At 55.1% G+C, this 70,513-nt stretch overlaps 1 protein-coding gene across 2 annotated transcripts; it reads right to left on the minus strand.

Moving 5' to 3' along the window:
- Nucleotides 1-25,512: 25,512 nt before the first annotated feature.
- On the minus strand, nucleotides 25,513-46,861 carry WDR5 (WD repeat domain 5). Of its 2 annotated transcripts, none has more exons than XM_012664723.1 (14): nucleotides 46,766-46,861; nucleotides 43,679-43,843; nucleotides 42,538-42,646; nucleotides 42,084-42,157; nucleotides 41,439-41,528; nucleotides 41,149-41,238; nucleotides 40,847-40,930; nucleotides 36,537-36,592; nucleotides 32,542-32,588; nucleotides 29,871-29,946; nucleotides 28,416-28,449; nucleotides 28,007-28,081; nucleotides 27,198-27,285; nucleotides 25,513-25,947 (listed from the first exon to the last, which is right to left on the minus strand). In XM_012664723.1, exons 2-14 carry the CDS (start codon nucleotides 43,757-43,759, stop codon nucleotides 25,847-25,849), a joined length of 1,005 nt encoding a protein of 334 aa, XP_012520177.1. In that variant the 5' UTR covers nucleotides 43,760-43,843; nucleotides 46,766-46,861; the 3' UTR covers nucleotides 25,513-25,846. The 2 variants fall into 2 exon arrangements, with proteins under 2 accessions (XP_012520177.1, XP_012520178.1); XM_012664724.1 differs by lacking the exon at nucleotides 46,766-46,861 and adding an exon at nucleotides 44,042-44,088.
- Nucleotides 46,862-70,513: the final 23,652 nt, after the last annotated feature.

Raw genomic sequence — 70,513 nt, forward strand, 5'->3', positions numbered from 1 at the left:
ATATTAATAGAAGCACTTCCATTGCTCCCCAAATTCCCCAGGCCCCTTCGTGGTAAATTCATTCTTCCCAGCCCGGCACCTGGCAACCACTGATCTATTGCTTTTCACTATTGCTCTGTCTCTTCTAGAATGTAATTTAAATGGAATCGTATAGTGTGCAGACTTTTGAGTCTGGTTTCTTTTATTTAGCATAATTCATTTGAAATTCACCTGTGTTCTTGTTTTATCAAAACGTCATTCATTCATTCATATTTATTGCTGAATAGTATTTTGTTATATGGATGTACCATAGTGTAAAGAATATTTGAGTTGTTTCTGGTTTAGGATAATTATAAGTCAAGCTGCTGTAAACACTCACACACAATTTCATAGGATTTATCTTGAGTAAACACTAGGAGTGGGACTGCTGGGTCATTGTCGTAACTGTTTGTTTAACTTTATGAGAAACCGTCAAACCTTTCCAGGGTGGCTGAGCCACTCCGTGTTCCCATCTGTAGGATCTGTAGTGATGTCCCCTCTCTCCTTCCCAGTATTGGTAGTTTGTGTCTTTATTCTTGCTCGGTCTGATCAGAGATTTGTCAATTATATTAATCTTTTCATAGAAGCAACTTTGGTTTCCTTGATTAATTTTTGCTATTGCTTTTCTGTTTTCTATTTCATGGATTTCTGCCATTATCTTTAATGCTTCCTTCCATCTGTGTGCTTTGAATTCACTTTGCTTTTTTTTTTTAAGTTCCTTAAGATAGAGGCATAGATCACTGATTTCCTTTTTTAATATAAGCAGTTAATGCTATAAATATTCCCTTCAACGTTGTTTTAGTTGTATCACACAACGTCCATATGTTGTGTTTTAATTTTCATTCAACTCAACATATTTTATAATCTCTCTTGCTCTTAGCCGTTCCCCTAGAGTAGCTCTGTGACCCTGGGCAAATGCGATCAGCACGGATTGGGGGAGCACATCGGAGGGGAACACACCTGGGCCTCGGGATTCCCCATCAGCACTCTGGCTAAGACGCCGCACAGCCCCAAGCCAATCCCGAAAGAGCAGTTCAAAGGGGAGAAGATGAGTCAGAGTTCTTCAGCCCACCCTGAATCTCCCTGTCCAGTCCAGCCCTTCTTGGAGCACCCTGCCTGGTGTGGCATTAGGGGCCCAGATCTCCTGATGCTGGCACACCTCTTGGCACCCAAGGCCCCCTTACCCCGTGCTCCAGGGGGAAGGACTTCTCTGTGGCTCTGTGTCCACGGGCCCAAGCAAGTGATAACGAAGCCCTTGGTGTTCTCCAGGGACAGTGGGCCGGCACTTCCTAACCATCATCTCGCCCGAGCGCACGCAGTCCCTTCGAAGTGGAGAGCGTCAGGATCCCTCACCCAGTCCCATTTTTTTTTTCCGAGTTTATAAAAAAATTTATTTGTTTACGAGAGCCATGATTTAGAAGATTAAAAAGTTCTCCTGGGAATATAAATTGGGGAAACGCGGCGCGAGGGCGAGACTCGGCAATCCACGGCATGTTAAAAGATGCCCAAACTCTCTGGGGTTACCTCTGACTTGAGGCCAAAGGCGCCTGCCGGCAGCGCCCCAACAGCGGATGGTCGGAGACCCTGGCTGGAGACAGCTCATTTGGAACCTTTCTTCTTTCTCTTCTTCTTCTTCTTCACTGGTGTTTCAGCTGGCACAACATCCACCGTCACCTCTGCTGGCTTTTGCAGCTTTTTCTTTTCTCTCCTTTTTCTGGGCGTTGGGATCGCATCCTGGTCACCAGGTGGCTGCACGTGATCCTCGGCAGCCTCGGCGGAAGTGTCAGAACTCTCATCCCGCCGAGGGCGTCGGGGCTGCGGCTCCGCGCGGCTCTCCTCTTCTTGGCCGGGTGCTCGCGGCTTCCTTGTTCCTCGCCCTTCTCCTCTTCGGGCAGCTTGGCCTTGGGTTGGGGGTAACTCTCTACATTTTCACCTGTTTTCTCTTTGTTTCTTTTCTTTCTCCTTTCCTTTCACCTAGCCAGGAAGCTCCATGTCGGAGCAGAGGTGCAGGGCAGGCGTCTTCCGGGTTCGGTGTGCAGAGGTGTCTCCAGAGCTCAGGGCGTACTTGCTGCAGGAGGGGATGAGTCAGGGAGCTGGGGCCTCACTTCCTCCTCCACGAGACTGGATTTGGGGTGACCCAGACCTCTCTGCCCCCACCGAGGCTCCTGCCAGGACACGCCCCCACAGCGGAGAGCCCCCTGCCAGACCGAGCCGTGGCTCCTTCTCCAGGCACTCTGCTGAGACCGGTACTATGGCCACCCCAGAGAGCGCCCGGCATCACGGATGGACAGGCAGAGGGCCTGCTGACTAGGGCCGAGCCGATGAGGGGCGGAAGTATAAGAAGGCAGGTTGGAAAGGCTTTGGGATGAGATCTGCTCGAGTTCAGGTCCCCGCCCCACCACTCTCTGGCTGTGTGACCTCAGGCAAATCTCTGACCCTCTCTGAGCCTTGGTTTTCTCATCCATAACATGGGGATAAACACCGCTACATCACGAGGTGTTAAAAGAGATGCGAAGGACGCGGCACTGTGCTTGCAAATCACGCAGTCTGCGGGCACTCGTGAAGCACTGAACAAAAGAATGCGTGAGTGAGTGAATGAGTGGATGCCAGCTGACAGCACGGTCCAAGCTCCGTGCAATGGGCTGATGGCCTGGGCTTCTCAGGAAGCTCCTTGGGGATGGGACCCCAGACAGAGTGGGCGGCTGTACAGAGAGCACCGGATTGAGAGTCCAGAGACCCAGACTCCTCCACCTGCGACGGCTGCCTCTGTCAGCCTCAGTTTCCTCACCTGCTGGCCCCAGACAGCTGGCCAGGCGACAAAAAGCCAGGTTCTCTGACAAGGGGGCCCAGTCTGTGGCATTATGTCCTCTCTACCTACCACAGCAATGATGATTCGTATGAACCTTCAAAATCTGTGTTTTGTTAAATTTGAAAGTTATTCATAAAAATTATGTAAAATCTCCCATAGCTGTGTACTTAGGATTCGCACACTCTGCCCTGTGTGAGCTAAACTCAATTTAAAAATTCCAGGAAGCCCCCAGAAGCCCCCAGCGGAGAGCAGATCTGCGTCGGCCACCAGTCCTGGGCTGTCCCTCCAGAACCGCGACAGACACGAGAACAGGACCGCAGGAGTCGGGGTCCTCGGGAAGGGGTTAGGCGAGCAGACCCCTCTTGAGCACCCGCCCCCTCTTCCACCACGAGCAGGGTGGGGGCCTCTGGGAGGAGCTTTCCTGGCAGGGCAGCCTCTGCCAAGGCACAGGTGAGGCCGGGCAGGCACCTCCCTTGGGCTCTGGAGGGTGGGGAGGAGGGGCTTCAGCTTGACTCTGGGGGCCATGGAGGGCTTGAGGCAGGGGAGGCCACCGTCGGAACAGACGGCTTCTGCAACCCAGCTCCACCCCACCCCCGCCCCCGGCACAGAGGGTAGGTGGGAGGCTCCTGTCCTTCAGACAGCCGGCCACGTCCAGTTGGACGGACAGGTGGCACCGGGGCCAGCAGCGGCCCTGGCTCCAACCACTCTAGGGACTGGCAAGACCAGGCCACGTTCACAACCCGCCTGTTTTCCCCACACTTAGGCCGCCCCCCGTGAGCCGGGCAAGGGACTTCAGCTTCGGCCGGAGAGCTGAGCCACCACCAATGGACAAAATAACCCAAACGCCTGCCTGGCCACCCGGGCCCTGCTGCCCCTTCCTCAGAGGCTCGGGGCCTCCGCCGCTGGGGAGCGGGGACAAAGGGGACCGCAGGCGAAATTCTGGCCTTGAACATATGGTTCCTTCTCTCCCGTGCTGGGCGCTGTGCTGGCCCCTCCTCCGTGCAGAGGGCACCCCGCAGCCGCCAAGAGGTTAGTGGCCAGGAGCAAACAGGGCGTCCACACGTGGAGGCCTCGGCATTTACCGCAGGGACAGAACTGCTGGAAACGGGGCCCAGAGCCACGCCACCCACGATAGGGCCGCCGGCCACTGCGCACGAGCAAGGCGGGGCCGGCCCCTGCGGAGGAGCCGCGAGTGAGACGCGCAGCCCGGTCCCAAAGACTTAGCATAAAAACAGACTTGCCGGAATCACCGCTCTGTACCGGTTCCTGGGGAGATGGTTGTATCTGGGGTGTGCTGAGTTGCATTAAGTCTGTTACTGAAACTCGTTCCACCTGTTTCTTTTTAGTCTTGCGTGGCTGTTAGAAAACCGGAACTTTCCTTCGTAGCTCACGCACATCCCGGCGGCCGCAGACCCGCTGGCCTGAGCCCCGCGCTCCCAGGTGCAGGGGCAGCGCGGCCAGAGGGAGAGGAGCAGGCTGGGGGCTCCCGGAGGACCCCACCAGGGTGGGGATGTCGGTGGGGAGGGGTGCGGCTGTGCGGGGGCCCCAGCCCTACCCTGCTCCGGGGCCCCGCCTTGACCTGGGCTTCCTGTCTCCCGCGCCGGGCTTGGCACTCGGGCCTCCTGGCAAGGCCTTTGGGCCCCGCACCCACCAGGCGCCCATGCGAGCTGGCTGCATCCCCACTTTGCACCGGACGGAAGGAAGGAGGGAGCCGGGGGGCCCGTCCCTCCCTGGCAGGGCCACCTTGGCCACCCTGCTGCTCCCCATGACCAGCAGAGCGCAGCCCTGCCGCCACCCTCTCCAGACAGCCGGAGAGCATGAGTGACCGATGGGCGCCCCCTCCCAGCCATCCTGCCACCCGCCACCCTTCTCACATGCCCACGCCCCTCTGTGGTTTCCCGCTCCCCGGGCTCCTGCCGTGTGTGTGTGTGTGTGTGTGTGTGTGTGTCTGTGTGTGTGTCTGTGTGTGTGTCTGTGTGTGTGTCTGTGTGTGTCTGTGTGTGTCTCTCCGCTACCCCCAGCCCCCTTCTGCTCCCCGCCCTCCCGCTAATAGAGCTGGCGGGGAGGGAAGCCGAGTGCCCTGTTCGCAGTAACAAATCTTCCGTATTATTCCCTCTCCTTTATTTACACCGGGCACACAGTGGCAATTCAATCTGGAAAAGGGCCGTGTTTTCGGAGGCGCACAGCCCGAGAAATTGATGTTTGTGTTAATCAATCTTGTAGGAGCCTGCGGGGCTCGCAGAGCCGTGACGCGAGAGATTTCTTCTATTGATTGATTGAGTTCCGCGGGGGAGGGATAGGGAGACATCACACCCCGCCAGCGCCTAGAAGCTCTGCAGATGGGTCGGGTCCCCCGGTGACCCTGCCCAGCCCGAGGTGCACGCGGGGACCCCGGGCCCTCACAGCTTCCTCCACACCCAGCGTCAAGCCTGCCGGGGGTCAGGCTCCTGGTTCCATGTCCCGGTCACCCCTCCGCTGTCTGGGAAGTCTGGGGACTGCCCTCCCGATGCCCACCCAGGGGGGTCTGAGGCCTCCTGTCCTGAGAGGACCCTGTGCAGCCCCGCGGCGGCGTGTCCAAGGCTGGGTCCTGGACGTGAGCAGCAGCGCGTAGCCGCTGCCCAGCGCGTCTGCTGTGGAGAGCGCCCGGTGCTGGCCCAGAGCTGCCTGTGCGCTGGCCGGGCTGGGGGCATCGAGGCAGGCACGGGGGCGTGGGGCCAGCCTCACCACCCCAGCCGCCACAGTGGGCCCCGAGGGCTCTCGCCTGGCATCAGTAATCCAAGGCCCAGACCCCACCGATGGGTCAGGACCTGGGAGGGCCGGAGGGCAGACCCACAGGAGGGACGGAATAGCACTTGGTGTCAAGACGCTCTGCATTCGTAGGACGCTTGAAGGGTCACCACAGAAACTGACACCGCCCAGTGGTTCAGGGCAGACAGTGTCCCTCAGACCCATTTCGCAGAGGAGAACACTGAGGCTCTGCCAGTAATCACCCCACTGGTGAAAGAGCCAGGACTCGAAGCCGGGCCTCAGGACCCTCGTGCCAGGCCTCTGTGCCAAAGGCCTGGTGCCTGGACACAATCCTTGTCGCCAGAGAGGTTGCTGGGGACATGCAAGGTGGGTGATTCAGGCATCCCAGGACACCAGAGAGCTGAGCACCAGGCGCCCAGGCCGGAGCACTTGAAAGGACGCGGATCTTCAGGAGAGTCAAAGGCTTTTTCCAAAGCGCTCGCTGGGCGGCTCTTGCCCCATTTCCTCACTCGCTCACACGGACTCACACACACGCTCACACAGACTCACAGTCACACACGCTCGCACACACACACACACACACGCTCACACAGACGCACACAGTCACACACGCACTCACACACACACACACGCTCGCGCACACACACACACACACACGCTCACGCAGACGCACACAGTCACACACGCACTCACACACACACACGCTCGCGCACACACACACATGCGCACTCACAAACCTTGTTGATTTTCCAACAAACAGAACATAATCTCTGTTACTGCAACAGAATGTCCTGTTTAGGTTGACACAAGCCGGCAGGGATGACCCTGAACCGTCGCACCACGAGACGCACTTCCAGGAAGAGTTCATCGGGCCGCGGCGCAACCCCAGCCAGGAAGCCCCGATAACAAGGACAAAACCCACCCGCCCAGCCACGCAGCCACCCACCCCCGTCGGGGCAAGAGCCTCTTCACTGTGTATGTTAAAAATGAATGTTTAAATGCAAAAGAAATTACAGACAAAGACAAATTAAAGGACAAAAGACAAACTGGGAAAAACATGCACCATATGGGGTTGAAAAAGATTTTGTGTTATTAATATAGAAAGAGCCCCTACAAATGAGTAACAGCCGGCACCGTCCCGGTAGAGGGAAACCGGGCACCGGGCGTGGACGCCACCTCCCACGTGAGTGAGCAAGCGTGTCGAAACTCCAAACTTGAACCTAAAAAGCCGAAGACGTCTCTTTACCCCTGCCAAACTGGCAGTGATGTTTACGTTAATCCCTGAAACTAACGGCAAGCAGGGAGAAGGCACTCGGTTCCCCCAACCGTTGTTCTAGAAGGAAACGTGGCGATTTCTACCCACACACGAGGTCTGATGCGTGGGCGGCCCCTTCGACCGGCCATTCCCTTCTCGCGTGCTGGATCAGAGGGCGAGATGAGCACAGAAGCGAGGTGCAAGCCCTCGCGGCCGAAATAGGCACGCACCCGCCAAAGACACGCACGCACGCACCACGCACGCGCCACACACGTGCACACACCACACACTCCACACGCCACACATATACACACACCACACACATGCACACGCCACACACATGCCACACACGTACACAAACCACACACTCCACACGCCACACACATGCCACACACATACACACAACACACATGCACACGCCACACACCACACACATGCCACACACACCACACGCATGCACATGCCACACACATGCCACACATACACACCACACACGCCACACACATACACCACACATATGCACATGTGCCACACATGTGCCACACATAGATACACCGCACACACATACACACGCCACACACCACACACATGCCACACATACACATCACACACATGCACACGCCATACACGTGCCACACGTACACGCACCACACACATACACATACCACACACATGCACATGCCACCTGCCACATACATGCCACACACACACACACACACACACACAGACGCCCCGCACAGGGAGAGGCAGCGGCAACAGCGAACACCGGTGGGGACGTGGTGGGCTGCGGCTGGTAGAACGGACCCCTTCCTACGTCCCTGTCCCGTGTTTCGAATGACGAATCCGTTTCACCGCCTTCACGACGGTAGCAAGTAGAACGCCTGCTTCTCCGCGCCTCCTCGCAGAGCCCAGGGGAGCGCTGAGCCCTGCAGCCCTGGGCCTCGCTCTCACCTGGACAGGGTGACACCTGGCCCCCGCCGCCTCCCAGGTGAAACTGGAGCCAGGCCGTGACCTGGCCCAAGGGCCGGCGCCCCGTCACCGTCCCCGGCTCAGTTACGGGCAGCGGTCGTCGAGGTCACCAGGAGACCCGGTCTCACCCTGTGAACTACGCAACCTCCACGGCCTGGCGCGGGAATCACGCAGCCGCTGCCGTAGGAGCAGGCCCAGCAGCAGGCCCGGCACCTCTGGAGACCCCAAGAGCGCCCCCGGTGCCCAGCGACCCCCAAAGACACCTCCTGGAGTCTGGAGACAGGCGGCCGTCCCAGCTGAGCCCTCCTTCTGCAGGGGACGCTGCCTCCCGAGGCCCAGGCGGAGACAGAGCCAGGCTGGCTGGTCGGGGGGTCTTCCCGCCTCTCTTCCTCCCGCCCACTTCCGTTCCCCCCACGCCCTGTGTGGGCCCAGGACACGCAGTGGACAGACAGGCCCCTGAGGGGCGGCCACAGCGAGGAGCAGGGCCGTGGGTCAATGTGGGGAGGACAGCCCAGGAAGGGCCTCAGGGTGGGGAGCTGGGTGGGCGGCGATTCCTGGGGGGGTGGTCTGTGGTCCAGGCTGAGGAGTGGCAGCTGCCGGGTGCCCAGGGGAGCCAGCTCGGCCATCGGGGAGGAGGCCTGGGGACAGCGGACGCCGCCCTGCAGGGCCTCGGAGGCCGGGCGGGAACGGGTTTGCTGAGCGATTGGAGGGGCTGCCGGCAAGTTGGGCAGAGACGCGACACACTCTGGCCCGGCTGCCAGGCAGACAGCAGACCGGGAAGACGTGCTGGGGCTTGGGCGTAGGGGAAGGACCGGGGTGCCGGCCCTGGAAGGAGGAGCTGGTGGGGTTTCCTCGCGGACGGGGCAGGCGCGAGCCCAAGGACGACCCAGCAGGGTCCGGGAGGCTGAGGGACCTCAGAGAGCGGCGGGCGAGCGGGCAGCTCGGGCAGAGGGCAAGGGGGCCGAGGGACACGCTAAGGCGCAGGCGCCCCGCAGAGAGGGGGCTGCCACGGGGAGAGACGGGCCATCGCGCAGTGCCCCTAAGGAGTGGGGACAGCTGGGAAGGGCCTGCGGCCATCAGGGCCAAGGAAGGAGTGGGCAGCCACAGGGGACAAGAAGGAGCCTGGGGCCGAGAGGGGCCGGAAGGGTTGGGCGGAGGCGGAGGGCAGGCCAGATGCGGGCAGGCAGCGTGGCCACGCCGAGGCCACAGGCCCCGTGGGGGAGGGGAGCGGAGCTGGCGCGGAGAGGACCCGTGGGCGGACTCGCAGCCGGGTGCGGGGCGGGGGCAGGATCGAGGGGACAGCACCTCTCAAGAGGTTTCTCTGTAGAGGGCGGGGCAACGGCGTGAGGGCCGGAGAGCAGGGCCCGGGCTTCTGGGTCTGGGCGGGAGCCGGGCTCCACAAGGACGTGCGAGAGGGATGCACTCGGACGGGGGACCCTCAGACACCGCAGGCCGATCTCACCCAGCATGGGACCTACAGTGGGCGGGCTCCCGGCGGGAGGCTGTGGAGAAGATGGGAGTTGGGGGTGGAGGGACTTGGGGCCGTGGTGGCTGGAGACGCCAGGCCCTGGCATGTGTGGCCTGAACGCTGGGTGGCTTGTCGGTGTTGGGAGGAGCGAGGGCCACGGGCAGCAGTGGAAGGGCCAGGTCCACGTGGGGTCAGTGGCTGAGACGGGCAGAAGACGAGGTCAGGGGTACAGGCCACCAGGGAGGGAAGGACCACTCTTGAGGATATCAGGATCACCAAGGCCGATGGGAGTGACGGGGCCACCTCCTCAAGCCCGGGGCAGGGGGAGCTGTCTACCCAAGGAGGCGCCGCTGGGCTCCCCACACCCCTCCAGCCTCTCCCTGTTCCTGGACTTATCCACCGGCTCATTCCCGCCCCAGGGCCTTTGCACGAGCTGGCCCCAGGGTCTGGAACGTCCTTTCTCCAGATCTCTGGGTGGCCAGCTCCTACTGGTCCTTCAGATCAAAGCCACACCATCACCTCTTTAGAGAAGCTGGCCCAGAACTCCCAACCGAAACCGGCCCCCAGCTGCTTCCCATCCTCTGTGTTTTCCTAATCTGCTCCCGGGCTCAGCATCAGACTCCCCTGTGCCACCGATGCCAGGCGTCCACTCACCTCCTCCACCATGAGACCGTCCTGGTGGCCCCGCCCAGGGCTTGCACACTTCCCTGGAACCCCAAAACGCGCCCTCTGCTCAGACAAGCCTGCAGCACTCATCACCCCACCCAGAGCCCGCACCGCAAGCCCCTCCTCCCATCTTCTCTCTCAGCTACCGTGTGTGCTGTGTCGCCCGGGCTGCGCACACGCGGCCTTGCCCACTCCTGGCCTGGCGATCGAGATAGGAGGGGTCGCCCCGTTTTACAGAGGAGGAGACCTGAGGCGGGAGAGACCTGGGCCGGACTCGGCAGCGCCAGGCCAGCGTGTTCAGTCCACGCTTACAGCCCGCACGAGTCGGCCGCAGGGCTGGGTGGACGGGTCCCTCGGGCCCACCCTGGCCACCGGCCTGGAAAGAAAGAAGAACACAGAAACCAGAATCCCAAGGTCGCAGGGCCAAGCACCGAGGACATTGACTCCCAGCTGAGCAAAGGCAGCAGCAGGGGTTACACCAGGCTAAATAAATAAGAGAATTGGGCAGGAAGAACCCAGCACATGCCGCGTTATCAGTCAGCCCGTGCCCTGCAGGGGGCCTGGGGCAGCGCCACCGGCCTGCTTGCTGAAGAGGGGCCCACGGCAGCCTCTCACGGCCGAGGCACCAGGGAGGGCTGTGACCGGGTGCAGCCCCCACCTCCCCGTCCTCCCTCAGCCCCACGCGGGCAGGGGGGGCCTGGTCCACACCCAGCACGACCCCCTGCGGGGAGTTGTGCTTTTCTGAGGGACGCTGCCTCAGTGTAAAACGAGGCCAGTGGGGTGGGACTGGGAGGGTGCTGGGGGTTCGTGCCTGGGCGGCTTTACCCCCTCGAGGCAGCCCTCAGCCTCCCGGAGGCCTGGTGTGCAGACGGCTGCAGAAGCAGCTGGTGTGGAGGATGCCGTGTTCCCACTGCCCGTGCACCCGAGGGGGCCCCCTCACCTCTGCTCCCGCCACCCCTGCCTGCAGTCTCTCCTCCCCCTGCAGGACCTGCTCATCCCTCAGCTGGGAACTGGAAGCCCTCGGGTTCCACTTTGGTCCTCCGAACGTCACGGTGGCCTGCCAGGGCAGGAGCGGGGCCACGCAGTAAGTGCGGTCTGCGGGCAGCGCAGCAGTGGGAGACACCACACAGGCTTGGCCCGGGAGGGACAGCGAGGCCAGCGCAGAGGGCGCCCTGGGAGGACAGCGAGCACGTGGCAGAGTCCTCGCGGCAGGACGGGTTGGGGGTGTTTGCGGCGGCCGTGTCAGCAAGGGCTGGGGTTCGGGTGTGGTCAGCAGGGCTGGCTGCCCACAGAGCCCCGCCGCCTCCGCAGGACATCCGGGCTGCCAGAAGGGTCGATGGTGCATTTTTGAAGTACGAAACGAAACCAGATTCTTGGGTCCTTGAGCCCCTGGAATCGTGTGTGTGCACGGTGGCTTTTTCCGGAAAGGTCACAGACTTCCATCGGAGTCCAAAGGGCCCCGGCCACACCTCAGCAAGAATCTGGCCGTGCCGTTACCGGGCGCGCGCTCTGCCAGCCCATCCGGTCCTCACCGCTCCCCATTTTACAGATGTGGACACTGAGGCTTGGAGGGTGTCGTGGGCCGACGGTGGCCCCAGGAAAGATTTGTCCCCCGGAGCCTGTGAATGGGGCCTCGTTTAGAAAAGGGGTCTTAGCAAATGTGGTTAGGGATCTGAGATAAGATTGTCCTGAGTTACCCAGGTGGCCCTAAATCCAAGGACAAGCGTCCTTACAAGAGGGACGTGCAGAGGAGGCCGGGTGAAGTCGGAGGCAGAGGTTGAGGTGACGCCACCACAAGCCGAGGGGCATCAGGGGCCGCCAGGTGTGGGAAGAGGTAGGAGGACCCTGCCCTGAGCCTCCGAGGGGTGTGGCCCTGCGACACCTGGTTTCTTCCGGCCTCCAGAACGGGGAGAGAAGAAACGTCCGCTGTTTCCAGCCTCCTGGTTCCTGGTCACATGTCGCAGCAGCCCCAGGACACCCCCAGGGACAAAGCGGGGACTGAGCCCCAGGGGGTGGGACCCCCCCACCTCTGAGCTACAGATGTGGGGCTGCGGCCGCCCTGGACGGAGAGCTCCACGCACGCAGGGCCGGCCCATCGGCCTGGACTCGGGGTTCCTGCTGCACCCCTGCGTCTGGCCCGAGGCCCGGCTGGCGGGAGGTGCTCAGTGAGCCCTCACCACTGGGGCGTGTGCCGGGCCCCAGTGTCGTGTCTTCCCCCTCTGTGGCCAGTGGCCAAGCCAGCGAGGCCCTGCAGGGAGCTGCGGACGTGAGCAGGCCCCGGCGCAGCAGGGCGGGAAACAGCAAAGGCTGCGGGGCCGCGGCAAGGCCGGGGTTGGTAGGTCAGGTCAGGACGCCCTGAGCAGTGTCCTCACTGTCCACAGAAGGCCCAGGTCAGGCCCAGGTGCATGACCTGAAAGAGGACACCCACCCCCTCGGCCAGGTCTCGAGCACGGTGCGTGCCACCTGCGCCTGCCTCCTCGTCCCTGAGTGGAGAACCCTGTGTGCCGGCACAGAGCCGGCCCCCCACCGGGCCCTCCCTGACCCTCACCTAGAAGGCCCTGGAGAGGCACCACCTGCTCTGTCACCATGGAGGGTCCTTCTGCCCACTCCCCCCAGGCCTCCGCCATCCCCTCAGAGCCTGGCAGTGACAGTCCCCATGTGGTTACAGGCATCCAGCAAGCGCCCCCAAATTTCCAACATCCCCACACTTCTCGTCCCCCAAAGCAGCATCTCCCACTTCAGGGGACCAGTGGGGTCCCGCAGGGCAGGGGCTCAGCTATGGGGAGAGCCAGCCGCCTCCCCAGGCAAGGCCCAGACAGACCCCCAGCCTCCCCACCCCTGCAGAGTGGGCACGTTTCTATCCCCACCTTACAGCTGAGAAAAGAGGGACAGAGAGGGGAAGGGGCTCACCCAGGAGCAGAGGCTCCTTCAGCGGGAAGACAGGCAGCCGGGCCACCACCCGGCCTCATAACCGCCAGCGCAACGCCCATCCCCCGAGGCTGCCCCCTCCCTGCCCAGGATGGACCACGTGGCAGGGAAGGGACGTGAGTGCACCTCACACTCCCAGGACCCACATCCTGCCTACTCCTCCTCCAAAGAGCAGCACTTTTCAAAGTGCGCGTGCGCAGAGCCTTAGGGCCCCGGGGGGCTGTCGGCACAGCCCCAGGATGGTGGAAGTCCAGAAGCACTGGGTGAGCAAGGGGAGCAGGAGCTTCTTCCATGCAGGACTTCTCAGAGCCTTTAGCCACTCTGCACATTTGCCCTGGGGTAGAACTGTGAGCTGAATTTCCCAAACATCTGTGGCCACAGGGAGCACGAGGGGCACAGGACCCCTGCGTAGGAGAGGAGCTGTGGCTCCCAGCAGACATCGGTCCCCAACCTCAGTCCTCTGGTAGAGAGCACGGGCTGGCCTGGGCTTTGCGGCTCCCCTGAGCTGCCTTCACAGTCCTTCTCTCTTCCCTGCTCACTGGGGGTCCTCTCCGAACTTGGGCCTCCTCAGTCACGAGGAGAGAGCAGGGCCCAGCTCCCAGGGCACACACACCGTGCGTGAGCAGCGGGTCCCAGCCTGCGCGCAGCGGGCACCAGGCAGGGGCGACCACGCCCGCAGGCCAGAGAGGGGCAGAGGCCCTGACCACCCACTGCCTCCTGGGCAGTCCCCGCTCCGTCTGGCAGCGTTGTTTTTTTTTTGGAGACAGAGTCTCGCTCTGTTGCCCAGGCTAGAGTGCTGTGGCGTCAGCCTAGCTCACAGCAACCTCAAACTCCTGGGCTCAAGCGATCCTCCTGCCTCAGCCTCCCGAGTAGCTGGGACTATAGGTATGCACCACCATGCCCAGCTAATTTTTTCTATATATTTTTAGTTGTCCGATTAATTTCTTTCTATTTTTAGTAGAGACGGGGTCTCGCTCTTGCTCAGGCTGGTTTCGAACTCCTGAGCTCAAACAATCCGCCCGCCTCGGCCTCCCAGAGAGCTAGGATTACAGGCGTGAGCCACTGCGCCCGGCCTGGCAGCGTTTTTTAAACAACTAACTCCTCTCCGCCTCGTCTCTGAGGATGAGCTTTGGCACCTCACGGGAAGGACCGGTACCTGCCTCGGCCTTTTGCCGCTGCCCGCGGCCCAGCGAGCGGCTGGCTGGACCTGCACGTGCAGGCTGCGGGGAGGCAGCAGGAGAATGACGGTGATGACTGGCGCGACAGTTATTCACACCAGGCCTTTGGTCCTTTCGATGGTTCTTCCTCTGGCAGGAGGGGCCCCGGGGCTCCGGCTGGAGGGAGCAGAGCCTGCCCCGGGTGAAATCCCGCAGCCAGGGGAGCAGCGTGGGGTGGGGGGGACACGACACCCAAACACCAGACCGCGGCCCAGGCTCTGCTGGGTGTTCTACCCCGGGACAGCCACGGCCCCTCCACACCCGCACGCTCCAGGGCCCTGCTGAGCCGCCGCAGGCTCCACTCTGAGCAACGCGATGTCACCAGGAGGGACACACAAAGTTGGCGACACTTCAACGCTGCATCAGGTCTTTGGGGCCAGTCCCGGGAAGGTCCCACTTCTCCAGTCCCAGCCTCTAGAGCCCCCGTCCCCTGCCAGGCCTCACCTGGGCTTGGGCTGTGTCCCTCCCCGTGCGGCCCGTCTGGGCAGGCGCTGGCCTTCGTCCCTCAGGAGGCCGCTCCCCAAGGCCCTGCCCCGCTCTCTGACCAGGGAAGCCCTTCCTGGTGGGGCCACCCAGCCCTGAAGCCTGGGCCTCCGTTTCTGCCCAAAACCCTGCACTGGAGGTTACGGCAACGTGCTCAAAGGCAGGGGCCCTGCTCCGGCCGCGTGGTCCGGCCCGTGCCTCCGCACTCTCGCGTGGCTCAGGCCGTCTGCCCTCGGGCTCCTGCCTGTCAGTCGTGGGCAGCAGCAGTGCCCACCTCTTGGCAGCCCCTCGCCCTCACGGCGGCGTGTTCAGTCGCCTGTCTCCCCCTCCTGGAGCCCGCGGACCTCGGCCCAAGAGCACCGCACGTGGACAGACGCACAGCCTGGGCGCGCCGCCCTGGGTCACTCCCTCCTGCCTCTGCAGCCACAGGCTGGGCTTCTGGGCGGTCAGAGAAGTTGTCTGTCCCTTGTCTGTCCCCAGCCCAATCCACAAACACCCGCGGAAATGACCGAATGAGCGAGAGCTACAGCAAGACCCCTCTTCTGGCTGCCGCTGGGGGCTACAAACACAGCCAGACAGTAGGGCAGCCTGAGAAGGTTCCGGAACAGCTGCGAACCAGCTCCTGGAGGGCGGATGACCTGTGTCTCAGTCCCACCTCATCCCACAGGCCCGAGGCGCTGTCCGTCCCTCCCTGGGGCCCTCAGACTCTCGCAGGGAGCTGGTCCTGGGATATTTATATCCCGAGGAAGGGCAGCCCCAGCGCTCGGCCCGCACAGGCCTTCCGGGCACGGGGCCCGGGCAGCGCCACAGCGCTCTGGCGGCCGGCCAGGCCAGGCAAGCAAGGTCTCCGGCCAAACGCCGGCCCTGGGAATGCCGCGGCCCTGCTCCCTCCCGCACGTCCGCGGTCAGTGGTCACGTTATTAATAGAGGCCCCTGAGCCCTGAGAAGAGGCCGCGCAGCCCGGATGGCCGTCGCCTCCCCGCAGAAGCGGAGAAAGGCAGCTCCTTGCGCGAGCTCAGCCAAGAGGCTCTGGGCACCCCTCGGAGGGATCCACGGAGCCCTGGGGTGCCGGGTCCCCACTCTGCCGGCTCTGCGGAGCAGGAACAAGGCGGGTCCCAAGGACCCCATGTTCTCCTTCCTAAGACACCTTCGACCTCCAGACAGCGTCAGTTTCAGAGCAGTGCTTGGGGGCCCGAGGAACTGCGCCAAGTGTCCACGTCGGGCACGGCACCCGTCCTCGGAACGCTGGGACGTGGGAGGGAAGGTGTCTGCACACAAGGAAATGTCCTGTTTTAAACCACCCGGGCCCTTCAGTACACAGAAAAGTCTGGAAAGTTATTCGCCACCGGGGCTCCCCTCCCTCCTTCCTCCTTCCCTGCGCTTCACACCGCGGGACAGAGGCGCCCGCTGCCGGGAGGAATGGTGGAAACCTTGGCGCCTTCCTCTGGCCCCCCAGGACCGCCCGCCCCGGGGACAGAAGGCCCGCAGGCCGGGCCGTACCTTCAGGGACCGGTTCTGTAGTTCCTACCAGAAACCCACAGGAACGCAGGGGTGCTGGGCAAATGCACCCGGCCCGTCCACGTGGTGGGGTAAGGTTGGGGCTCTGTTTCGTTTCTGTTTTCATCTTTCTCTGGTGCGATTTCGAATGCTCCGGAAAGCCGGCATCGTGTATAAAGACGCGAACTTCTGAAAACACTGACGCCGGCCGTGTCTGGGCTGCACCTGGAGCTTTCGCATTCGGGCACCCCCCAGGGACCCCGCAAGTCTGACGCCGCGCAAGGACCCCCTGCCCGAGGCACTGCCAGCGTCCCCAGGGGCTCTGGCACTGCCCGCCACACCTGGGGTGTCCCCTCCGGGCAGCCTGTAGACACATCGCGCCCCGGTTTCTCCCTCTGGAAAATAGGACGGTAAGGGTGACCTCGGCAGAGCCTTCCCCAGCCCGAGGCGTGCACTTTGCGGCTCAGCTGCCAGTCCCTTCAGGGGGAAGAAACTGAGGCACAGAACCTTTTGGCAGCTTGCCAGGCCCAAGGAGAAGCCAGACTGTGCGCTTCGGTGGCCCGCCCTGCCCCGCGGCCTGGCGCCCCTGCCTGACTCCCGCGACCCTGAGCGGTGCCACCCCGCCCCCTGGTGGAGGCCGGTGGCATCGCCAGCAAGGCGCCCAAGAGAGGGTCCCGTGTCCCCTGCCTATTGGATGTGTGGGGACACCCAAGCCTTGGGGCCCAGCAGCCTGGCACTGGAACCCCAGGCCCCCAACCCCGCCTCTTCCCAAAGAGATCAAAACAGGGAACCCACCGCCTGGGGTCAGCCCACCGCCCACTCCAAGGCCGCCAGGACAGGGACTGGCAAGCAGGGGCACCCACAGGCCGCGGCCACCAGTTCCAAAGGCTGCTGGTCAGTGTGGCGGCCGTTAGCAGTGGCCTTGAAGCTGACCCTCTGGGCCCCAGTGCTCACTCTAGAAGACTCGTGACAGCCCAGGAGGGTCCTGGGTCACCAAGGCTTTCCCGTCCAGGAGGGAGTGAGTCCTCAGGGCCCTTTGCCGTTTCTGGGAATTCACCTCACTCTGCTACTTTTCTCAGCTCCCAGCTGAGAGCCTCCCAGGAACCTCCCAGGAACCAGGCAGGTGGATGTCTGGGGGCGAGAGGTGGGCAGGGCGGGGCGGGTCCCCCACTCCTCCCCCCCCCACCCAGGCAGCCCACAGACGCCGTCGGTAAGCTGCGACTCCAGGAGAAATTCCCCTATAAAGACTGAGCTCTAATCCCACCACCAAGCCCCTAATTCTGCAGGATTATGCTGCTGTTTGGGAGAGAGCGTGTTCCCTGTGCTCCCACCCTGGATTTGTGGGCGCCAAGAGCTTTGGGTTGCAAGACAGCAGGCCCCCCTGGGCCGTCCGCATGTTCTGGTTTCTAGGGCAGGGGGATGACCATCTTCAGGGGCCCAAACTGGCCTGAGACCTTCCAGCCGAGCACAGATTCCCCGGCAGTTCCCCGGGCGTAGAACAGTAGCTTCTTCAGAGATCTGGAAAACCCAGGCTCCCCAAAGCCACGTGAGCCCGGAAATGGGAGCACAGCGGCCCTTATCCGAGGCTCTGCTCTCCTGCGTCAGTCACCTGCGGTGAATGTCACCTGCGGTGAACAGCGGCCTGCAAACAGGTGCAGCACGACAAGGCGCTTGAGAGAACCACATTCTCAGAACTTCCATTGCAGTGTGTTGTTATAATGGTTCTATTTTATTGCTATTGTTAATCTCGTACTGTGCCTAATTTATGAATGAAACTTTATCATATGTATGTGTGTGTCGGTAAAAACACCGTACTGGGTATATAGGGTTTGGTACCAGCCCTGGTTTCAGGCATCCACTGGGTGTCTTGGAACGTGCCCTCCAGGGTAAGGCAGGCTGCTGTGTTGTGATCGGGGTGAAGCTGCTTTCTGCTGTGAATAATCTGTTGCTGCCTGAAGTCATCCACTCCGAGCACGTTTGTTGAGCGCTCTCTGGGGGCCTTCCAGATGTGGACAGGGATAGGGCTGGGTGTGCAGAGGCAGTGGCTGCCCCCAGGGGTGCCTGGCATGATGAACACAGGTCTGGGTTGGGCCAAGGGAGAGCCAACCCCACCCAGCCTCCCTCCGCCCTGCCTTTCCCCTGCAGCCGAGAGATCCCATCCACCAAGACAGGTGGCCACAGGACACTCGCCCCCCCACCGACCTCCTTTCCACAGCCCCACAGCTGCCAACGGGCTTTTCTTTAAAAATAAAAAGGAATTCTGCAATTTCGTTTAACTCAGAATTTCCTAGTTTTCTTCCCTTCTCCCCGGGGGCATTTCAAAGGACACCTGTCACTGGAGCACACTCCCGCAGGTCTGCTTCGCGGCAATTGATGGAAGCCCCCCCTTACGAGGGTGGCTGAGTTTAGTAAATGAAAATGGGGGACACTGGGTTAAATTTGAATCTCAGATAAGCAATAAATAAGTTTTAGTGTAAGTGGGTCCTGCGAAATATTTGGGATGTACTTACACCAAGAAATTACTCGTTACTTGCCCGGGATTCCAATTTAGCAGGTGTCCCATATTTTGTCTAGCGACCCTCCTGTGACACTTGGGGGTAAGGGCGCACACGGGCCGGCGCTTTGCTGGGAATGACAGGGAGCCCGCGCCAACCCTCCCCGTTGCCACCAACTGGGAGTGGGGGGCCAGGGTCCCAAACCTGCCGGGTGCCCTTGGGCTCAGTTTCTGTGTGCTCAAAACCGGCAGGTCGGTGAGGCGATTGCGCCTTTTCTTACTTTCGGAGCTTTCTCTGGGTGTGAGCCCCGATTTCATGCAGGAGCCTCAAGGACGGCCTTGAGGAAAGAGACCCCCCGTCCAGTGAGTTACACTCCTGGTGACCCGGGGGAGGGCCGGTGAATTCCCCCAATGGCGACCACCCTGATGCCCGTCCACCTCCCGGCACTCGAACCAGGCCGACTCTTCCTCCGGCCCAGAGCAACCTGCTGGCCCACGGAGGTGCGGATGTGCCGGAATTGGGGCCGAAGGCACGAGTCTCAGGGCAACGATGCCAATACCGACCACGCATTCATTCAGCAGCCACTTTGGGAGGCCCTGTGCGCAGCCAGGCTTGGCCCCAGGGTGCAGGGGTCAGCAGGACAGGAGGCGCTTGTTGGGGCTTCACCCTGAAGGCAGCTGCGGACGCTGGGAAAAGCAGCCTCAGTACGCAGCTCACGCTGCTGCCCACCAGCTCTGCGCACACGCTGGGGAGGGAGCTGTGGCCTCCAGGTCCTTCCAGCTGGGTCCTCCCCACAGTGTGAAGACCTCTGGCCTTCTTCCCTCACCTTGTATCACTATCCCTAAGTCCCCCGGATGACCTCCAACCTCCACCCAAAGCAACGAATACAGATTCCTGGGCCTGACTGCAGACCCTAGATTGCGACGGGGCGGGGGGCAGGAATCTGCATTTTCACAAACCCAGGTAGCTCTGATTCACCTTAAAGCCAGAGAGGCCTGGCCTGGATTCCTGAGGAGCCAGCAATTTCTTTAGTCCAAGCCCATGAACTTGCAGATCCAAGGGAAGGGCAAGGCCCCACGTGGCCTGGCCTGGCCCTGGGCAGAACGACCCGAGGCAGGACCCCGGGATGCCTCTGACTGAGCCTCCCGTGCACCCAGACCTGGGCCCGGGAGACCCGAGGGCGGGGGCTCTTGTGCAGAAGCCACCGGCTGTGGAGCACCCAGACTGGAGAAGGGCAGACTCCCAGCCCCACCGGCTGCTTCCAACCCAGTTTTTGCCCCAGAGCGGTGTGATCTTGTGCACAGTCCCCTTGGCCTCTGTATCTTCAGACATAAAATGGGGTGCTCCACAGCCTCTCCCCTGCCTCCAGCACATCCCGAGCCACATGCGGCCAAGCAGGCACGAAGCGATTTCTCTTAACCTCCGGAGGCCACTGTGATCCCAAAAATGAGGTCAAGTTTTGGTATTTTGCAGAGTTCTGGGCCTGGAACAGAAAACGCTAAGGCCAGGGGAGTTTGACCAGAACTGACAGGCCCCATTCCAGGGTGATGTAGGCTGGTGGACGGCGCAGGCAACGCCAGGAGGGCAGATGCTCAGGGCGCCAGTCCTTCCTGACCAGCCACCTGCTGCCCAAGGACCGGAGAACACCACTCTCCGCCCTTGGGTCCTCGCTGACTCCCCAGGGTCCTGGCTCCCCCAGGTGCTCCGACCCTTTGCAGGCTGGGGGTGGGGCATTCTTCCCTCCACTGAGCTTAGTTTTCTGTGACTACCTGAAACTGCCCACAGACGACTTGGCTCAGGGTGGAGCTGGCCGTGCTGGGACGTGGCCACCCCAGCTTGCTCTGACTGCACCCAGCAGGACCCACCGGCCTCGGCTTCCTCCACTCCCCTCAGGGCCACAACACCTCCAGGGGTAGAAACTGCCCTACCCAACAAATTAAGTTTTGCTTTTTGTAATTAATAGACACACTTGGGAACACACACATCCAAAGTAGCTCAGAGAAATAAACACGCTCATTCAGTCCTTACTGCTTGGCCACCCAGAGCGGCCACTGTGCATCCTAGTGCACCCTTGTGTCTGTCTGTACACGCACCGTGTGTACTGACATGCGTGCACGTGCATACATACGTGTGCACACGTGTTTATGCACACACGCGCACGTGTGCACCTACCTGTGCGAGCGGGTGTATGGACATGTGCATGTTTGCACACATGCACACACTAGTGCGTGTGCAAACCTGCATGTACGCATGCTTGCGTGGGCATGCATCAGTACATGTAAAAACGGGCGTGCATGTGAGGACACGTGCATGACTGTGCGTGCACGCACACGTGCGTATATGCATACAAGTCCAAGTGCGTTTGTGTAGACGCGCATGTGCACATACGTGTGCGGACATGTGCGGGCGCGTGCCCGGGCGTGCATGGAGAGACGCGCGCGCATGCGCAAACACCCGCCGACGCCGCGGGCTGCCGCTTACAGGCCTCCGTGGGTCCAGCACCGCGAGCTGAGGGAGCCGGCCCGCCGTCCCCCAACGCGCGGCGGCCCAGGCGCCAGCAGGGGCGCTGTAACCTGGAGCCCGAGGAGCGCGGCAGGGGCGCGGCCACGCCGGGCTCGAACCGGGGCTCCAGGCGGCATGGAGCATGCGCAGGCGGTGCCTGCGCGCCCCGGCACCCACAGTTCCAAGCGCAGGGCCGCGTCCGGAAGTCCGTGGAGCGGATCTTCCGATCTCCGCCCTCTGATTCGTTACTAGCCACTTCCGCTCCCGCAGGCAGTCCTGCGCCTCTTCCCGCCATCCGCAAGACGTGTCGCCACGGGAAGTGCGAGCCCGCCCTGTTTTGTTTCCGGAGGAATCTGCCTCCCCAGGGAAGCTCGGGATGTCTGGTTGTTCCCCTCAGTCTCTGATTGGCTGGTTTTATGAATACATTATAGATAAAAAGGTTTGTTTTTTTTTTTTCTTATACTTTCAAATTAACAAAGATGATCCAATGCGAACAGCTGTGGTATCCTAGGGGACGCAGGCGCTTCCACGAGTGTGCCTCTGGATGGCCGGCGGCAAGTCACCATCACCGTAAGGCGAGCCGAATGTTGGCTCATAAAAGACTCGCGGTCGCAGAGCACACTGTGTTGTATGAAAGGAGAGAAGGTTAGCACTCCCCTTGACAAGGATGGAAGAGGCTCTCGGGCCTGTACAACACGCATACGGTTAAGGCATTGCCACCTACTTCGTGGCATCTAACCATCGTTTTTCTTTTTTTTTTCCCGTTGCGAGTCTCCGTCCATGTACACTGTGCGGGCACAGATGCACGTGTGCGGGTGCATCGTGTGCACAGGTGCGCCAGCTCGTGGTGGCGAGGGATTCTTCACGAAGACTAGCCTCGCCAAGTCCCCTTCTTGGCACTGCACCCTGCAATTGCACCCCAGCACCTGGGCAGGTGGAGCCCCGCCAGGAGTGATCTCCACCTCCCATCGGCCACAGCAGGGAACCTGGCAACGGCCCCCGCCCTTCACACGCGGGGCAAGCACACACAGGCCCCTTCTCGCGGGGTCATCCCATGTTCTGGTATCTCCACCCCAAAAGGCCTTATTTGAACCCTCCCTTCTTCTGCACTCCAACCTTTTGACAGAAGAGCCCATCAGGAAAAATCCAGAGACCTTGAAATATGAAAAAAAAAAAAAAAAAATCCCTGGTTGTCAGTCTAAGGCACCCCTCTAGCTCCTCTCCACCCTGGCTTGTTTGCTATTTTACGTCTAAATTGTATGAAACCGATCGTGCCTGATGTATTTTGACCATTTTTGCCAGTTGAGGATCTATTTGCAATTTGTATAGTGTGGTACTTGGAACCGGCGGTAACATCCTACAGGTTCCCTCGCTGAGTTTATACATGAAGTCTTTGCTGAGCGTTCATATTCGTGTGAGTCAAAACCTCACCTCTGCAATACAGTCCATCGGGCTAGGCAGTGAGGACTCAGGGCCACCCCCGGGGCACCGAGTGGTCTTCCCCAGCCCTCAGACCCACCGTTCAGGGGTGAGTGTAGCTCTGTTCCAGCTTCAGCATCCACTGTCCCTTCCTCTGGGTGGCAGTGCCTGACTCTCATCCTCCCTGAATCTCTGTTCTCCTTGGCAGCTCAGCAGAGAGCCCTTCCTGTTTACTGGGACCTGTCCTTGACCCTAAGGTCCTCCTGTCAGGACGGTGAGTGCTGCCGTACTTCCCGCACAGGCTGAAGAGCGGGACATGACCGGCTGGAGCACACAAGCCTGCTTCCCAAATTACATACACGGACCCTGGCCTGGGCACGTTTCCTGTACACGTAGGGCTCATCCAAGGACCTCGAAAGATGTTATCAAATTAAATAAAACCAATCTGGCCACCCGCTCCACCGTTTGCACACGCACGCACACACACACGACCACCTGCTTAGTGTTCTGAGTAAAACACGGAGCCTCAATCTGGTGCCACCAGCCCTCACTGCCCGGTTCCAGGGGACACAGGAGACAGCCCCCCAGAGACTCGCTCAGCAAAATCCAGACCAGGGAGTCTGCAGGATCAATGACTGTTTCAACAGATAAATGGCAGGAAAAAAACAGAGAAATAAGACTTTTTAAAAAGGCTGGAGATAAACCAACCAGATGCGGGTGAAGACCTTGTCTGGATCCTAACTCAAACCAACCACATGTGTACATAGGCACACACGCATGTACATGCAAGCACACATGTTCACACGTGTGTACATACCTTGCATGAGTGTGGTGTATGTTGCACATAGGTATGCGTGTATTCATGCACTTATGTACATACATGTGCAAACATGCCTGTGACATGTGCATGCATATATGCATTTCATACATGTGTATCCTGTATGTGCACACACACATTTTTAAAAGATACTAAGACAGCTGGGAACATCAGGTATTTAAAGAACTCGGGTATGAAACAGTATTGTGGCCATCAAGGTTTTGGAGAATTTCCCTCGGAGATACCATGAATCTGCTGCATACACGACAAAATGGGAATTTGCACTAAAATCATGGCAGAGCACTGGAAACAGTATGTCACGGTCCCTGCAGTGGGGACAGGGACCCGAGGGTGGTCACATTCTTCTCACGTTCGTGTGTTGGAAAGCTTGCGTCAGTTTGTCTCTAACGAGCACAGTAGAAGACGTTCCCAACACGCCGGTGGTGGTAGGAATTCGGGCAAGTGTTTTCGCCACCCTGCTTCGTAGACAGTGCTTAGCCAGAATGCAGAACTTTCACAAAAAGGTTACTGTAAATAAATTCAGGACTTTCTCTCAAAGCACCATGGCACTGGTGACAGTGCCCACCCCGCCCCAGGATAAAGCCCCATGCAACCACCCTCCTTCCCCAAACTGACAGGTGCATTTTGGGAATGTTAAGCAATTCTTAGGAGACAAAATTAGAAGACGTGAAAATCTTTATTTTCAAAAAGAGAATGTACTTTTACATACAACAGAGAATTCGTATGTAGAAAAAATAAACTCTATTCAGGGACACAGTGCTCCCACAGCACGCCCCTTCCCCTCCCGGGAGTGAGCTGACGCGAGAGCAAGCCAAGCTGGAAGAACCTCAAGGTCCCCTCGGAAGTCCCAGAGCTGGGTGACGGGGGCTGATGCGTGGACCTCCACGTGTCTGTTGGGACAGGCTGCAAACGCAAGGGCCCAGACCCTGAGTGCGAAGGACAAGAACCAACCCATTCTGCTGTGGCAATTCACCTCTCAGACACATAACTCATTTACACGCCTACTTCCAACAGGCGGGGCTGGGGAACTGCCAGCAGCTTACTTCCAGAGGACTTTGATCGGTTTCCTCGCCCTGTGCCACCAGAGGATCCCCAGGAGGCCTGGCCCGGGCCCCACTCGCTCCATCCCACTGAAGGCTGACGGGTTTGCCTAGAACCCGACCGTGGACTCCAGGCCCTGACGAGGAGGAGCTGCTGGGCTGAGGCCGGTGCCATCTGCAGACCCGGGACTGACTGCCTTCCAGGTGCCAGTGGCCCGCCCAGCAGTGCCGGCGGGACAGAGCCACCCTCCTGCAGCCCTGGCTGCGCACAGCAGGCCTCCACCTCAAAGGCCTCTGTGAGCGGAGTTGGGCTTGAGCTGCACCCCCGCAGGCGGCAGCTCTAACCCCGCTCTGCAGCGAGCACCGCCACCGCCTCTCCCCAGACCTGAGCACCAAGAAGCCACGACGCAGAGGAGGCCCCAGCGGGAGCAGAGGCGTCGGCGAGGGCAGGCAGGGCAAGGGTGAAGAATACCCAACCCCCACAGGGGCCGCCCAGAGACAGCACTGGCACCCGGGCCGGCAGAAGTCGGACCTGGACGTAGGGACCCGGGAGCCTCGTGCACTGTGGCTGCCTCCAAGGCTCTGGATGGAGACCCAAGCAGCCTGTCTCCCTGGGAACACACCCTGCCCGTCCCACCCCACTGCCTAACCACCGTGACCCTGCAGGGAAGGGCCTCCTTAGAGTGAGGGGGGTACACCAGCCAGGGCACCGCCTTTCCAGAGACATCCTTCCAGCCTCCTGCCCACTGTGAGACGTTCTCTACAAAGGCGAGTGCAGACAAGCTTCACATGAGGACGCAGTTGCCACACCGTTCACAAAATCCCTCCTTTTATTGCAATTTGTGGTGCTGCCTGTGGTATGAACATCAGTGACACAAACAGGGGACACCGCAACCTCCACGCTGTCAGCGCATGAACTATGCACTCCCAGGACACAAAAGGCTCTTTACACGAAATAACCTTACAACGCTGTTTCCAGAATGACGTGAAAATACGCCGGGAACCCGCGCACAGGCGGAGCCGCGTCTCCGAGCACCTACCGGACAGACGGGGCCAGACCCACGAGCACGCAGGGGCCGGGCCGCCAGGCCAGCGCCGCGGTGGTGGAGCTGGGTCGCAGCGTTCCCGCTGGGGCAGAGAATATCAAAAGATACAGAACATTTACTGGAAAAAACACAACTCATCATAAATTGAACTTCACTCTCTTGTAATAAAAAATTAAAAATTCTTCTTGACTGTGTTTGAGCACAATACAGACCAGGAACAACTCCCTAGACAGTGTTAGCGAATTGGCAAGAAACGTCACCAGCAACTTTTAGAACTTTCTGGTCGTCCACACTTTCCCCGTGGCCAAATCATCTTCGAGGAGGAGGCGGCGGCTCACGTCAGGCCCCACCCAGATCCCGGGGCCAGACCCGGGGGGCCTCCTCGACACCCACTTTTCTTGCCAATCTACGTCAACTTCCGACAGTCTCTCGTGTGGCGCCAAAGGACTTAGCAGTCGCTCTTCCACAGCTTAATCGTCTTGTCGTTTTCTAGTGCGGCCGAGGCGATGATGTTCTCTGTCGGGTGACAAGCTGTGGAGATGACAACATCTGAAAAGAAGGAGACCGTCATGAGCGCTCCCCTCGACTTGGGTCCGGGGCGCCACCCTACTGCCCCCGAGGAGGAAGAGGCCTCACACAGCCCTGACCACCCCTCACCCCGAGGCGGTTTCAGGGCAGCAACAAGCACCGCCGCCTACCACCTGTTCGGCTCAGGCAGCCTGGAGGGCGGGGCAGGAACCAGACAGGGTGTGGGACAGCTGCGCGGGAAGGCCGCATGGCAGCACCAGCCATGGGGACAGGACTCCGCGTGGCACACTGGGAGGCGCCCACGGGAGGCACACTGCAGCACCATGGGCTCAGAAGCCCGCACCCACGGGGACAACAGACCCCCTACGGTCCTCAGTTCTCTGTGGACAATGCCCCTATCTTAGCCGGACCCAGGGCCACCCACTCCTACCGCCTCCCACCACTCCTGGCCCCCATAGCATCATGCAGGGCTGCCTCTGTCCCTCAAAGGCATGTCCACCCTCAGCAGGGACATCCGAACGGGCTGGCACGTGTGGTCAGCCACGTCAGCACGTTCACAGCTTTTCCGTAAACTGAAGTGCCGTCTCCTCCAAGGGTGAAGGAGGCAGGAGCAGCCCAGGCCCAACACGGAGGGCACACAGCGGCCCCAGGACATCAGTCCCTTCCCAGCCTGGGTGGAGCTGCTCATCTCAGGCAAGAGAGGGCAACGCTGTCCTGGAATTCCACAGGGCTGCAGCACCCCTGCCCTCACCAACCCCAGAGAAGTGCCCATTCAGGGACAGTGAGGCAGCAGCGGCCTTCGAGGGCAGCCAGGACCCGGGACCAGCAGGAGCCTGCCCGGCCTCGTGAAGCCAAGGCCTGCCTGGGGATGGGAACCAGCGGCTCTGGTTCCCAGGACAGGACAGAGCCTCCAGGACAGGGTGCGGCGGCCTCCCCATCCCTGGCAGAGGAAACAGCTTGCCACCAAGTGGGACGGAGGCACGACCTCGCCCACCTGAGCAGGGCGAGAGCAACACGCACTTTCCGGACCAGGACACCCGGCAGGACCGGAAGAAGAGGGTGAAGCCAAGAGCCAGGCTGAGTCAGGACCAGCCCCGACCTGCCCCGTGACCCTGGGCAAGGGCACTTGGCAGCAGGCTCCAGAGTGGACAGTGCCCCTCCAGGGCCACCCAGAGGGCCGAGGAGAAAGAGGGAGCAGGCGGCACACCACACAGCTTTCTTCCTGAGCCACCACAGAATCAGTGAGTGGCACGCACGATGCAGGTGCTCACCTGTGTGGCCTTGTAGTTTCTGTACAATCTCTTTTGTCTGCAGGTTCCAGATGTAAACGAGGTTATCCTCCGAGCCAGACACGATCCACTGGGTAACGGCAGGGAGGATGGGGCGAGAAAAGCCAGGTCAGAGTTCACGCGTGTGGAAGGGCCAGAGCCCCAAGACGGCCCTCACCCCGCTCCCGCCCACCCTGCTGCTGCTGGGAGCCCAAACAAAAGCCCTGCTCGGCTCCAGCCCGGCCAGAAGCACCCTTCCCCCCACGCCTGGCCACACTCGGATGGCCAAGACCCACCCGCCACCAGAAAAGCAGCGAGGCCGGAGGATGTTTTCCCAAATTACCATTTTCTGACTTTGTCACTCACATCTCAGCCAAGTGTCACCCCTACTCTTAGTCAATCCCCACCTCAAACGAGGATAAAAGAAAGAGGTGAGCACTGAGACCAGGTGGTGGGCAGGAAAATGCGCTCCACCCGCCCCGGGGCAGGAGGGTCTGGGAGGGGCGGTGGGCAGCAGCCTCAGAGCCAGTGCGTCCACTCCCGACTCGCAAGGAAGCGGCCAGCCACCCATTCTAGCACAGCCTGATGACAGATCTGTCTCCATTAAAGAGAGTGAGGTGGATCGAGGAGAAGGTGTTCCTGACACATGCAGCCAGTACTTGGCAGTGTGACTTCGCTTTGGTTAAAACAGAAAACTACTATCTGTTGTGGGCACAAAAAGGCATCTCTGCAAGTATAAAGCAACCCCTAGCGGGTGTGACCTCTCTCGAGTTGGGAAGGTGTGAGAAGCTTCTCAGATGGGGGAAACTCACCTTCCCGCCAGTGACGGAGAAATTGGCAAATATGCAATACTTTTCATTCTTGTGGCCAGTGTACGTCTTCAGGCACTGCAACGGCAGGGGACAGGCGAGTCACAGGTCACTACTGCCCTGCGTGCTGGACAATTCTAAGTTCTAAGCGCAGGCACTTTACCACTAGCTGGTTCTGAAAATTACTCTAAACATATACAGGTACAAAGCCCACACAGTCAACGCTTTGACTTGCAGACTGGCAATCTGCAAAAGGCCAGGTCTCTCAGAAATCCGCACCAAACCAACTGAGTGGGCGGCTTTCCGAGCTCCCTCCTGCCGGCCTGCCGGGGGTCAGCTCTGCTACCGCCAGGGGCCACGGCGTGACACAGGCGCAGGCCTTCAGGACGAGCGCGCCTTCGTGGGAGCTCACCTTCCCCTTGCTGTAGTCCCAGAGCTTCAGGGTGCTGGAAGACAGAGAGAGGGGGTGAGGAGTCGCTTCTGGGGGCACCCCTCACCACTGCACCCGACTCTGCTGCCGCCACGTCGCAGCGACCACCAGCGTCAGGTGCAAAACCAGCGGGGCTGGAACCTCCTCCCCCATCAAAGTGAGGGTCCCCAGCACAGCGGGTGGGGCCCCCAGGTCCACAAAGTCCAGTGACTTGATAACATCCAAGAGCACGATGTATGAACCCCAAGTATTTGTAGATCAACGACGGACTTTTTTTTTAGTAAGAGAAAAATTATGAAATTTATTTTAACCTCCATACACAGGAGCCCCCAGAAAATGAAGATGCAACTCCCCAACAGCGTTCAGAAGCTTACACAACTTCTGGATGAAATGAGTCATGGGAGGGAAAGAGGAATTCTGTTGAGGGGCAGTAAAAGATTACTAGGGAGGCGAATGGTGGGGAGCAAAGGTTAACTGGTAAATGGTTCCCTTTGGAATTTAAATGCGTCTGAGAGATGGGACATTGTCTTCCTGAAGAGTCTGCTCAGGTGTGGCCACATTTCAGGTGTCACAGGGAGGGGAAGAAAAGAACAACTTTTGTCCAGGTGGGTCTGGATCTGAGGCAGAAAAGAGAGCAGCCACGTGGGGACAGGTGATGGTGTGGGGAGGAGATCGGGGACCTTGCGGTTGCCTTAATCAGTCCAGCATGTCAAAATGCCATATTCTGGGGTAAAATATTTTTAATTTCTTTCAGTCTACACTTTGAAACCAAAAGTTTCACATATTAAAAGCCAAGCAAAGACAGACTTTTAAAAAGGAAGCAGCTGGGTGTTGTGGTTCTAAATCAGTCCATGGTCAACCTCACAAGGACACGGAAGTCGTCTTGGTTCCAGAAACATCCAGAATAGACGTCTCGAACACTCTACTCATCCTAGGGGCAGGATCTTGCCCCAAGCACCAGGGGCTGACCAAGGCCAAGGCCGACCATGCGGCCCTCCGAGGAGGAGCAACAGCACGGTGGCCCCACAGGGCCCCCACGGGGAGAGGCCAGGGCTTAAATGGCCACCCGGGAGGGTGACAGTTTACAGGACCAAAACTCTGTCCCATAGTTTTGTCACAGGTAGAACTGAGGTGCTCAGAGGTCAGAACCAGAAAGGACCTCTGGGACACCCCTCCCACCCAGTCCTCCACGCAGGAAGGCTTTGCCCACCCCTGGTCACATAAGTCACTCAACGTCAAAACTGTGTCTCTTCAGACCAGAAATTCGGCCTCTTGCGGACGGGCAGGGGCCTTCCTTCCAGCCTAACAGCCCACATCCCTGAAGCCTGGGCTCCAGCACGAGTCTGCATCTGGTACCAAGAGCAACACCCGCTCCAAAGTCTCCTGCTGGGAAGGGACAGGTGTCCTTGGCAGGGAGGCCACCTTACTTGCACTTACTTGTCCAGCGTGGCAGCCAGGATGTATTTGCCGTTCGGAGAGAACTTCACGAAAGACACTGGGGGGTTATCGTCATCTGCATCGAAAACAGACAGACTGACACTGGGTGGGTGCTGGTGGCTCTGCTGGGAGGAGGGACAAGGCCCGCTCCCCATCACCCGTGTGGGCGTCTGAGTGAGGTCAGTGCCACCAGTGCCAACACCACCATGGAGCCGCCCGCACCTTCACCCGCCACTTGCACCGGAGGTGAGCGGGTTCTCGATGCCTCAAGCCCATGGCCCCGAGGGCACCTCTGACAAGGGACTTCAGGAACACAGCCTAAGGCAAGCCACACGCAGGTCACCGGGCCTCCTCGGCACCGGACGTGAGAGGACGAGGGACACTGACTACCTGACGCAAGGCGGTGTGCAAATACCCAGCTCGACTGAGGACCCCTCCACCCCCCGCCCCCGCTAGGAGCAAAGTCACCTGGGTAGTCATCCCCAGTCGCCTTCCTGGTGCTCAGTTACAGCAGCAGGAGACTCTCACATCCCTGCATCCAACCTTTGTGACACTGCACCCACATCTTTGCCTCTAACACTCTGGGTAAAAAGCTTAACCCCGGGGGCCCTGGGGATGCAGGGACAGCTGTCCTTCCTCACACGGTTGAGGAGTCAACACGCCCAGAAAGGCGTGCCAACAAAGGCCAGAGTTTCCAGGACGTGATAATCCTATTCAATCCTCAGGATGGGAGGAAGGTGTTCTCCCCTCGCCTGGGTGCAGAGGATGGAGTTCAAGGAGGTACACCCTGAGTGGGTCTGTCTAGCCAACCGGGGTCCCCTGAGCGTGCACATGCGCTGGTGTGTCCCAAGCACCAGAGAGGACGCAGCACACGGCATTACCACCAAGGGCACGCTGGGTCCCACAAGGCACCCGGGGCCTCCGCTCCCACGGGCTGGTCAAACACACTGAAAAGGCACAGGAGTTGGTGTGAAGCCCTTGGGCTCTTGCCCGGGGTCACACTGTGTCATGCAGTCTGGCCGCGGTCACAAGGGCCGGGCCCACTTAATTGAGTAACCCACTACGTCTAACCAAGCTACTGTGGCAAAGCGTGACTGGGAACTTATCAGCTGACCTGTCTTAGTGAAGCCCGAAGGAGAAATCAGATGGGAAAATTACCCTTGACCCCTCCTCCCCTTCCTCCCCTACCCTGTGCCCTGCGCTCAGCGCGCATGCAAACCACCCAGCGCCTGCGCTGGCCCCGGCCATAGCTCGCACTTGCCGTGTAGCTCTGGGCTGGGCAATCGGCCTCTCTGTAGGGTGGGGACACACCTCCACCTGCAGGAGTTACCATGACAGCAAGCAGCAATACTAGGCACACCAGGCAGCAGCTTGAGGGGGCCACCATCCTACTGGGCAGGGTCACCCACACCAGGCTTCTGTGCAAGACACTGACTGACACAGTGTGACTTCACCGTCAGAACGAGGACATACAGCAGAGGAGGGCCTCAGAGAGCAAGAAAACCTCAAAAGCCCCTGGTGGTAGTGACCCATGCCCCCCAAACTCATGTTCAAGCCCTAAGCCCCAGAACCTCAGAAGGTATTTGGAGACTCAACCTTCAAAGACATGTTTACGTGAAAATGAGGCCCTTAGGGTGGGCCCCTGTCCAATCTTTCTGGTGTCCTTCTAAGAGGAGGGAATTTGGACACGTGGAGACATCCGGGCACAGCCTACGTGGGGAGGAGTCAGTCGGCTGTCTACAAGCCAAGGAGAGAGGTCTCAGGAAAAACCAACCCCAAAGACACCTTGGTCTTTGACTTCCAGCCTCCACGACCATGAGAAAATAAATTCCTGCTGTTTGAGCTGCCTACTCTGCGGTAGTTTATCACAGCAGGCCTAGCAGACTAAGGTGGACGTTTGTTCTGTGACAGCCTAGGGAGGGACGAGGAGCTTAGGAGGCTGCACCTCCCCAGGTGGGCCCATCTCCCTCCCCCACCACCCAGCTTCCTCCTCAAGGTACGGAACTGGCAGATGCCCCAGGAGGCCACAGCCCATCCTACTCTAGATAGCAGGCCCACCCCATCCTACGCTTCTAACCTGGAACTCTGACCTCCAGGCCGGCCCAAGCTCATCAGCCTTCACACACGGGAACACCGCCCTCATGAGAACCCTTCCCGTCACCTGGCCTGCAGCCACACGCCCCCACATCGGGCAGCTCAGGCCATGTGGGTCTCTCCTTCCCCTCCTTGTCCCCAGGGGCAGACCTCAGGCCCATCCCTCCTCCCAGGGCACCTCCACCCACCTGGGCAGCAGCCCCCACAGAAAGGGATGCTCCAGGGCAGGGGCTCAGCTGCGCCTCTCAAGGAACCACCCTCGAGGCAAACACAGCGGGAGGAGCTCCGGAGCTGCCAGCACAGAGGGTCCGAGGAGGTCACTGCCGCCGTCCCCAGCAAGGCTGGACAGTACAGGCCTGTGTGGGCGCTAACACGCGGCCTCAGACTTAGCGGTCAGGAGGGAACTGGTGGGAGCGGTCAGAAGAGGAGGAAGATTCCTCCCAAAGGGAGCAGACCCAGGACAGAGGAGAAACGACTAACTCATGGAAAAGGGCAGGAGAGACCGCAGAAGTCCTCCCTGGCAGGTCCATAGACACAGCGTAAACACCCGGCCTGGAAGCGAGAGCCCAGCACTCACCGATGAGCGTCTTCAGGCACTGGCCAGAGGCGGTGTCCCAAATGCGACTTCAAAGCAAAAAGAACAAAATAGTTTGAGGAAGCGAGTTACCACAAGGAGCCTTGTGAGTGCCATTCTTAACCAGATACAAGTTTTAGGACTGAGACGCTCTTCCCCACTTCATTTAACAATTATTCCCTCATCTTCCAAGCACTGGATTGTATACAGTCCACACACGCTCCGTGCACCCAGACCACGGACGTCTCTCCCACGAGCACCGCCCACCTGCCCGCCCTTCCCGGCCAACGAGGGCGCCCACGGCCTTCCTCGCAGGCCTCTCCACGCACACACTCCAGCACGCAGTCACGAGGGAGAGGGCTCTTCAAATATAAAAATGGGAGTACTATGTGCAATTCTCCAGACGCCCCTTTAGTTAAGTAGCAAGAGAACATATTCAAAGACCACTATTCCCTGAATGGAGGGGCCAGGCACTTCCATCGTTCCAGTTTCAGGGTTTCTGTGATTTTTGCCAAAACAGTCGCATTTTAGAAGCAGAGCCCGCTTGTGTGAGCACCTACACTTCTAGAGCCCCCAGCAGTGGCGCTGGCTCAGAACAGACGGACGACTTTCCAAGCATCACATCCCCATCCTGCTGTCTGTCAGTGTCCTTGCGCCCTCCCCTGGGCACTGACTCTGCCCCAGGGCGATGACCCCCTCCCCCTCACTCCCGGAATGCTGGCAGGGGCCCCAGGGCACTCTCACCTCGAGCCTCCTTCAGTCCCACCCGCAGTGCAGAGGTTCCAGGGACAAGACCACACTGTGCTGCAGCCACTGCACCTCAGGTTTTAAAACCTGTGAGTGGCAGCTCACGCCCTCACTCCCACTTTCTCATTCTGTCAGCAAACAGCTCCATTATGCTTCTCTATGGGTCTTAAATTCACTTTATCTAGTTCCACAAACACCCTGGAGGGATGCTAAATGGAGCTGCATTACAGCAGATGCGCTTAGGACAACAGATGCTCAGCCACCACCGAGGATGTGGCCGTATGATTTGTCTCCAAGCCTTAAATTCTTCGGCGTGTGCCCTTTTGGTTAGACTTTCTCATTTCCTGTATGGGTCCGTCTTGCTTTCTTATTAGACACGTTCCTAAAACTCTCAGCATTTCCGTCCTTGTTATGCTAGCTGAACGTTTTCCCCAACTGTACAGGGAAAAATGGTCACTTTTCAAGCATGGACCTTGCCAGACACATGATCACATTCTGTAGCCAGCAGAGCCTGGTGCTTCTAAGCCCAGAGTTTAGAGCTACCACATGGTGTGTCACCAGCTGAGGGACAACTGGCCAGTGCTGTCACTGCTGAAAAGTAGGGATGGCCACAGCCAAGTACCCATGTCATAAGTTAAATGAGTGAATATTTGAAAAGCACAATGTTGTTGGCTTTTGAATTTTTTAAAATACACAAACATACCATCTACAAAGAGATAAATCTCTATTCAGTTTTCATACAATTTTCATTTTCTTATCACATTAACTAGAAACTCCCAATGCTCAGTAACGGAAACAGGCAGGCCTGTTTTGCCCCTGACTTCAGCAGAAATAGTCTTAGCATGTCACCGTCTATTAGGAAAAGTTACTAGTTCCCAGTAAGCAGCAAACATTGGTTTATCTTGCTAAAAGGTTATCAGGAGTGGCTGCTGGGTACTATCAGGTGCCTTTCCAGCCTTTCCAACCTCTCCCGATAAATTATATGGATATTTGTCTTTAATTCATTGATATAATTAGATTGTAGGTTTCTTGATGTTCCTGTTACGATAATTATTTCATTAGTCGATACACTTGCTCACTCATTGAATATTACTTTCTGATACACTGCTGGATTCAGTTTGCTAGTAATTTCTTTGGAATCTGGCACAATATTCCCGAGTGAGGTCCCCTCTTTTGGGAAGCAGGGTCATGCCAGACCCCTAAAATGAATTAGGGAGCCTCAGTTTTCCTATCGTCTGGAATAGTTTACATGACCTTACAAGTTTCTGTTATTTAACTGGATTCAGGTATAAATCCCAAGGACTGATATTTTCAGGACTCCAATGCCATTTCCAGTCTCTTCAATGGTGACTGGTCCCTCAAGGTCCCACCTCAGGGACAGAGGCACTTCCTCTTCCTGACTTCTCCCTGACCTGCAGTTTTCCCGCCCACTTCCTATTTCCAATCTTACTTATTTTTGTTTTTTCCATAATTGGGCTTATGATAGTTTTAACTATTGGCCTTATCAAAAAATAGACCTTATTTTAATTTTATAAATTCCCTCTCAGTTTCTTTGGTACATTTTTTCTCATTTCTTTACAAAGTTTTGAGAGCCAAGTCCATGAGTGATTCTGAGACTGCTCCGTGCTCTTAAGAAAACATCCAGAGCTTCCGGGTCGGGGAACGCACAGGTGCCAGGAAGACTGTGCCCGGAGAGTCCCGGCAGCTCGTACCTTGCACGCCGTGGCCTGCCTGTGCACCTCTTCCATCTGGCTGTGTCTGAGTTGCATCCGTTATACCAAACTGGTAAGTGGTCAAGTGTGGATTATGGCTTTAATCGCAGCCAGCGCAGGGCCCCAGATGACCTCGTTTGTGCCGCAGCACATCCTGGTGACCTTGGCCCCAAACACCGTCACAGTGCTGGACCCAGAGCTCAAACGCTGGGGAGGGCCTGGACCTGTGCGCCGCGGAGCCTGTGGACAGGCTGGTGACCGGGTGCCCCAGGCACAACTCTGTCCTGCAGTCACCTCCCTCCAGACCCATCTAGCCAAGACGCATGATGGGACCTGTGTGCCGACCACAGACTGTGACCCTCTGGGGCTCGTCGCGCCAACACTCCTCGGAGAGCCAGACCGGAAACTGAGTGAGAGGTGCAAGTCCAGCTGAGGCTCCTTCAGGCCCCCAGCGCACACCCTCACCTGCACAGTTGGAAAAGAAGCTTTAAAGGCACTTCTGATTTTTATTTTGGAGGAATGATGTTACCTAATATTGTCAAATAAAATTCTTACTAAAAAAAAAAGCCTACTTTGTGCTTGTAGTATACACTGTACTCTACATGTAGTAAAGAAATAGCTAATGGTGTCGCCCAGATCGCCCATCTTCGGTCGGAGTCTAAAAGAAATATGTTAACAACACTCAAACAATTGTATGTCAAGTTCTCCTTATATTTCTAGTTTTGATCCTGTATCTTCTGGCTACTATGCTACCTGGTGTACAGGTCTCTAATTCTTTTCCCTAAATTCCACCTGCTTTATCACACGTCCCTCTGCCCTGGCCAGCGCACGTTTTCCCCTGAGGGTTCCCAGTGGCCCGACAGGAAGTCCTACTAAGGTCTTCAACTCGGCCAGTACCTGCCACAGTTCCGTCCTCCCTAGAGACACCTGAACATGCTAGGACCGCTTCTCCCTCCACACCCGAAGTACAACCCAAATGTTCTCACTCCCCACACCTGCCCCCATCATGAATGCAGCTGAGCTAAGTTTAAACATTTTCTTCCTCGTTCTCCCTTGTGTCTCCTGCAGACCCTGGACACACATGAGAGACGCCCAGTTCCACAAGCATCATCCACTCGGCCCTAACTGGGGATTCCACGGGAAACCACGTCCCTCTGCCTCCCGCCCTTCCCTGTGCCGGGACCTGTTCCCATTCACCTGTTCAGGACGTTTCCTCAATGGGGCAAGACGATACACTCTCAAAATCCTCCCGTACCTGCACATCTTCCACCTCCAGGGGTCCAACCGCCCCTTTTCCAGCAGCTCGTGAAGAGCTCGTGTGCACGCCTACCTGCAGCGGGAGGCTCCCAGCCACACCGACCCCAGTGCCCCCGGAATCCTATCTGCACACGTCTGTAGCCCCGCTAGAGTGTAAGCTTCTGGACGTTAACGACTTGCGTCTCTTTTTTTCACTGCTGTACCCCCAGAGGCTGGAAAAGTGCAAGAGTAGGCTGTTAGTAAGTATTTGATGATTAAATGCAGTAAAGGTTTTCTACTTACCAAAGACCATCGTAGCTACTTGAAACTATCAAGGATCCATCACGATTAAAGTGGACCTGAGAATTAACAAGAGGGAGGGAAAAAAGAAACTTACTTTCCAGTCATCAACAGACTGCCGCTCGCCTGAGTGGGCCTGCTCTTCACGATCACATAGGACAGCAGGAAACGCACGTCCTAGTGCACACTGAGCAGGCCACAGACCCGGCTCCGGCCTACGCGCCACAGGTATCCTGAACACGCTCAGACATGGTGCGAACGCACACAACGACCATTGTCACCTGGCGTCTAAAGCAGTTTGGTTTATGACGGACACCATAAAAAGAAAAATCAACCTCAAAATATGTCTTGAGTATTTAAATCACTTAAAAGCTACGAATGTACTGCTGAAGAGAAACTAGGACCACCAACCAAGTCCCACTTGGCTCTATGAAAAGAGGGGCAGCTTCCAAGTCTGTTGGTCTGTGCTGCTGCGAGGACAGCCTGACAAGGTCGATGTGGCTCAGAATAACTTTCCCTGAGCCAACAGTAAAAAAGAAATGATAAAAACCAGGAGGGAAACACCCCCTTTATCAGTCACCATCATAAGAAGGGAACTCCAGAGCCTTCTTGCTCTTCCCCCTAGTGCATCAACCGCCCACTGATAGCTACCAGGAAACCCGAGTCCCAGACACTCTGAGGCCAGGGACACTGACTGGTGGAGGCCCAGCTCCACCTTTTCAGATGAGATGGAAATGAGATCCAGGCCGCTGCAAACCTGCCATCTCAGAATAGGTGAGGCTCCGACTGCTGTGGGTCCCTGCACGCTGACCTATGGTATTTCCAAATCACTGCTTTTATCTGCATGCCTAATGCACAAAGAAATTGCAACCTGACGATGGTCCCTTTCTTACAACTGATTTATTTCATTTTTCTTATGATTTTTTCCAGTTGAATCTTACTGGGAATAAATGTAATCACGACATCAGGACCTAAGGTTCATCACCAATTCCTACCATGTTTATTTGGGTCCTAGGCAGACGGGACCCGGAATAGGCCTTCTTACAAACAAGTCACACCTTTTGGAAACTGTCTGGTTTCATGCTGTGAGTGAAATATTTCCTATGTGAAATTAAGCTGCACAAGGAAGCCCTGGTTTAGCTATGCAGGGATGGGGCTGAGGCCGTCTGTTCGCGTCTACTGTCCAGACCAGAGTTTCCGGCTCTCAGTACCATCACGTTTTAGGCCGGACTCTTCTGTGCCACTGGGAGCTGTCCTGGGTAACAGCAATCTTGTCCTTTCCTCATCAGATGCCAGGAGCATCTAGTTGTGACAACCCAAACCGTCTCCAGACATTGCCATGTGTCCCCGGATGCCAACCTGCATGCACCAGAAGCATCTGCAAGCTGTGAAAGCGCGGACTCCTGGGCCCCACCCCAGAGCTTCTAATTGGGCTGGGGTCCAGGATGTGCATTCCACGCTCGTTCCCAGGGGATGCTGCCGTTGCCGGTCTGGGAAACACACCTGGAAAAGCCCTAGGCTGGACTGTACAAGAGCATTGCCCGCCGTGGGTATAATTTTAAGCTTTCTAGTAGATGCATTAGAAAAGTAAAAAATCCAGGTGAAATTAGTTTAATAGAATTTAACGCAGTGTATCTAAAATATTATTAATATTTCAACACGTAATATTACAAATTAAGACAAGATACCTTACATTCCACTTTGCTGCCCTAGGCCTCTGAAGCCTGAAGGCGCACAGCAGCTCACATTCGTGGTGCTGGGTTGCCGGGTGCAGCTGGTGGCTGCCATGCTGGACAGCTTGGCTCTCAAAGACGCTCTCCAGGAGACACTTGAGAGCTTAGTAACTGTTTGCACCCTATTTCTACCAGCTCTACTGACAGGCTGCTCTGGCAGCAACAGCTACTTAACTGTGACCATCTGGTCATTACCCTCTCAAACGTACCCTCCTAACTCACAGCGATCATCTAACCACATTCACCCCCAAACAGGCTCTTAGCAAGGCCACTGTGCTAGATGGCAATGAGTCGACACGAGGCCCCAAAACTCACGCCACCAATCCCATGCTGTGCTTGGCTCCAGCTTCCTAACCACATCCAAATACCACCCACTGGCAAACGTGGCCTGGCTTTTCCATTCAACCAAAGTTCAGGTGCGAGAAGCCATACAGTCTATACCGTATATTCTAGAAGACAAGCAAAAAGTAAGTGCTGCAAAGAAATAAACAAAGCCACAGAAAAGAACCCAACAGGGGACGGCAAGTCCCCTCAGATAGACAGTCCAAAGGGCGCTCTGGGCACCCTGGAGCAGATAAGCAGTGCAGAGGCTCTGGAGAAGGGGACGGCCCACTGCTTAGTGTGGGGTGAGGCTGCAGATGCATGGTCAGAGGGGCCTTCAGCTGAGAAGCAAAAGAGGACAGGGCCTGGACCAAAGCAGAGGACAGCGACAGGAGGCAGACAGCAGAGTGCTCACTTGCCTTGAAGTCGCTAAAGCTCCAAAACACACCTGTTGAAAAACTAAATGTACATAACGACACAGAATTTCCCCTTCCAAAAGTCATCCTACAGAAACCACCACACGAGCATGCAAGGCCGTGCAAACAGGATCTCAATGCGCTTTTTGTAAAAGTGAAAATTACACGCAAGCACTCAAAGGGTGATTGGCAAATATTAACTCCTCACACAGCAGCCCACACCAGCAGCCCACAGGCAGGGACACGTACTGCCATCAGAGACACCCCAGACGGCCCTTGGCAGTGGAGCCGGCTGCGAAACAGCGGCTGTGCTGCAGCATCACTGTTATTACAGAGCGAACGGAATGAGCCAGACTGGAAAATACATCTTCAAAAACACAAAGCAGAGGACCCAGAGGGACAGACCAATCGCTCGGCAGCTGACACGGGGTAGGAGCTGGGGAGATTCTGAGTTTCTACTTTCCATGTTTGCTCGCCTTTTTTTGGATACAGGGTCTTGCTCTGTCGCCTGAGCTAGAGTGCAGGGGTGTCATCGTAGCTCACTGCAACACTAAACTCCTGGGCTCAAGTGATCCTCCTGCTTCAGCCGCCCAGGTAGCTGGGACTATGGGCGTACACCACGACATCTGGCTGATTCCTTTGTATTTTGTAGAGGTGGGGTTTCGCTCTTGCTCAGGGTGGTCTCGAACTCCTGGGCTCAAGCGATCCTCTTGCCTCAGCCTCCCAAAGTGCTGGGATTACAGGCGTGAGCCACCATGCCCGGCCTGGATTTTTTTTTTTAAATGAGCAAATGTCACTTTTGTAGGAAACCAAGACATTTAGGATCCTACCTATTATCTGGGAGTCCCACCTGCAGCCACCCCGGACCACTAGGATGCTCACAGAACTCTTTCTTTCAACTCGGGGGCCATCAATCAAACCGATTTTTCTGGTGTCTTCATGGGCATTTGTTTGCCACCCCCAGTCTGAAAGTCAGTTCTGCTCTGTGACTCCACGTGCCCTGGAGGGCAGGGGACTGGTAGCAAGGGCCAGGCCTGCATGGCATCACCTCCACAGCAAACAGACTTTTGCAACGGCGGTGACTCTGGGCCCACAGGGGCCGTGTGCAGGTCCCAGACTCCACAGCCCCACCTCAGCCCAGACGCACTGTGTGTCCTGTACACACCAGGGCTTTGCCTGGTGTCTCAGCTCGGCAGACGCATTCCAAGGGTAAAGTGCTTAAAATCACACACCACCAGGATGTTAGAACATGAAAAGCACATGTGCTGGGCAATAGTGAACAAACCATATGCATGATTCCTTCTACTTCTTGAAAAAGGCAAGTTTGGCTAAGAAACCACCTCAGTCTCTTTGTTAACAAAGGAAACTTTTGACCGTTTTTTGAAAAGGAGCAATTTGTGATATTGCATGTAGTTTAACTCTCGTCCATTTGTTTTGCACACTGGGATGGCATCTGCAAAACGGCAGGACATGTCCATGCACAGAGCTTATTCTCCAGAGGGCTCTGACAGCTCCCACCCATGACTGGGTCAGCCCCACCACCCCGTCCACCAACACCAACTTTCTCACACATCCCAATGCACAGCTCCCTCTGCCCCAAACACCCTTCCAGGTTGCCTGTCCTGTTAGTGTCAGTTCCCGAACACCTGTGGCCACCTGCCTCCCGGCCCACACAAAGGGCCTCACCACAGGGCACCCTGCTGGCATCTAACCTGTCTCCCCACTGCACATAGGGCCAAGAGATCTCTCGGGTCCCCAGCCCCAACCTCTGATCCCCACTCCAGACTGCTGTGCAACAGGAGTCAGCTGGACATGGGCCATGTCCGCTGTCAGAGGGACTTACAGCTGAGACCGGATCTGAGTGAGCTGGCAAAGTCTTGAGGCACTTCCCTGTTTTCACGTCCCATATCCTCACGCTTTCGTCAAACTGAAGATGAAAGAAGAGATTAAAGTGACTCTACAGTAAGGAGGAGAGAAGACGAGATTCCCCAGAACTAAGACCTGCCACCGCCTCATCCTCGCCACGAACGGCACAGAAAGGACTCGAAGCCCACCCACCCTGCCCACGGTGCTGTGCAGTCAGACACAACAACATCGCACACCCAACATCACCTCCCATGGAGAAGACACAACAGCCGCACTTACTGAGCCTGAGACAATGAGGTTGGACTGGGGGTTGAAGTTACAGCAAAATACATAATTACTGTGCCCCTTCAGGGTTTTCAGACACTTTCCCTAAAACAGAGTATTATTTGATTAAGTTATTCCCAGCGGTTATTTTCCCAAATATCAGCATCCGGCCACACTCATCAATAGCTTCAAGGCACACCTGACACCCTGCTGGTGACTGGCTGTTCCCCAGATGGAACTCAGCCCCAGCCCTTTGCCCCCCGCAGCCAGTCTTCCCTGGGAGAAGAGCGCCAAGTGCTGCTCACCGAGCTGACGTCCCATATCTTCAAGGTTTTATCATCTGAAGCGGAAACAAGGAGGTTGGAATCAGACGACCAGGCTACGTCGGATATTCCCTTGGGAGAAAAAAATGTGGTCACCATCTTGGCAGGATAAGACACGCCCAGCCAGCAAAGGTCAAAATCCCAAACTCCCATTCCCCCCTCAGAAGTTCCCCGGCTAGTGTGAACACACGGAGGACACACGGCACAGCCCCAGAGGAACAAGCAGGGTCTGTGGTTCTGCCTGGTCTCACGGACAGCAGAAACTCATCTGTGGACGTCGAAAGCATTTGCATTAAAAACACAAGGGGGCTGGACACAGTGGCTCACGCCTGTAGTCCCAGCTCTTTGGGAGGCTGAGGCAAGAGGATCGCTTGAGCCCAGGAGTTCGAGGCTGCAGTGAGCCATGATGACACCACTGCACTCGAGCCTGGGTGACAGAACGAGACCCCGTCTCAAAAAAAAAAAAAAAAAAAAAAAAAAAACAGCCCACAAGAGGCAAGTAAGTACAACAAAGCACAAGGGAAAACTTACATCTGAACACCTGGCCCTGGACACGGGCCTGACCCTACTAGACGACAGGGGCTCCCCTGTTAACAGTCCACTTCACCTCACACGGTTGCGACCTACCAGCTTGTGACCAGATATGGTTTTCTCAAATTTTCCATCATATGCTCCCCAAATTTTAATGAGTTTGTCAGCAGCTGAAAGAAATAAAAAGAAGCTGAGGCTCAGAGTGGGACATGGGTGTCCAGCCATCCAGAGCCAAGCCTGGGCTTTCCCCACGTGAGCCCCTGGTAACCAGCATGAGCTGAACCGCACTGGAACCCATGCAGCATGGCCACGTGCAGGAGAGGGCCACTCCCCTCCCCGCTCCCCAAGGCCCCCCTTCACTTCAGAGGGGCAATGGGCACAATGCCAACAGGCACCGACTTCTCCGCAGCTCCTGGAAGGGGACACGCTGCTTGCTACGACGACTCAGTGGTAGTGTCTGAAAGCAAGCCACCCCCCAGCCCCACTTCCTGGCTTCCTGACTGCAGGTCAGACCAACTGCCCCCGGCAGCTGAAGCGCCCTGCTACGTACATGAACTTGCCAGCCACTCTCCATTCGGGCTGAATTTCACGGAGGACACTGCTTTGGTGTGGCCAGCAAGGGTGAACTTTAGAGCATAGTTTGGTTTAACAGGCGTCGGCTGTTGGAGAGACAGCATAACTTAAATTAGCAAAAAGTAACCACCACTATGCAGTTCAACAGGTTATCCCTTTGGATTTGACTCCTAAAGTTTAATTTTAAACTCAGATATTTTGCGCTGCAAATCCACATGCCAAGTGCCTAATAGAAGTCTCTATCTGGATGTAACTTTTTAATACATTGACTGCTGTGTGAGTTGTATTTAACTCAGGCTAGTTTTGAGCCCAGGGCCGCATGAGGCAAAACCCTGCAGTTGGCTGCTGAAAATCTCACTTGTTGACGTTCTTATTACTACATTATCTACAATTCTAAAAACATGGATTGCATCGCATATAACTCACACACAGAAAATAATAAAAAATAACAAATTAGAAAGGATCATTTGTTTTAATAAAACACCACGGCCCCAGGGAAAAAAGATTTTTTTCTAGTGTAGCACACACGTTCAATGTGTCAAACTGAACATGAGTAAATCTGAGCCCATTATTTCCCCCTCAAAAACCCCAGCTTCTCCTGTAGTTCCCACCTCAGTTTCCACCAGCGAGCTAGAAATGTTCAAGGCCCTCGAGGCACCATCCCACCCGAACCCCTCCTGTGACCCTGCCACATTACAGGGGTCCCTACCAGCTCCAGGCTAGCCCTCCTCCCACTCAAACTGTGGCCTCCCCAAAGCACCCCTGAAAGCACCGCTCCCCTTGTCAGAGCTCCACAGGAGGGGCCTGCAGGCCTGCCTGTGTCAGCGTCGTGGGACAGGGTGGAGGTGCTTATGAAGAGATGGTTTCTGGGTGCCACACAGACTCTTACAATCAGGACCAAGAATCTGTATCTGATAAAGCCTCCTCCAAACTGGGTGACAGGTTTGGGTATCCCTGACACGGCATGGAATAAGCATTCATTAGGTATGTGACCAATGAATAAAAATTGGCAGAGATGTTTAACTTAGTAGGGGAGACCACTTATGGGCTTAACGTTTCCAAGAATCCCTTAGCATATTTGTCCCTGGGAGGCGCCCCAGGAGCCCCTGGGCAGGCACCTTGCTCTGAGTGGCAGAGGAAGAAGGGGTCGGCTGTGCTCTGGCAGCCTCCGTCTCAGGCTTCTTCTCCTCTGTCGCCATGGCTCTGAAGCCTGCCGCACGGGGGATGTGGCTGGAGTCACAGTGGAAAGAGGCACTCTGCTAACCGAGACCTAGAGTGGAGACCTAGGCCAATAAACATATCGTGCTTTTAAAAATTGATTTCCAGTACAAACAAGAAGACATGTGATCACCATATTGAGCCCTGTAGCAAATCAACTGTTCCAAATTGGGGAATCTATCACCCTAACTCCATGCTAATACTTTTCAGCTGCTCCGCTAAGACACCCCTGCTCTCCCCCTTTCCTGATCATAATGAAAGACCTCAAGAGTGCTTCCTATTTTGTCATCCAGATGTTTGTAGGGATGCGGCACAGTTTGTGTAAACAAAATGCAATTTTCATCAAAGAGCCCTTGACATATTAAAAAACTGAAAGGTTTCTTGACAGAAAACTAATATGCCAAATGACAAGACTAAGCTTCAGGGTGTAGAAGTTTGGGAACACGTCCAAATCCTAACAGGCACCCCAAGTGAGGCAATCATGTTAATGGCCATGTTTGAAAACATTAGCTGGTGCATCCAGGGGGGCTCCGCTGTCACTATGCACAGGCTGCAGATGCGAGGCGCCTTCCAGAACGGTAACAGTTCACAGGGCTCTCATCCCTGGTCAGGTACCGCAGGACAGCAACAAGAGCAAACCAGAGCCAGCTCTGCCAGCTGGAGTTTCCACATCCTGCCTTCTGGAAACAGCCTGGAGTCCAGCACTGCCACTGCACGCAAGACCCATGCTGCAGAGGAGGGAAAAGAGACCGCAGCTCGGTTTCAGCTTAACGACAGGGAACCATCCAAACCGTGCAGTGACTAGTTTCCTCTACCACAGGAACACATCCTGTTACCTGAATACATCTCATAAAGATTATTCCGAAACGAGGGGCAACACTGCCAAAAAGGAGAGCCAGTGAGACATGCTTGCAAATATCAGTGGCTATACAAACCCCAGAAGCTGGCACCGCCATTAATCTAACGACTTTACACACCGTCAATTCTGGCTTGGAGCTGAAAACTGAAGTCTTGCACAGGCTCCTTATACGGCGAAATGGAAGCCACCAAAAAAGAGCATGTCTCAAAGTCTTCATCCCAGAGGAAGGAAGACAAATTACAACACCCAGGGGACAGAGAACAGGTGTGGCCACAGCTCCATTTCACCTGCAGCAAAGATTACCAGCCCAAGGATGGATCACGCTGCATCGAGAGGCCAAATACCATGGGGGGTGGGGGAAGGAGGCCCTGTAGAGCTGCCCAGGGGACAAGGTGCTGGTACGAAGCTGGCGCTTATCTTAGTGCAACCTGGCCATGCCAATTTAACTCGACTGCTGTCTACTCCTCTGCAGCATGTACAAGCAGAGGGAAGAGAGGAGCTAAGGAAACCCAAGCAAAGCAAGGAGCTGGCAAGTCTGTTTCAAAGGCCCTACTGTGAGGAAGCCAGACCAGGGCAAGAGCTGAGCGAAGTGTGGTGGCGCCCTACCCATGTGAAACACCAGAGGAAACAGGAGAGGCTGCGGTGGCTGGTCTCTACACTCACAGGGGTGCAAGAGGCAGCTCAGGAGACCTAAACTAGCATAAGGTGAGGCTCACCTGGAGGTGAGTGGTGACTACTGCAAACACCTGGGTGCCCTGAGGTGAGGAACAGATAGGTGGTCTTACAGAAAAGGTGCCCAACCAGCCCAACCCTTTGGGGGGTTTAAAAAAACGTTTAAAAAAAAGTCAGCCTGACTTTTAAGAATATGATTTCTTGATCCAACAGACCAAGTCTCTTGGGTGGAGCCCAAGGCTTGGCACTTTCCACAAACATTCAGGCCTTTCTGTGGAACAGTTGTTTGAGGCAAAAGGGAAGCAGGTTAGGGACTTGATCTCACGCAGGAGGGGCACGAGATGAGATGGTCGCAGGCAAGGCAGCTGGCCTCCCCAGCAGGTGCTGCCCCCTCTTAGCAGCCACAGCTTTTCATCCAGGTGAGCCTGTGTCCAGGTAAGCCTGCCTACCTGAGGCCAACCAACCGAACCGAACGTCAGCATGCTCTCCTGGCCTGTGTGTCAAATGCAGATCCCTGGGCTCCAGCCCAGATACTTCAGTGCACAGGTGTGCAAAAACAGGAAGTGATCTACATTTTAAACAGGCACCCAGGTGACTCGCGGGTGGCCAGCAACAGAGTTGGGGACCATCACTCTCCCCACCTTGGTTCTTGGACGCACCCCCGTCCTATGTTTACCTTGCCACAGCTGGCTGTCTGCTCACCTACCTGCCTTCCCTATGAGGCTGGGACAGCACCCGCCAGACTCGAAGCTTACAAAAGCCTTTCAGAAGAGGCGTAAAGGGGCCGGGGGCAGAAAGTTGCACGAGGAGGCTAGTAAGGAGTGTCTGCTAACAGCACGCAAAATGGCTTTGCAGACGCGACCGGGAGTGGCCTGAGACCTGCATGAGGAGGGGCTCTCCCTGGTGACAGAGGACCCCCACCCCAGACTCTCTGCGGCGAGGGACGGCGCCTGGCGGCCGCGAGGCTGCCAGGACGAGCAGCGGGGTCGGCCTGGGGGCACTGCCGCAGGCGGGGAAGCGCGCCCCGTGCAGGGACTGCGTGCGCTCGGGGGTCCGGGGTTTCCGTGGGGTGGGCGGAAAGGGAACATGTGAGGGAGGACACGTCGGCCACGGGAAAAGGAAGTCCCGACACCCCAAACCCGGACTCAGGTCCTGTCAGCGGGCCGGCGGGGCAGAGGCGACGAACGCGAGCGGGGCGCACCCGCGGGCGGGGCGCAGGGGAGGGGCCGGAGCGGGAGCCGACGGGGGCCCGGCGAGGGGCGTCTCCAAGGAGGGCCCGCCCCGCGCAGGAGGCAGTCCGGGCGCCCCGGGGACCGCCGCGGCGGGGCAGCGCCCGGGCTGGGCCCGGCCCGAGGCCCGGGGGGAACACGTGCGGCGGCCGGGGGCGGTGTGGAGGGCCCCGGCGTCGCCCCGCCGCCCGTCTCGTGCCTGCCGGGCCGGGTGGCCGCCCGCTTACCTGCCGGGCCGCGGCGGCGGGGCCGGGCGCTTGGGGCGTCGCGTCAGCCCCCGCCTGAGCGGGAGCGCGGACCGAGCTCGACGAGGCGGCGCTCGAGCGGGCGCCAGGCGGCGTGGGGAGCGGCAGTGCGCGTGCGCGAGGGGAGGGGCGGCGTCCGTGGGCGGGGCGAGCGCACAAAGCCGGCCTTTCGGAGGGGCGCTACGGGCAGCGGCAAGGGCCGGAATTCCTCGGGCACCTCAACGCCTTAAAGAGGCAGCACGCGGCGCGCACTTCTGCTTCAAAGCATTGAACCCAAAATTGGGCTGGTGCAGACCCTTCCTCTCCTGCACTCTCTAAGGATGGAAAGCATGCTAACGCCCACAGGAAAGTGCCAGCGTGCCCCTCGCACTTGCAGGAAGGGAGCACGCCCACACACCGTGCGTGCGGGCCGGCGCGCACCTGGACGGCACCTGCTGGGCAGGGTGTCCTCGAGTAGGTCCCAGGCGACTCTCCCACGCTCGGGAGAGGCACCGACGCTGCCCACCCTTTAGACCGGGAACCCGGCTCTCAAAGGCCCGGACTCGCCGAGGGTCCCTCCCGCGGGCCTCCTGGCGCGAAAGGCCCACGGCGGCCACACCTGCTTCCGCCTGGTCCCGGGGATGAGGGCGCTGCACCGACAGCCGGTCGCGGGCACCGGCGGACGGCGCCATCTCCCTCTGCAGGGCAGCGGGCTGCCTCCCCCAACTCCCGCGCGTCCCCCTTCGCCGCCCGCGGGGCTCTGGGTCCCAGGGCCCGACCCGGCGTGGCGCAGGCCCGTGGGCGGAATAACGGGACGCGTCCCGGTCCCCACTAAAAATGAGAAAGCGGAATGCGGCACGGAACCTGTGCGAACAAAGGGGCAGAGCATTTGAAATGGAAACGCCCGGGGAACTGAGGTGTGCGGTTGTCATGGATACAGGAACCAGCCGGAAGGGGCCGTTGGCCCGGAGTCCCCCAGCAGGAAGGGCGCAGTGAGGGTCCCTGTCTGGTGTGGTGCCTCTACGTGCCCACGAGGCCTAGGGGCCGGGCGCCTGCAGCCTGAGGCGGTGACAATCGCAGGTCTACACAGCCAGCCGGGGTGAAGAAAGGCGCCTCCACCTCCGCCCACTGGCTTCGGGGCTCGAATCCCCGCATCAGCTCTCAGCTCTCTGCCCCGCCTCCCACCTGGCCCTTTCCGAGCCTCTGCAGCCAGACCCAGCTCTGACCTGTCACTTCCCAGTGTGAGACCCTTCCATTGCCGTCGGGTCCAAATCCAAACTTTGCTGACAGGTTTGCCAGAGCCCGTCTCCTGCAGCCCAGGTTCCGGCCCCAAATCTAAAGCGCCTCCAGGCCTTCGACCTGCCAGGCAGAGCAGGACAAGGGTCCCTCCCAGATCCTGGAAACTCAAACCAAGTCCCCAACATCCACCCCCAGGTGAATTGGTCTGGCCTTCCTCCCCCGAGGGGATGAAGCCTTCTAGTGAAAATGAGAAAATCCTGTAATCCTGTTGAGTATTTTTGCAATCCCCATCCCTACAGTCACCGCAAAAATTCTGAAACCAAATGACACGGAGTGAAGAGCAGTTTAACAAAAGCAAGTAATTTGCTGTATTGTCTAAGTTTTAAATCCTTTTATATCCCTCCCAAAATGCTGTCAGGCTCAGAAAAAAATCACAGGTGAAAATGGAAAAGAGAATAAGAACCACAGAAGAAGGAAAAACATGTTGGAGATTTGCTTTTAGAACAATTAACTGTGCCTTGGCCACCAGGAGCGAATTGGTAAATGAAACAGTTTCTGTGAACAATTTTTATAAATGGGACATTTCTGGAAGGTTCCTCCCCACCCCCACTAAAGGCTCTCTGATCAGCCCCACAGTCTGAGCCTGCCTGGGCATCTTCCCACTGGCCCAGGTCCCCCCACCAGGCTCTCCTTACCCGGGAACCCTGCCAGCCAATGTCCACTTGGGCTTCCTCCCCAATCCCTGGACCCGGGAAGACTTCCAGCTGTATCTTCACGGCCCCAGCTCCTCCTCAGTGGAAACAAATTTCATCGTATGCCTGGGTTAGTGTTCCCGGGCCTGGCTGAGCTGGGGCCTCCAGTTGTCACAGGAAGGTGAGGGTGACATCTAACATTGATTGAGCACTTGTGTGCTGGATTCTGTATTCAGTTTGTTGGATTTCTCTTTGCATCCTCACAACAAGCTTGAGACATGGGTGTCAGGATTATCCTGGTTTTACAATGAGGAAGCTGAGGCTCAGAGAGGTTGAGAGGCTCCCCAGGACCCATAGCCAATGGGCCACCATCAGAACCTGAACTGTGTGAGCAGGAGCAGGCGGGAGGGTCTGTGGCTATGGCAGAGCTGAAATTAAGAACATCGACTTCTCATCAGGCTTGATGCTTCTGAAAAACCATATTTTGTCGCCTAGGGATGAGTGGACTGCCAAACTCGGAGAGGACAGGCAGGCAGGCGGTGGCAGAGGAATGGCCATTTGGGGGATGCCGCGGTGCCCCTGCAGCAGGCAGCTGGGGAAGCGCTGGCCTTTTAATGCCAGCCCAGAGCATTGAGGGGTAGCAGATTCTAACGGCAGTTGATGAGGGAGGGTGGTGGAAGCCGAAAGTCATGGGAGATGCCAAGGACCCAGGGTTTCCAGGAGCCGCTGGCCAGATTTCCAGACCTGCCAGCCACCTCCATTCAGCCACTGTGCCAGGAGCTGCTGATGCTGCCCAGAGACCCTGCGGCTCCCTGCTAGCCCAGGTCAGTGGGATCTTGTGCAAAATTCCTTTTCCCCTGGTCACTATGCCAGGGCAGCCGGTCGGGGACATTCATGTCCCCAGGGCCTCCCCGGTGGCCCATCAGGAGCCTGGTGGGCCTCAGCCAACGGCTTCATCCTGGGTCAGGTTGGCCACTCTCAACATAGGTGTCCAGAAAGCTTCCCAGTCCTCATTGTGCCACCATCCTTCTCTTCCTCCCCTGGCCTCAGTTTCCCCGGCGCAGGAAGAGCAGGTTTGACAGGAAGAACCCATCTTGTTCTTGACACACAGATTGTGGGGTTTCTTCCTCAGAGCAGATTCTCTCCTTCCCACCAGCTAAGAAGCTCGCGGGCTCATCCTCCCTCCCCCACAGCTCCTCCCCTTGCCACCTCTAAGGTGACCCCTCTGGGGCCCCTGTCTGGTTTACGTGGCACTGTGCTGGTTTCAGGATGGAAAGTCCCCATCCCTGGCAGCCCCTCAGTCCCCAGTAAACCTGGACAGTCGATCCCCTGGGCTGTGCCTTCCTCAAGGCTCCTAAGTCCCTGCTGGCATCCTGGGATGAATGAATCGTGGAATGTTAGCTTTGGCTTCCTGTGGGATCAAACCTAAGCTAAACTTGCTTCAAAGTCCCGAAGACTGAGCCTATGTGCCCTCTCCTTCACCTGACTCCAGGCCTGGCTGTCTCCCTGGGTGGCCCCTCTGCCTCCAGGTGGAGCCGGGAGCTCAGCCACCCCCAGAAGTGAGCGGCGGGCAGCAGTCTAGCCGGCAGCTGGGCGGGTCTCCCAGCAGGAATCCCAGGAATGCGGCCCTGGCCTCCACAGCCCGGCGCACCTGGTGCGTCTGCACTTCCCCTGCCTCCTCGGTTCTGGGGTAAGTCACCGCCTGTTAGGCAGGGTCCCGACAAAGACCCGCGAGAAAGACGCGGCGCCATGACAGGCCAGATGGAACTCAGAGGCCCAAAACGCCAAGGGATTTTTCAAATGCTTTCGGGTTTTTTTTGGATAGTGCAACAGTGGTTACGAGGTCATTTTTAAGGACTGTAAATCTGGCTGCTAGTGTCCCAGCTGTGCTTCCCGGTCACGCCAAACTATTTCCATTTGTCCGAGTCACTAAAATCCACCACAGCTGTTCTTCCCGCCACCGTGTGCCTTTCGCGCCCCTGAGGACTTTAGTACAGTCTCATTCACCCCAAACCGGGGAGCTATTCTCACTTTCACAGACGAGGAAAGGGGGAGTCTGAGAGCCTCTGCGACTTGCCCAAGATCACACAGCAAGTAAGTGACAGTGGCCTGCGCAAGCCTATATCTGTCACTCCGGCCCTTCTCCGTGCGTGGACGTGGTCTCAGTGTGACCGTCCCCACAGCCGCTTTGCGGTCCGCCCCTTCCGCCAGGTCTGCTCCCAGCACCGCCTCCCGCCCTCTTCCCTGGGCTGCACGTCAGCCCCTCGCTGCAGGGCTGCAGGTTCCCGTCGTGTCCTGGACTTCAGGGGGCTGAATTGTCTCTGGGATAAGATCCAGAAGCGGCAGGAACGACGCGGAAGGGGTGGGTAGCCTAAGGAAAGGCGTGGCCCAAGCGTGGGTGAGCTGCCAGCTTGGGGGGCGCCCCTCCCCTGGGGCACTGAAGGGGCGGCCGGCCCGGGGGCTGAGGAAGAGAGCGCAGGAGCTGCAGATGGGGTGGCCTTTCTGGGTTTCCCACAGGCTCCCAGAATCCCCTGTGGGAGGAGCAACCAGGCTGAAGCAGAGAAGCTGACGCAGGAACACACAGGGACGATGTCCAGGCTGGTGCCCAGGCTCAGCTGCAGGCAGCTCCCCCAGCCCTGGCTCCCTCAGGAGCCTCAGCGGCCCCTCGGCCTGCCCTCCCTTCCCTCCTCCTCCAGGGTCTTTAACTCACCCTGGAAACAGCTAAGGCCTGAGCATTTGCAGGCATGTGGGGGGCAAGGCCTCTCCAGGCTGTCTGTGCCTGGGCTCGCTCCCAGCTGTCTTCCTGGGCCACCCGACCTTGGGGCTGGCCAGGCCACAACGCCCAGCCTGGTGGCCAGAGCCTCAGAGGCACATGGGCAGGCGCTGCCCGCTGTGGGCCGCTGTGGGAAGGGCAGGCTGGAGGTTGGGGCAGAGGAGGTGCGGTCCACGTGGCTGGTTCTGAATAGTTCTGACCCCACACATTGACCTGCTCATCTCAGGGGCTCAAGCTAAGGCTGTTGGGGACCAGAGAGTTGCTTACACACCTGCAGAGCAGTTGGAGGTTGCCCCAGATGTCCGCAGCAGCATGACTTGCAACAGTGAAATCAGTGGGGACAGCTGGAACATCCCTCTGTGGGGGAGCAGGCGCATCAGTCGGGGGGTACCGCACGCTGTGTGCGCAGGGACCGTCCACCGCCATCAGAAGAAGGAGGTGCTCAGGGAGTCCTGCCACAGGCGACGGCATGTAGTTGAGAGAAAAAGAAACAAGCCCTAGAAACACGTGTAGGGAACGATCCCGTTGGTGAAGCGGAGCCGTGTGGGGAGAACGAGGAGGAGCGAGCCTGGGCAGAGGCTCCTAGGACCTCAGAACCTGTTCGCGGGGGTGGGGTGGGAGGGTCGAGTGAGGGGCTTTCAAGCCTCCCTGAGTACCGCCGGCTGCCCACCGATGTCCTGCTCTTAATTAAAGACAAGAATGATGGCCGGCCTCGTTTCCACAGGAGAAGGGCACACAGAGCAGGCAGCAAGGCCACTGTCATGTTTCCCGGGCCCTCCCCTCTTCACCAGCGTCCCCGGAAGCGTCTCTGTGCCGAGTGCTGCCAGGCACCGTGGACATAAAGTGGGCCCACATGGCCCCTGCCCTCAGGGAGTGCTCCATGCAGGGAGCTGGACCCACAGATCGACTGTTCCAGAACGTGGCCCCGGGTCCTAGGACGGGCTCTGCATGCCCAGGAAGCCAGGCCAGTGGGTTGGTGGCGAGTCAAGGGGGCAAAGGGCTGCGGCACGTGGGCTGGGCCTCGAGGACCTCGGTTCCAGACTCTCACTTGGGCCAAGTGCCCCTCAAACTTCAGGAAGCTATGGAACCACATGGGGAGCTAGGGAAATGCAGGCCTCCCGGCCCCCGGAGGGCCTGGGGCGGAGCCCTGGGATCTGCAGTTCTAGCCAGCCGCCTGGAGGCTCCTGGCCACACTTGGAGAAACTTTGTGTCCCGCCCACTGCGACCTGGACACAAGTCCACCCTCTCCGGGCCAGACCTCTGCTTTCCCCCCGGCTGACAGCTCGGCCAGGCCTGGAGGTTCCCCTTCCTTCCCAGCCTCCGCTCCTCTGGCGCTGGGCCCCTCCTTCGGCCGCAGCTCATCCCTCGGAGAGCCTTAAGTCTCCCCACAGCCCCCTGGTCCCCTTCCTGGTGGAGAATCTTGCCACGGCAGATCCCACATGGGCCATTACAGGCCTGGGTGAGGCCACCTCCTCATCAGCTGGGGGAGGGGGAGTGTCCTGGCTCAGGGCTGCCTCTGCGGCAGGGCCCGGGGTGGCCGGGGGAGCCCAGAGCTGCAGTGAAGTGACCAGCTGCTCCGGCCTGCCTGGCACAGCGCCCAGACGGTCCCAGCCATCCTGGGATGACCCTCCAGCAGCACACCCAGAGCCTGTCCCCCTCCCGTTGGATGGTCTGTCCAGTGTCAGAGCCCAGACCTGACCCTGATGCAGCCATGGGCAGGGTCCCACGCTCCGTGATGGGGTCCTCACGTGGGAATCATGACACGGACATGGAACTTGATTTTTGCGAGGCTCTGAACCAGGCAATGGTTAAAAGTATGATTTTTTTTTTTTTTTAATTTTTTCAGAGACGAATTTTCGCTATGTTGCCAGGCTGAACTCAAATGCCTGGGCTCAAGCTGTCCTCCCACCTCAGCCTTCCAAGTAGCCGGGAATACAGGCATGCACCACAGAGCCCAGCTGAAGGCAGGAGTTTTATCTGGAGGCAGACACACCCAAGCACCTTCCTACACCTTAGTTTTCTCATCTGTAAAATGGGAATGGTCAGACCAACTCGTGAGGCATTTTAAGGATTCTCATGCAATAATGTTTTTAGACCTCAGCCAACACTCAAAAGATACAGTTCTTTTTTTTTTTTTTTGCCCCTAGAGACAGGTCTTGCTCTGTCACCGGGCTAGAGGCAGTGGTGTCATCATAGCTCACTGCAGCCTTGAACTCCTGGGCTTAAGCCATCATCCCGCCTCAGCTTCCCGAGTAGCTGGGTCTACAGGCACGTACCACCACGCCCGGCTAATTTTTACGCTTCTTTACAAACAATTTTTTCTTTTTTCTTCTTAAATCAATAAATTTTAAAATTGAATGGGGGGGCTATACAGTTCTATGAGCTTTGCGTATAGAGTTGTCCACCACCACCAGGGGCGGGACCGTAGGAGAGTTCCAACTCCCTCCGACCCCCGCTGGCCCTTGGCGATCACTGACCCGCTCCACTTCCCGACGGTTTTGTCTTTTCCGGAATGACGCACAGCTGGACTTGTACAGCGTGTAAGCGCTTGAGGCTGGCTCCTGTCGTTCAGCACGATGCCTTTGAGATCCTTCGTGTCGCTGCCTGTCTCAGAGCTGGCGCGGGTGTCGCGCGTGGCAGCGCGCTGCCTGGGTGGAACGCAGTCTGCTCAACCACTTGCTCGCTGAAGGACGTTCGGGTTGTGTCCAGTTTGGGTGATCACCACCAGAGCTGCCGTGAACACTTGTGTAGAGATTTTTGTGTGAACATAAATTTTCCTTTCTCCAGAGTCAACACGTAGGAACAGGATTGCTGGGTCTTTCGGTAAGTATATGTTTAACTTTTTAAGAAACTGCAAAACTGTTGTCAAGAGCGGCTCAGCCGTCTCGCATTCCTACCAACAGCACATGAGAGTTCCAGCTTTTCTGCATCCTCACCGGCACTTGCTACGGTCAGGTTTCCACGGTTTTCCCCCCATTCTAGTAGGTACTCTATGTAAGTGGAACTGAGCAATATTTGTCCTTTTGTGTCTGACTTGTTTCACTTAGCGTATTTTCAGGGTTCATCCATGTATCAGAATTGTAGCATATTCAGAACTGCAATCCTTAAAAAAAAATTTTTTTTTAAGATGGGAACTTGCTATGTTACCCAGGCTGGTCTTGAACCCCTGCACTCAAGGGATCCTGCCACCTCCAACTTCTGAGTAGCTGGAACTACAGGCACACACCACTGTGCCCAGCTGAAGTTCATTCCTTTTCATGGCTGAATAATATTGCATTGTATGTATATGCCACTTTATTTTTTATTTTTAGTTTTTTAGAGACTGGGTCTCACTATGTTGTCCAGGCTGGAGCACAGTGGCTATTCACAGGCACAATTAAACACACTACAGCCTCGATGTCCTGGCCTCAGATGACCCTCCCGCCTCTGCCTCCGGAGTCGCTGGGATTACAGGCGTGCACCACTGGGCTTGGCTTTACCGCTTTAGTTTTTAACCCACTCATCCATCGATGGATAATTCAGTTGCTTCCACTTTTGGCTATGGTGAATCATGTAGCCAACACGTTGAAATGTGATCCCTGGTGTTAGAGCAGGACCTGACTGGAGGAGCGTGAATCACGTAGACTGGCGCCCTCCCTCGGGTGAGCGAGGGCCTGCTCCGTTCGCTCCCAGGAGAGCTGGCTGTTAAAAGAGCCGGTACCTTCCGCTCTCGCCACGCGGCCTCTGCGCACGCCAGCTCCCTTGTCTCCCACCACGAGAGGAGGCAGCCGCCCTCCCGACATGCAGGTGCCCAGTCTTCAGCTTTCCAGCCATCAGAATCATAAGCCAAATAAACCCTTTTTCTTTAAAAATTACCGAGTCTCAGGTGTGCTGTGGCAACACACAGCAGACTAAGGCAACAGACGCCATCGGTATCTGTACGGGTCCTGCTTCCAGCTCCTCTGAGTGCCGCCCTGGGATTTCGATTCGCATTTCTCTACCGACTAATGATGTCGTGCTTATTCCGTCTCTATACCTTCTTTGATGAAGCGTCTGTTTAAATCTTTTGCTTATTTTTTAATTGGGCTGTTTTCTTATTGAGTAGTGAAAGTTATTTATATATTATGGATACCAGTCCTTTGAAGGATATGTAATTTACAGATATTTTCTCCCAGGTTGTATCTTGTCTTTTCATTCTCTCTCTTTATGTTTTTTTTAAAGACAGAGACTCGCTTTGTCACCCAGGCTAGAGTGCAGTAGCATCAGCCTAGCTCACTGCAACCTCAAACTCCTGGGCTCAAGGGATCCTCCTGCCTCAGCCTCCCAAATAGCTGGGACTACAGGCATTCACCACGACGCCCGGCTAATTTTTCTATTTTTAGTAGAGATGGGGTCTTGCTCTTGCTCAGGCTGGTCTTGAACTCCTGAGCTCCAGCAATCCTCCTGCATCAGCTTCCCAGAGTGCTAGGATTACAGGCGTTGAGCCACTATGCCGGCCTCTTTTCTTTCTTTTTATTTTATTTTTATACATTCTGCACAAATCATTCTCTTAATAGTGTCTTTTATGGAATAAAAGTTTTTAATTTTGATGAAAGCTTTTATAGATTGTGTTTTGGGTATCATATCTAAGAACTCTGCCTAATCTATGACCACGAAGGTTTTCTTCCATGTTTTCTTCTAAAAATGGTACTGTTTTACGTTTTACATTTAGATCTATGATCCAGTTTGAGTTAAATTTTGTATAAGGTATGAAGTATAGGTTAAGGTTAAGGTTAATTTTTTATGCGATGAGTGTATAGTTGTTACAAAGTATTACAACACTGTTTGTTGAAAGACTATCCTCTATTGAATTGCCCCGCACTTTTGTCAAAAATCAATTGGAAGTGATTCGCTTTAGATCTAAGCACACATGTAGATTGAAAATGAAACAATAGCAAAAGATATTTCATGCAAATAGTAACCAATAAGAGAAGAGGTGGCTACACTGATATCAGACAAAGTCAAAAACTGTTATGAGAGACAAAGAAGGACATTACATATTGATAAAAGGGTCAATTCATCAAGAAGATACGACAATTATAAACTTACAGGCACCATACACCAGAGCTCCAGGATATAGAAAGCAAACATTGACAGAATTGAAGAGAGAAATGTCTCTATGATAACAACGGGAGACCTCAATACCCCACTTTCAATAACCAATGGAAAAACCAGACAGAAGATCCATAATGAAATGGAGAAATTGAACAATACTTGAAGCCAGTTGGACCTAACAGACATACACAGAATACTTCACCCAACAACGGCAGAATATGCACTTTTCTCAAGTTATGGGACATTCTCCAGGAGAGACCATGTGTTAGGCCACAAAAAAAAATTTAAAAATATTGAAATCACACAAAGTATCTTTCCCAATCATAATGGAATGAAACTAGAACTCAATAGCAGAAGGAAAATGGAAAATTTCACAAATACGTGGAACTTGAACAGAACACAATTAAGCAGCCAGCTGGTCAGCGAAGAAATCACAAGGGAAATTAGAAAAAGTCTTGGGACAAATGGAAACAAAAACAGAACAAACAAAATTTAGGCACGCAGAAAAAGCACCAAGAGGGAAATTTATATAGCTGTGATCACTTACATTAAAAGAAAAAAGACCTCAAATCAACAATCCAACTTTAGACCTTCAGGAACCAGAAAAAGAAGAACAAATTAAACCCAGAGCTAGCAGAAGGAAGAAAATAATAAACACTAGAGCAGAGATAAATGAAATACAGAACAGGAAATAATAGAGAAAAATCGATGACACCAAAAGTTGATTCCTTAAAAAGACGTTATTTCTTTCTTTCTTTCTTTTTTTTCTTTACTGCCAGAGACTCCCAGTGCCATGTTGAGAAGTGAGAGTGGACTCCTTTTCCTCATTCCTGATCCTAGGGGGAAGCATCCAGGTTTTGACCATTACCGAAGTTGGCTACAGGTTTTTTGTAGATGCCCTTAATTACATTAAGGAAATTTCTTTATATTCCCAGTCTTCAAAGGTTTTGTCACTAATGGGTGTTGCATTTTGTCAAATGCTTTTTCTGTATCAATTGACGTGACTATAGATCTATATAGTTTTCATTCTTTATTCTGTTACTATGCCAGATTACATTAGTTGATTTTCAAATGTTAAACCAGCCTTGAATTCCCAGCAAAAACCCCACTTGTCTGTGATGTGTTCATCTTTTTTTTACTATTGCTGGAATTTATTTGCTAATGTTATGTTGAGAATTTTACACGTGTGTTCATAGGAATATGGGATTGTAGTTTTCTTGCATTGTCTTTTCACGTTTTACATCAGGTTAAACCTGATACCTTATGTAAACCTTACAACGAGTTGGGATTTCCTCCTCTTCTGTTTTCTGGAACAGATTGGGTAGTACTGGCGCCAGCTCTTATTTAAATGTTGAGTATGATTTCCGGAGAAACTATCTGGGCCTACAGTTTTCTTTTTCATAAAATTTTAAACTGGAATTTTAATTTATTTAGTAGATATGAGATTGTTCAGTTTATCTATTTCTTCTCGGGTGAGTTTGGGTAAAGTTATGTGCTTTTCAAGGAATTGATCCATTTCACTGAGATTGTTAAATTTATGTGCATAGAGTTGTTTGTAGTATCCTCTTATTATCCTCCTAGTGTCTGTGGGGTCTGTAGTGATATGTTCTTTTTCATTCCTGATATTGGTCATTTACGTTCACTCTCAGAGAGAGAGAGAGGGAGAGAGGGAGAGACGTGATGGAGTCTTACTAATTTTATTGATCTTTTCAAAGAACCAGCTTTCAGTTTCCTTGATTCTCCCTATTTGTTTTTTGTTTTCAGCTTTATTAATTTCTGCTCTTTATTTTCTCCTTCCTTGTGCTTGCTTTGGTTTTATGTTACCCTTCCTTTTCCAGCTTCTTAAAAAGAAAGCTTGTATTATTTATCTGAGATCATTCTTCTGCTATGAAATTCCCTCTAAACCATGCTTTAGCTGCACCTCACAAATTTTGATATGTTGTATTAATATTTTAATTTTTGTTACATTTAAAATACGTTCTGATTTCCTTTGAGACTTCCTATTTAATTCATGGGTTATTTAGAAGTGTATTACTTAATTTCTAAGCATTTGAGGATTTTTCTTTTTTGTTATCTATTTGTAATACAATATGGCTATGGTCAGAGAACATGCTTTGTATGATTTCAAGTTTTAACAATGTTTCAAAGTTTGGTTTATGACCCAGAATAAAACCTATATTAGTGAATGTTCTATGGGCACTTGAGAAGAACGTGTATTCAGCTCTAGGTGGATGATGTGTTCTATAAATGCCAACTGAGTCAGTTTGATTAAAGGTGTTTCTCAATTCACCTATTTCCTTTCGTATTTTTTGTATATTTGTTTATCAGTTGCCAAGAGAGGAATGTTCAAAAGCTCAAATATAATCATGGTTTTGTATATTTTTCCTTTGAGTTATATCAGTGTTTGTGTCATATATTTTCAAGCTCTGTTATTAAGTGCATAGACATTTAAGATTGTTATGTCTTCTTGGTAAATTTACACTTTAATCATTTTGTAATATATGTCTTTATCCCTGGTAATTTACCTTGCTTTCAATTCTACTTTGTCTGATATTAATTTAGCTACTTGAGCTTTCTTTTGATTTGTATTTATATAGTATATCACTTTCTATATAAATTCCTGTATGTATTAACCTTCTTATTTGGAATAAGTTTATTAGACAGGTTATGGTTGGTTCGTGGATTTTAATCCATTTTGACAATTTATCTTTCTATTGGTGTGTTTAAGCCATTTATGTTTAACATAATTATTGTATGTTTAGACTTCAGTCTATCATTTTATTTATTTTCTATTTGTCTCTTCTTTTTTTCCTCTTTCCCTTTTCATGCCTTTTTTTTGGATTATCTCATTTTTTTGTGTTCCATTTTAATTTATCTATTTTTTTTCACTATGTCTTTGTGTGTATCTTTTTCAGTGGATTACCTAGGGATTAAAATAAGTAGATTTCTAAATTGATTTCACAGTCTACATCAAAAATATTTACCACTTCAGGTGGAATGTAGAAACCTCACCACCGTATTGGTCTCTTTACCCTCTTGCCTTTGTGTTGTAGTGTCATATGTATTGGATCTAAAAACACTGAAAATGCTCCCACTAGACAATGTAATACTGTTTTTCTTTCAAACATCACATATACTTTAAAGAACTTGAAAGAGAGAGATTGTCTATTTACCTAGATACTTACCATTTCTCTTGTCCTTCCTTCATTTTTTTCTGAAGAATATTTTCCTGGATTGACAGTTTCTGGTTGACAGTTCTTTTTTCCCACCACTTTACAAACGTTGTCCCACTCCCTTCCGGCCTCCATGGTTTCTGATGAGAAATCTGCTGTCATTCAAATTTTTTCAAATTTTTTGATGAGGATTGTTTCTTTGAATTTAAGATTTTTTTCTTCACCTTTAGTTTCTGATAGTTTGGCTATGATGTATGTTGGCACGGATTTCTTTAAGTTTAATTTATTCGAGTTTACTCAGTTTCTTGACTTTGTAGGTAGCTTTATGTCTTTTGCTAAATTTGAGGAATTTTCAGCCATGATTTCTCTGAGTACGTCTTAGCCCTGCCTTCTCTCTCTCCCCTCCTTACAGGACGACAGCGCCATGAATGTTAGATCTATTGTTGTGGTCCCACAGGTCCCTGAGGCTGTGTGATTTTTTCTCCCCGTTGTCCAAGTTGGGTGATTTCTATTGTTCTGTCTTCTAGTTCATTATTCTTTCCAGTGTCCCCTCCACTCTGCTGTTGAATATGAGCCCGTCCACTGAGTTTTCAATTTCAGTTATTGCATTTTTCAGTCCTAAAATTTCCATTTGGTTCTTCTTTATGTATTTTCTTTCTTTGCTAAAACTTCCTAATTTTTTTCATTTGTTTCAAGTGTGTTGATAATTGATTGTTAAAGTCTTTTTGTGGTGGCTACTTTAAAATCTTTGTAAAATGATGTAAAATCTCTGTCATCTCAATGTTGGCTTCTATTGATTGATGGTCTTTTTTCATTCAGTTGAGATCTTCCTGTCTTGGGATGATGAGTGATTTTCAGTTGAAACTTGGACATTTTGGGTATTATGTTATGAGACTATGGATCTTATTTAAAATGCTTTTATCTGGCTTTTTATGGTACTGCTCTGGCAGGGAATGGGATGGGGAACCAGCTCATTGCTGCCAAGTGGAGATAGAATTCCAGCCCTACCTGAGCCCCGCCCCACCCATACTGCTCGTCAGGGTGGGAGTTCTGGCTCCCTGGCTGGGAGGGCAGTGGGACTGCCTCAGTACTGCCCCCCATGTGGCCTCCAATGACACTGCACTGGGAGGGCAGGGTCGTTACCGCCCTGCAGGGACAAAAGTCCTCACTCCCTAACTGTCCTTCTCTAACGCCATTCCCATGGTGCTTGCGGTGGGAGGGTGAGGTGACCCACCCCTCTGGTAAGAGTGGAAGTCTCAGCTTTCTACTTGGCCTTTGCTGGCCTGGGTGGTGGAGCCACTGTTTATTCTGTGATGTTTGGCCGCAGAAGAGTAATTATTGTCTAGAAGTTTTCTGTCTTGCTTGGCTGCTGTTTTTATGGTCCTTTGGCTAGAGAGAACAGGCTTTTTTGGGAGCTGTTACGTCTGTGCCCATGTTCATTGCTGGGTTACTGGCTTTTTCATACAATACAGCAGGCTAAGACCAAACCCAAGGGACTCACCACCATGGTGTTCCTTGGGTCCCAAGGTCCCTGGCTGTCCTCTTCTCTCTGTCATTCAGAGTCTTCCTGTGTTTGTTTAACATATAAAGTTCAGGCCAGGCACGGTGGCTCATGCCTGTAATCCTAGCACTCTGGGAGGCGGAGGCATGAGGATCGATTGAGCTCAGGAGTTCGAGACCAGCCTGAGCAAGAGCGAGACCCCGTCTCTACCAAAAATAGAAAAAATTAGCTGGGCATGATGGCACATGCGTGTAGTCCCAGCAACTCAGGAGGCTGAGGCAGGAGGATCGCTTGAGCCCAAGAATTTGAGGTTGCTGTGAGCTAGGTTGACACCACAGCACTCTAGCCCAGGCGACAGAGCAAGATTCTGTCTCAAAAAAAAAAAAAAAAGAGACTGATTCCAGATTCAATGATGGCTGTAATACAAATAACAGTTATTGAGTTCTTCTGATCTGCAGTCGCCACAGTAACATTTTACCCACATTACCTCGTTTAATCCTCCAACAAGGTATCATCACCACTTGAAAGAGGAGGAAGCTGAGGGGTAGAGAGATAGGGTACCGAGCTGGGATCCAAGCCCAGAGCCCCCGGTGTGGACCCAAGATGTCTCCAGTGCACTCTCCCTCTCGGCTGCCCAGCAGGGCTGGCAGAAGCTGTGAGAAGGGGATGACCAAAGTCAGAACATCCCGCTGGTGATGAGCAGTCTTCCTGTTCCAGAAAATGGTCACTTCTAGCACATTCCAGAATCTTCTCCCCAAGATGGAGATCCAGGCTATGGTACATTCGTGCATCCAACAAGTATTGAGTGCTTGCTTTGAGCCAAGCCCTGTGCCAGGTGCCAGGGAGAGACAATGAGCAGTAGGTCAGACACAGTCTTTGCCCTCACACATGAACAGCCCCACGGATGTCAGAGGGCCTGAGATCACGCTTTCCCCACCCTGGGCTCACCTGTCAAGAGTGGAAGGGGCAGAGCCAGTGACTGTCACTCACCGGAGCTCTGCCCCATGCCAAGACCTTTGATCCTAAAGACTCTGTAAGTAGCAACAGACACAAGAGGCGGGCAACTCGTGGGGAGAGAAAGCTGGGGGGATGGCCCCAGGCTCCCAGGGACGTCAGCTCTGGCTTCAGTTGCTGTCAGGAGGGAGAGACTGCACCCTCCTCAGCTCAGCCCGCCCACGTGTGCATTTGCAGGGTATACTCATGCTGTCTGCAAACTCAGCTGCCCACCAAGCCAGACAGTCGGGCTTCCTATGGGTCCTGAGGCCCCCTCTGCCTCAGCATCCCCAGCTACCGATAAAGGAGTGCATGCATTCCTCCTAACGCCTGAGGGACCAGTCTTCCATTCATTTCCAGGTGCCAGCATCTTATCCCATGCTAGCCCCAGACCCCCCGGGTGTGCTGACACCCCAGGGGCTAGGACCTGGCTGCCTGCCCCGCACCGATCTCCAGCCTCTCTGTGTGTGGCTTTGCTGAGCAGTCCCGTGGAGGCTGGTTGCCATACTTACACCTGTCTGCCAGCTTTGCCATCCCGCACCTGGGCCATTCACTGTGACAGACTGGTGTGCAGGTTCTCCCCACCTAGTGTCCAAGGCACGTCACCAGGCCAGAGAACACCTACTGTATGCCAGAGCCCGGGACAGCCCCAGGCTGGGCCCACAGCTCAGTCTTCAAATCTGCTGGCCGCACCCCTTTACACACAAGGAAACGAGGGCCGGAGAGGCTGGCCAACTTGTCAATGGTGGACCCCAACTTTGGGATGAGGTCCAGATGCGGCCCTCTCCCATGTTCTGCCTGGAAAGCAGGACCCAGTCGGCAGAGAGGGTCTGAGAAGAGGGCCGAGGGCTCTGGGGTCCTGAACGCAGCCTGTTTCCCCTCCCATGTGATGTAGGGATGGATGCCCTGCTCCCACCCTGGCGCCCATGGAATGAAAGAAGGTTCTAGAAAGGTCTCTGCATGCTGTCAAGTGCCACACAGTCACCGAGAGGATGGCAACAGTGGCTTGCTTCAAAGATTCAGGGTAGAGCCAAGAATCACCATCTCCGTCCACCATGAAGGGCCCCGACTTCCTCCGTGGCAGGCCTCGCTGGGCTTCCGGCGCAAGTTCCGTGAGGACGGCGCCGCGTCTGCCGCGTTCTCTGGGATCGCAGAGCCTGGTGCAACCTGGGGGCAGAGCAGGGGCTTGACGAGCTGTCGTCACAGTAGCAGGTACACAGCAGGTGCTTGATAAAGACTCGCTGCAAGATTAAATGAACCATCTGGGAGCTTCGTGTCCTTCCAGAAGACAAGGAAATGCTCCAGAAACAACAGGACAGGGCACATCACAGGGACACACCCGGAAGAGCGCCCAGTGACCACGGCTGGAACAAGTTGAGCACAAAGTAAATAAACAATGTAGTATTCGATAATGACCCAAAGTATAAGATACAAATACATGAGTCCAGACTGAAAAAAAATAAGTGATTGGAGAAATGGCGGAGAAGAGACAAACCTTCCTTACAGAAGACTAGAAGAATCCCAAATATTATGATACGTGCAGTTACCGTCCCCTCCAGGAGGTGGAGCTTAAACCTTCACCCCTGAAGATGGTGCGTGCCTAGAGCTTCGGTTCGGAAGAGTGGAGTATGGAAAAGCAAAAGCAGCCACTTCATGGTGCAGACCCCCGGCGGCACGACCCCAAGCTGTGAGGTCCCCTGATGTGACAGTCACGGCCAGAGGACACCTTGCCTGGTGATCTTCCTTCCAAAACCCCTAACCCCAGACTCATCAGGGTGAAATCTGAGACAGCCCCAGGCTGGGGGACATTCCACAGAAAACCGTCACGGTCATGAACAGCAAGAACAGACGGATAAACTGTCAGAGACGGAGGGACTGACACCCAGGGCTGAGCGGGGCCCGGGCCGGATCCCGAATGGAGAGGCGGCCTTAGCAGACAAGCTAGGGAAGCGCAAATGCAGTCTGAGTGCAACTAACAGCAACGTGCCAGTGTCAGTTTCTTCTTTTTCGTTGTTAAATGCATACTATTTAATATACACTTAAATGCATGCTGTGTACGGTGCACAACGTGACAATCTGATACACGCCGCAAAACGGCCACGGTCAAGCAAATTAACATCTCCATCATCTCATGCAGTCACCCTGTTTTTCCTGTGCGGCCAGAGCACCTAAAATCTGCCGTCCCAGCAAGTTTGCAGGGTATGATCAGTGTTGCCGACTGCACTCCTCAGGCCGCACAGCGGGCCTCTAGGCTTGGTCGTCCTACGTGACTACAGCTTTGCAATCATGCAGCATTTTTCCAGGGTCTGGCTTATTTCACTTATCACAATGTTCTCCATGTCCATCCTCTGTGTCCCAAAAGGCTGGATTTCCTTATCGTTTAAGGCCAAATAATATCCCATGGTTTGTACAGGCCACGGTTTCTCTGGCTGGTCATCTGCCAGTGCACGCTCGGGCCGGTTCCCGATCCTGCCGTTGTGGATATGCCGCCACGGATGTGAGCGTGCAGGTGTCCCCGCAAGGTGCCGATTCCATTTTCCGCAGATGCACACCCAGAAGAGAGATTGCCGGATTGCATGGTAGTTCTACTTTTAATTTTTTAGGGGACCTCCATGCTGTTTTCCATACTGGCTGTACCAGTTTGCACTCCCGCCATCAGTGTCCAAGCGTCCCCTGTTCTCCACACCTTTGCCGACACTGGCCATCTCTTGCGTTTCGGCAATAGCTGTCCTCAGCGGTGCAGACTGCGGCATTCGTGTTTCCCTCAAGGTCAGTGATGCTAAGCACCTTTGCGTACACCTGTTGGCACTTTCATGTCTTCTTTGGAACAATGTCTACTCAGGTCCTTTGTCTGTTTTTTCATTGGGTTATTTGTAGGTTTTTGCTACTGAGTTGTGTGAGTTCCTTGTATGTTTTGTATGTTAGCCCCTTATCAGACACACGTGGTTTGCAAGTACCTTCTCCCAGTCCACTGGCTCCCTCTTCATTTTGTTGATTGTCTCCTTGGCTGTGCAGAAGCTTTTTAACTTGGTATAGTTCCAATTGCTGATTTTTGCTTTCTTTGCCTGACTTTTTAGTGCGATCTCTAAAAAATCATTGCCAAGGCCAATGTCAAGGAACTTTTGGCCAGGCACGGTGCTCACACCTATAATCCCAGCCTCTGGGAGGCCAAGGCAGGAGGATCACTTGAGGCCAGGAGTTTGAGACCAGCCTGGGCAACATAGTGAACTCTGTCTCTACAAAATAAAAATAAAAAAATTAGCCAGGCACGGTGGCATGTGCCTATAGTCCTAGCAACTCAGGAGGCTGAGGCAGGAGGATCACCTGAGCTCAGGAATTCAAGACCACAGTGAACTATGACTGAGCCACTGCACTCCAGCCTGGGTGAGACCCTACCTTTAAAAATATACATATATATATAGAAGCTTTTCCCCCGTTTTCTTCTAAGAGTTTTATAGTTTTAGGTCTTATCTTTAGGTGTTAAATCCATTTTGAGTTGATTTTTATATATCATGTAAGATGAGGGTCCAATTTGATTCTTTCACATGTGGCTGTCCAGTTTTCCAAACACCATTTATGGAGGAGACTATGCTTTTCCCATTGTGTCCTCTTGGTGGATTTGTCGAAAATGAGTTGACTGTATCTGCTTGGGTTTACTTCTGGGCTCACTGTTCTGTTCCATTGGTCTATGTGTCTCTTCTTATGCTAGTATCATACTGTTTTGATTACTATAGCTTTATAATATAACTTGAAACCAGGTTATATATCATGACCAAGTGAGATTTATCCCTGGGATGCAAATTTGGTTCAACGTATGCAAATCAAGCAATGTGATACACCATATTAACAAAATGAAAGATAAAAACTACATTATCAGTGGGATGTGGTGGCTCACACCTATAATCCCAGTACGTTGGGAAGCCAAGGCAGGAGGATCACTTGAGCCCAGGAGTTTGAGGTTACATTGAGCTAGGGCTTTGCCGCTGCACTTCAGCCTGGGGGGCAACAGAGCAAGACCTGGTCTCTAAAAAACAAACAAACAAAAACAAAAATCCCAACTACATGGTCATCTCAATAGATGCAAAAAAAGAAAATAAGCGTTTGAAAAAGTTGTTCAACATCCTTTCTTGATAAAAACTTTCAACAATTTAGGTATAGAAAGAAATTCCCAGGCTGGGCACGGTGGCTCACGCCTGTAATCCTAGCACTCTGGGAGGCCGAGGCGAGCAGATTGTTTGAGCTTAGGTGTTTGAGACCAGCCTGGGCAAAAGCGAAACCCCGTCCCTACTAAACAAATAGAAAGAAATTAGCTGGACAACTAAAAATATATAGAAAAAAATTAGCTGGGCATGGTGGCCCATGCCTGTCGTCCCAGCTACTTGGGAGGCTGAGGCAGGAGGATGGCTTGAGCCCAGGAGTTTGAGGTTGCTGTGAACTAGGCTGATGCCACGGGACTCTAGCCTGGGCAACAAAGTGAGACTGTGTCTCAAAAAAAAAAAAAAGAAAGAAAGAAATTCCCTCAATATAATAAAAGCCATTTATGAGAGCCCAACAGCTAACTTTCAACTAAACTAAGAGCTTTTCCTCTATAATTAGGACCAAGACAAGACGCTGACTCTTGTCACTTCTATCCAGCATGGTACTGGAAATACTATACTAGCCAGAGCAATCAGACAAGAGGAAAAAAATAAAAGGCATCCAAATCAGAAAGGAAGAAGCAAAAGTATCTGTTTGTGTATGTCATGATTTTGTGTGTATAATACACTCAAGACTCCACAAATAATCTGTTAGAACTAATAAATGAATTCAGCAAATTTGCAGGATACAACATACAAAAATCAGTTGCATTTATTTACATCAAAAATGGACACCCAGGCCGGGCGCGGTGGTTCCCGCCTGTCATCCCAGCACTCCGGGAGGCTGAGGCGGGAGGATCGCTTGAGCCCAAGAGTTCAGACCAGCCTGAGCAAGTGCAAGACCCCTGTCTCTACTAAAAATAGAAAAAAATTAGCCAGGCATGGTGAAGTGTGCCTGTAGTACCAGCTACTCGGGAGGCTGAGGTGGGAGGATCACTTGAGCCCAGGAGTTTGAGGTTGCAGTGAGCTAGGCTGATGCCAGGGCACTCTAGCCCAGACAACAGAGCAAGACCCTGTCTCAAAAATAAATAACTAAACAAACAAACAAATAAAAAACGAACATCCAAAAGAGAAATCAAGAAAACAATCCCATTTACCATAGCACCCAAAACAATAAAATACTTAGGAATGAATTTAACTGAGATTGATACAGTTTGGTTATTTGTCCCCTCCAAATCTCATGTTGAAATTTGATCCCCAGTGTTGGAGGTGGGGCCTGGGGGGTGGTGTTCCGGTCATGGGCTTAGATCCCTCCTCAATGGCTTTGTGCCCTCCTGGTGGTAATGAGTGAGTTCTTGCTCTGTCAGTTCACACAAGAGCTGGTTGTTTAAAGAGCAAGACACCTTCCCCCTCTCTCTCGCCCCTCTCCTCACTCTGTGACATGCCTGCCCCTCTTGCCTTCTACCATGACTGGAAGCCCCAGACACCCCTCACCAGAAGCAGATGCTGGCACCATGCTTCTTGCACAACTGTGAGCCAAATAAACCTCTTTTCTTTATAAAATTGCCCAGCCTCAGCTATTTCCTTTATAGCAACGCAAACAGACTAAGACAGAGATGAAAGACCTGTATACTGAAAACTATAAAACATTGATGAAATTGAAGACACAAATAAAAAGAAAGATATCCCATGTTCATGGATTAGAATTAATATTGTTAAAATGCCCATACTAACCAGAGTGATCTACAGCTTCAACACACCTATCAAAATTCCAATGACATTTTTCACAGAAGTGGAAAAAATAATTCTAAAATTCATATGGAACCACAAAAGACTGAATAGCCAAAGCAATCTTAGGAAAAAAGAACAAAGTTGGAGGCATTGGTTCCAGCATCGGTTTCCTAGTTATGACCAGAGTGCCTCGGTGACATGAGATGTTACAGTGGGGGGAACCGGGTAGGGGCTCTGCAGGGACTTTCTGTACTTTGTAACTTTTCTGTAAATATAAAATCATTTCAAAATGAAAGATTTTTTTTTTTTAAAATGAATGGGGGCACGACCTTGTCTGTCCTGGAGAGGATCCTCTGGGGCCTTGGCTCATTGCAGCAAGGTGGCACCCTGAGGGGAGGCAGGTGTCCTTCCTCCGTTCTTTGTCTGCTACAGCTGGTATCACTGCCCTGGACAGCCGTGGGCACAGGTGGGGCCCTGGAGGCCAGGCACCCGGGAAGACCAGCAGGGTTGCAACTCCTTCTGGAACATTAGCCCAGCACTGCAAAGCTCTGGAGCCACCATGATTATGCAGTCTCCACTCTACCACCAGTTTCTTAACCTGGGCCCTGCACCTGCACGGCCCCCGTGGATGCCCTGGTGTCGTGAGCACAACTCTGTGCATAAGGGCACAAGGTCGGGGAGCCTAGTGGTTATGCCCACGGGCGTTGGTGCCACTCTGTGTGACACCGACCAGCGCATATCTCCTCTTAGCTCTGGTTTCCTCGTGTGTAAGGCGGGACAGTAACAACACCCACCGTGTGGGATGTGGTTATCCAGGTGCTCTGGGGCTGGAGCACGGCCGTGCTGCCTGGGTGGTGGGCTCCGATGCTGCCTGCAACCTGCCTCACATTCAGGGGAGAAGGGGAACGGAGGCCCCAGGAATTGTAAGGACCCCGCCTCCCACTTCACCTCCTCTCCGCACCCTACTTCCTGTCACACACACACACACACACACACACATACACACACACACAGTCTCATTCCCTACTTATTCCAGGGGACCTTCAGTTCGGCACCATTCCCCATCCCCCAGAGTGTGGACATGTGCTGGGGGACGTGAAGGCACGGGTGCAATGATGTCTTTCCCCGCTTAAGGAAAGATATTAATCTACTATTTGGCCTAGATCTAAAGTATCGATTCGAAGAGCTTTCAGAATCTCCTAAAATGAGCCGCGTTAACAGTGAAGCAGCCCTGCCCTGTGTGCCACCCCAGTGACCTCTTCTGTCAAGGGCTGTGCCTGGGGCCTGGCCTGGCACCCCCACCACACAGCTGGCAGCCATGGCCACAGTCAGTCTGGACCTTGTTTGTGGAACTCGTCATCCATGCCAAGCACTGGGGATAAACAGGTGGACTAAGGAAGCCACAGCACCGCAGCGCTTGGAGCTGAGTCTCGCAGGAGACGCGTGCCCATGAACACAGACGCACAGTGGGGCGAGTCCTGCTGTGGGTGGGGTGTGGCCACGCATGGGAGAGCTAAAGAGAGCGGGTATGGCCAGGGCAGGCTCCCTGCAGGGACCCAGGAAGGGTGAGCAGCAGGAGCCAGGAAAAGCAGGGCCAAAGAGAGGAGGGGAGTTCCAAGCAGAGAGAATGGCTCATGCAAAGGCCCTGTGGCAGGATGAAGCTTGGCAAGTCTGAGGGCCTGGGTGGTGGCCAGTGCAGCCGGACATGATAGGCAGGCAGGTGGGGTGGGCTGGGGACATTGCGCAGCTGTGACAGGCTGCCAGCAACAGTGGTGGCCCCCAGCTGCTCCCTGGAGGGCGGGAGCCCGCTGCAGTTACGCAGGAACTGAGGATGTGGACACACTGGAGCAGAAACCACAGGATGGCGTGGCAACTGGATGTGGGGAGGGGGGCTGGAAGTCAAGGGTGATACTAGTTCTGAGGGCTATCTGGGGGAGGGGAGCCCATGCCCCATGGCAGGGAGCCTCACGGGCCTGCCCTGCAGACATGGCCAGCCAGGATTCCCTCTGCTGTCGGGCCCGACGCCCACTGTCCTGCTCGAGCCTCAGCTGCGGCTCCGCGCTGTGGCCGGGGCCCTCCCGGCCTTGCTGCTCCAGCTGGCCACACAGACACCGTCTCATTTACTCCCTGCGGCCCCTGCGACGTCTGACAAGCCTTCATCCTCCTCGCGACCACTCTGGGCGGACAGTTACTGCTCTCGGTCTGTTTCTGCTGCGGACAGCCCTGCTGTGGTCCCATGGCCATTCCTCTGTGGGTCACGCGTCCTTCTGCACCGGCTCTTCTCCATGCAGCCCGCCCGCCCTCCCCACGGCTAACGTGCCCAGGGCCCCGTGGCTCCCGAAGAGCCTGCCCCAGCCCGGGGTGCCTCCACCCTGCAGAGTTCTCCGGGGCAGCCGCAGCAGAACGCGGGGAGCACTGGCTTATTATTCGGGTAAAATTTACACAACACAGAGTTCACCAGCTGAGCCATTTCAAACGGTATAATTCAGCGACTTCCAGT

This window comes from Propithecus coquereli, unplaced genomic scaffold (assembly GCF_000956105.1).
Source record: "Propithecus coquereli isolate 6110/MARCELLA unplaced genomic scaffold, Pcoq_1.0 Scaffold908, whole genome shotgun sequence".
NCBI lineage: Eukaryota > Metazoa > Chordata > Mammalia > Primates > Indriidae > Propithecus > Propithecus coquereli.

Bases quoted from the DNA above. Each gene is read 5' to 3' on its own strand.
- WDR5 (XM_012664723.1), bottom strand. From the start codon at position 43,759: ATGGCGACAGAGGAGAAGAAGCCTGAGACGGAGGCTGCCAGAGCACAG. The intron at 41,529-42,083 runs GTAGGTCGCAAC...TTTTCTCCCAAG, and splicing joins CCATATCTGGTCACAAGCTG to GGAATATCCGACGTAGCCTG. The intron at 40,931-41,148 runs GTAAGTGCGGCT...TTTCATCTTCAG, and splicing joins ACCTCATTGTCTCAGGCTCA to TTTGACGAAAGCGTGAGGAT.